Raw genomic sequence first — 72,089 nt, 5'->3', positions numbered from 1 at the left:
GTGTGAGTTCAAAACGGAACGTCCTCCAAACTCTGATTGGTTGGGCCTATGCCCTCCAGGCCCACCCATGGCTGTGCCCCTGCCCAGTCATGTGAAATCTATAGATTAGGGCCTAATAAATTTATTTCAATTGACTGATTTCCTTCAATGAACTGGAACTCAGTAAAATGTTGAAATGGTTGCATTTCTAGATACAGCCCCTACTGGCTTAAACTCAGTATTCCAGTTCACAACCAACAACATTTTAAACAAACATTAACATTGTTTCATCTTCAAATCTCTGTTTTGTGTAGATAATGTATTGATATGATGTGTTTTGTGTGTAGGTGAGGGTAATGACACACTGTGTTGATAATAATGTATTGATATGTGTGAGCTGTGCAGTACAGTATTACTGCTCCAGGGGGTGCTGCATTGCAGCTGATCCTGTTCTTCCATTACCTCGGGTGTGTGTGGGGATGTGTAAGGGCTGATTTCCCAGACACAGATTAAGCCTAGTCCAATGGAGATCACTATGAAAAGTGCTTCTTAGTCCAAGACTTGGCTTAATCTGTTTCCAGGAAATCAGGCGTAAAGTATTCTTCTACTTCTTTTCAACAGGATACCCACGGATGTGAACTGTATGTTGATGGGGTCGTCGAAGGACAGTTTGGTCTGCAGGTCCTGCAGCTCCTGGTGGTGCTGTCTGCTTCCAGCCTGCATCACATCCTCTACATGTACAGTCCCTGTCTGTCTGCTGTCTGTCACAATCACCATACACAGGTCTGGTAGTCTGGCAGGAGGAACACAGTCGGTTAGCCTGTCTAGCCCAGGCGTTCCGCTAGCGGAACTCCTCCCACATTCCACTGAAAAGGCAGAGCGCGAAATTCAAAAAATATTTTTTAGAAATATTTAACTTTCACACATTAACAAGTCCAATACAGCAAATGAAAGATACACATCTTGTGAATCCAGTCAACATGTCCGATTTTTTTAATGTTTTACAGCGAAAACAGCACGTATATTTATGTTAGCTCACCACCAAATACAAAGAAGGACAGACATTTTTCACAGCACAGGTAGCATGCACAAAGCCAACCTAACTAACCAAGAACCAACCAAACTAACCAAGAAACAACTTCATCAGATGACAGTCTTATAACATGTTACACAATAAATCTATGTTTTGTTTGAAAAATGTGCATATTTGAGGTATAAATCAGTTTTACATTGCAGCTACCATCACAGCTACCGTCAAAAAATAGCACCGAAGCAGCCAGAGTAATTATAGAGACCAACGTGGAATAACTAAAACTCATCATAAAACATTTCTGAAAAATGCATTGTGTACAGCAAATGAAAGAAAAGCATCTTGTGAATCCAGCCAATATTTCAGATTTTTTAAGTGTTTTACAGCGAAAACACAATATAGCATTATATTAGCTTACTACAATAGCCAAACACACAACCGCATTCATTCATCAAGGCACGTTAGCGATAGCAATAGGCACGTTAGCGTTAGCGAATAAACCAGCAAAAGATATTAATTTTCACTAACCTTCATAAACCTTCCTCAGATGACAGTCCTATAACATCAGGTTATACATACACTTATGTTTTGTTCGAAAATGTGCATATTTAGAGCTGAAATCAGTGGTTATCCATTATGCTAACGTAGCTTATTTTTTCCCAGAATGTGCGGATATTTCTATTAGACTCTCACCTATTCTGACCAAATAGCTATTCATAAACATTAAAAAAAAAACATGTTGTATAGGAAATGATAGATCCACTAGTTCTTAATGCAATCGCCGTGTTAGAATTCTAAAAATAACTTCCTTACCACATAAGGCTTACGTTATGTCGACCGAGTGCCCAAAACCTGGGCGCAAAACTACTAGTACACAGTTCGACAGATATATGAAATAGCATCATAAAATGTTTCTTACTTTTGCTGATCTTCCATCAGAATGTTGGACAAGGGGTCCTTTGTCCAGAACAGTCGTTGTTTGGATTTAGAACATCGTTTTTCCCTCTTGAATTAGCAAGCACACTGGCTAAGTGGCTCGAAGCTCTCCTTTCTGAACAAAGGCACACAACGCAACACGCCTAACGTCCCGAAAAAATTTCAATAATCTAATAAAACTATATTGAAAAAACATACTTTACAATGATATTGTGACATGTATCAAATAAAATCAAAGCCGGAGATAGTAGTCGCCCATAACGACGGCTTTTCAAAAGGAAATTCCAGGTCCATCTGCGGCGCTCTCCAGAAAACAGGAAATGGATGACTCGTCGTGCCAAGATGATATATTCCACCTCAGACCAAGATAAACACTGCATTTTTTCTCTCACTTCATCTTGACATCTAGGGGAAGGTGTATGACGTGCATGTATACTCATATGTGTCATGCCCATTTATAGGCAGGCCCTTGAACAGAGCATAATTTTCAGACTTTCCACTTCCTGGTCAGAAAGTGTGCTGCCAAATGAGTTCTGTTTTACTCACAGACAAAATTCAAACGGTTTTAGAAACTAGAGAGTGTTTTCTATCCAATAGTAATAATAATATGTACGAGCAAGAATAGAGTACGAGGCCGTTTAAATTGGGCACATTTTTCCCCCATAGTGTAAATAGCGCCCTCTATCCTCATCAGGTTTTAATATTACAGTAACACAATGATTGTTACATTACAGTAACACAATGGCAGTTACATTACAGTAACACAATGGCAGTTACATTACAGTAACACTGTCAGTAATATTACAGTAACACAATGTCAGTTATTACAGTAACATTACAGTAACACAGACAGGTACACTACAGTAACACTGTCAATATTATTACAGTAACACAAGGTCAGTAACATTACAGTAACACAATGACAGTTACATTACAGTTACAGTGCATTTGGAAAGGATTTAGACCCCTTGACTTTTTCCCCAAAAATTTTACGTCAACATTTTGTTACATTACAGCCTTATCCTAAAATGGATTTTTTTTTAAATCTTCCCCTCAACAATCTACACACAATACCCCATAATGACAAAGCAAAAACAGGTTTTTAGAAATGTTTGCACATTTATCCAAACTAAAAAACGGAAATATCACATTTACATAATTATTCCGACCCTTTACTCAGTACTTTGTTGAAGCACCTTTGCCAGTGATTACAGCATCAAGTCTTCTTGGGTATGACACTACAAGATTGGCACACCTATATTTGGGGAGTTTCTCCCATTCTGCTCTGCAGATCCTCTCAAGCTCTGTCAGGTTGGATGGGAGCATCGCTATACAGCTATTTTCAGGTCTCTCCAGAGATGTTAGAACGGGTTAAAGCCCGGGCTCTGGCGGGACCACTCAAGGAAGGTAAACCTTCACCCCAGTCTGAGATCCTGAGCTCTCTGGAGAAGGCTTTCATCAAGGATCTCTCTGTACTTTGCTCAGTTAATCTTTCCCTCAATTCTAACTAGTCTCCAAGTCTCTGCCACTGAAAAACATCCCCACAGCATGATGCTGCCACCACTGTGCTTCACCGTAGAGATGGTGCCAGGTTTCCTCCAGATGTGATGCTTGGCATTCAGGCCAAAGAGTTCAATCTTGGTTTCATAAGACCAGAGAATCTTGTTTCTCATGGTCTGAGAGTCATTTAGGTGCATTTTGGCAAACTCCAAGCAGGCTGTCATGTGCCTTTTACTGAGGAGTGGCTTCCGTCTGGCCACTCTAACATAAAGGCCTGATTGGTGGAACGCTGCAGACATGGTTGTCCTTCTGGGAGGTTCAACCATCTCCACAGAGGAACTCTAGAGCTCTGTCGGGTTCTTGGTCACGTCCCTGGCCAAGGCCCTTCTCCCCCGATTGCTCAGTTTAGCCGGACGGCCAGCTCTAGGAAGAGTCTTGGTGATTCCAAACTTCTTCCATTTAAGAATGATGGAGACCACCCTGTTCTTGGGGACCCTCAATGCTGCAGATACTTTTTTGTACCCTTCCCATGATCTGTGCCTCGACACAATCCTGTCTCAGAGCTCTATGGACAATTCCTTTGACCTCAAGGCTTGTTTTTGCTCTGACATGCATTGTCAACTGTGGGACCTTATGTAGACAGGTGTGTGCTTTTCAAAATCATGTCCAATCAATTTAATCTACCACAGGTGGACTCCAATCAAGTTGTCGAAACATCAAGGCTGATCAATGGAAACAGGATGCACCTGAGCTCAATTTCGAGTCTCATAGCAAAGGGTCTGAAACTTATGTAAATAAGGTATTTCTGTTTTTTATTTGTAACAAATGTGCAAACATTTCTAAAAAACTGTTTTCACTCTTTCATTATGGTGTATTGTGCGTAGATTGATGAGGATTTTATTTTTATTTTTGAATAAGGCTGTAATGTAACAAAGTAAACGGTCTGAATACTTTCCGAATGCACTGTACATTACAGTAACAGCCTTCATTAGGTCCACTACTGTCCCGGTCTGTCACCACCACCATACACAGATAATGAGGTTCCATTTACAGGTACAGGTAAATAGACATCCTCCGGTGGTAATATTTCTTATTCAGAGTCAATCCAGCATAGTTCCTGTGTAGCCCTTTTACTGTGTTTCACATTAGCCAATAATTCTAATACACAATTTCTGATATACAGTATCACATGCCTTTTATGTTCCTGCATCAGTAAAAGCAGGAAGTGCATCACCTATGCCTCTACTTCCATTCCTTCCAATTAGGCTGGACTGTCCACATGGAGGGATCTGTTGAGGGACAGACAAACAGTATACAGAGTAGACATGGGACCAGGGGGGGACTGTCCACATGGAGGGATCTGTTGAGGGACAGACGTAACGTATTATAAGCCTTTATAAGACATTATAAAGGCCCAGCAGCGTCACTGAGGAGGTCCTATGGCTGTAGCTACAGCTCACATAAGTGTACTGCTTATAAAGGTGATATGCCGTGGTTATAAATGTATTATGAACGTGGAAAGATACTACGCCTTGCAAAATAGTATTCATACCCGTTGGATTTCATTCCTGTCCTGCAGCTCAGTTCAGTAGCTTTGATGTGTCTGGGGTGTTTAATACATCATCCACAGCATAATGATTAACTTGACCATGCTTAGAGAGATATACAAGTCTGATTTGTTATTGTTGACCATCTACCAATCCCTGCTCTTCTTTATAATGCTTTCAAAAAGCTCCCTGGTCTTTGTAGTTGAATCTGTGCTTGAAATGTAATACTTGACTGAGGGACCTTCCAGATGTTGTATATATGGGGGACAGAGGAAGGGTTAGTCAATCAAAAGTCTTGTCAATCCCTATTATTTCACACAGAGTCCATGTAACTTATTATGTGATTTGTTAAGCCACATTTTACTCCCGAACTAATTTAGGCTTGCCTTGACAAAGGGGCTGAATACTTCTGCAATGACTATATTTTAGTCATGTAATTTGTATTACTCTTAAAAAGATAAAACATGTTTTCCTCCACTTTAACATTAGAGTATTTTGAGTAGATTGTTGACAAAAAGAATACAGTTATATCAATTTTAATTCCACTTTGTAACACTATCAAATGTGAAGAAATCCAAGGGGTATGAAGACTTTAGCAAGACAGTGTATACAGAGAGAGGTACACAGGGGGGTGGACATTATCCATGACAAGACAGTGTATACAGAGAGAGGTACACAGGGGGGTGGAAACAGACAGGGGTGGGTTGGTGGACATTATCCATGACAAGACAGTGTATACAGAGAGAGGTACACAGGGGGGTGGACATTATCCATGACATGACAGTGTATACAGAGAGAGGTACACAGGGGGGTGGAAACAGACAGGGATGGGTTGGTGGACATTATCCATGACAAGACAGTGTATACAGAGAGAGGTACACAGGGGGGTGGAAACAGACAGGGATGGGTTGGTGGACATTATCCATGACAAGACAGTGTATACAGAGAGAGGTACACAGGGGGGTGGAAACAGACAGGGATGGGTTGGTGGACATTATCCATGACAAGACAGTGTATACAGAGAGAGGTACACAGGGGGGTGGACATTATCCATGACAAGACAGTGTATACAGAGAGAGGTACACAGGGGGGTGGAAACAGACAGGGGTGGGTTGGTGGACATTATCCATGACAAGACAGTGTATACAGAGAGAGGTACACAGGGGGGTGGAAACAGACAGAGATGGGTTGGTGGACATTATCCATGACAAGACAGTGTATACAGAGAGAGGTACACAGGGGGGTGGAAACAGACAGGGGTGGGTTGGTGGACATTATCCATGACAAGACAGTGTATACAGAGAGAGGTACACAGGGGGGTGGAAACAGACAGAGATGGGTTGGTGGACATTATCCATGACAAGACAGTGTATACAGAGAGAGGTACACAGGGGGGTGGAAACAGACAGGGATGGGTTGGTGGACATTATCCATGACAAGACAGTGTATACAGAGAGAGGTACACAGGGGGGTGGACATTATCCATGACAAGACAGTGTATACAGAGAGAGGTACACAGGGGGGTGGAAACAGACAGGGATGGGTTGGTGGACATTATCCATGACAAGACAGTGTATATAGAGAGAGGTACACAGGGGGGTGGAAACAGACAGGGATGGGTTGGTGGACATTATCCATGACATGACAGTGTATACAGAGAGAGGTACACAGGGGGGTGGAAACAGACAGGGATGGGTTGGTGGACATTATCCATGACAAGACAGTGTATACAGAGAGAGGTACACAGGGGGGTGGAAACAGACAGGGATGGGTTGGTGGACATTATCCATGACATGACACTACAATACTAGAGTTAGTCAAACATCAGAAAGGAAACCCCTGCATCCCTGACCCTAACTTGACCTCCTGTGGACCCTAACCCGACCTCCTGTGGACCCTAACCTGACCTCCTGTGGACCCTAACCCGACCTCCTGTGGACCCTAACCCGACCTCCTGTAGACTCTAACCCGACCTCCTGTAGACCCTAACCTGACCTCCTGTGGACCCTAACCCGACCTCCTGTGGACCCTAACCTGACCTCCTGTAGACCCTAACCTGACCTCCTGTGGACCCTAACCCGACCTCCTGTGGACCCTAACCCGACCTCCTGTGGACCCTAACCTGACCTCCTGTGGACCCTAACCCGACCTCCTGTGGACCCTAACCCGACCTCCTGTGGACTCTAACCCGACCTCCTGTGGACTCTAACCCGACCTCCTGTAGACCCTAACCTGACCTCCTGTGGACCCTAACCCGACCTCCTGTGGACCCTAACCCGACCTCCTGTAGACCCTAACCTGACCTCCTGTGGACCCTAACCCGACCTCCTGTGGACCCTAACCCGACCTCCTGTAGACCCTAACCTGACCTCCTGTGGACCCTAACCCGACCTCCTGTGGACCCTAACCCGACCTCCTGTAGACCCTAACCCGACCTCCTGTAGACCCTAACCTGACCTCCTGTGGACCCTAACCTGACCTCCTGTGGACCCTAACCTGACCTCCTGTGGACCCTAACCCGACCTCCTGTAGACCCTAACCCGACCTCCTGTGGACCCTAACCCGACCTCCTGTGGACCCTAACCTGACCTCCTGTGGACCCTAACCTGACCTCCTGTGGACCCTAACCTGACCTCCTGTGGACTCTAACCCGACCTCCTGTGGACCCTAACCTGACCTCCTGTGGAGTTCTGTGGGCTGTGGTTTCATAGTCGACCTCTCTCGGCTGTTCTGTTGGGGGCCGACATAAACAGCAGGCCGCTATTAGAACAAATACGGCCCACCTCACTCACTCAGTATTATTCCCATCAGGTCACAGGACATGTGAAGTCTTTCACAGGGGAAACTGGACTTAATGGATATGTGAAAAAACAAACATGTTCAGTGCCAAGACAACCACGCTGAACCCTGTTCCTTACAGCCAAGACAAAGCAGAAACTGAGCTAGACAATCCAAGTAAAAACATATTTGATTTGTAAAAAACATGTTTCTGAAAAGGAAATGTCAAAAGGAAGCATTGAAAAACATACCCTGAGTCTAAATAAGTCCAGTCACATACAGGTCCTTCAGTTTGTACTCTACAGTTGGTAATTCAGTCTAAATAAGTCCAGTCACATACAGGTCCTTCAGTTTGTACTCTACAGTTGGTAATTCAGTCTAAATAAGTCCAGTCACATACAGGTCATTCAGTTTGTACTCTACAGTTGGTAATTCAGTCTAAATAAGTCCAGTCACATACAGGTCCTTCAGTTTGTACTCTACAGTTGGTAATTCAGTCTAAATAAGTCCAGTCACATACAGGTCCTTTAGTTTGTACTCTACAGTTGGTAATTCAAAGAAAAACATGTGGTTTGTCAAATAAGGGTGAATAAAGAGAAATGATCCAACTAGTCTAACTCTGTGGATAATCTCTGCACCCAACACCAAATTAGCTAGGCTGTGATAAGAGACTAGTGTGTATGACAATGTCAAGAGAGTTAACCTACCTACAGCACCAGAGCCAGGTTGGGTTCCCAGGTGTCTTCTGTAGTGAGGAGACCACCTGTAGAGGTTGTAACACAGCCCTTCTAGAGAACACACTGAGCTGTCTGAGGTGGTGAGTAGACATGGTCTGAGGTACCAGAAGGACAGGACAGAGCAGGAGAGAGGAGGAGACTGGAGGGACCTTTGACCGAAGGCTTCAGGAGAGAGAATCCCAATGTGTGTAGTGATATCTTTAACTCTTTAACTCTGATTGGGTATTTACAGGTTACAGGTAATGACCTGGGCTGTAGGCTATATAGCCCACAGTCATGTAGAGGCAATGGTTATAGCTTGGTATGTCAGGGTGGGTTGTTTAGTGAAAAAAAGAGGGTAGTCAGTTCACAAAATGTTCATTTAGCGATTTTAAATATTTGAAAAAAGTATATACTTTTCTAAATTTTTCTGGCTTGCACTGTGATGTGTTTGGAAATGTGTGTTGGTGCATGTTAGAGGATGCAAGCTGTGAAAAACTGAAAATAATAAGTTAATTTACTTTTAACCCTCAAGCTTCCAAAATGCTCACCGGAGACTGAACAGGGCCCTTCATGGTAGCCCGTCACCGAAGACTGAACAGGGCCCTTCATGGTAGACCGTCATCGAAGACTGAACAAGGCCCTTCATGGTAGCCTGTCACTGAAGACTGAACAGGGCCCTTCATGGTAGCCTGTCACTGAAGACTGAACAAGGCCCTTCATGGTAGACCGTCATCGAAGACTGAACAAGGCCCTTCATGGTAGCCTGTCACTGAAGACTGAACAAGGCCCTTCATGGTAGCCCGTCACCGAAGACTGAACAGGGCCCTTCATGGTAAGCCCGTCACTGAAGACTGAACAGGGCTCTTCATGGTAGACCGTCACCGAAGACTGAACAAGGACCTTCATGGTATCCCCTCACTGAAGACTGAACAGGGCCCTTCATGGTAGACCGTCACCGAAGACTGAACAAGGACCTTCATGGTATCCTCTCACTGAAGACTGAACAGGGCCCTTCATGGTAGACCGTCACCGAAGACTGAACAGGGCCCTTCATGGTATCCTCTCACTGAAGACTGAACAGGGCCCTTCATGGTAGACCGTCACCGAAGACTGAACAAGGACCTTCATGGTATCCTCTCACTGAAGACTGAACAGGGCCCTTCATGGTAGACCGTCACCGAAGACTGAACAGGGCCCTTGATGGTATCCTTCATGGTAGCCCATCACCGAAGACTGAACAGGGCCCTTCATGGTAAGCCCGTCACTGAAGACTGAACAGGGCCCTTCATGGTAGCCCATCACCGAAGACTGAACAGGGCCCTTCATGGTAAGCCCGTCACTGAAGACTGAACAGGGCCCTTCATGGTAGACCGTCACCGAAGACTGAACAAGGACCTTCATGGTATCCCCTCACTGAAGACTGAACAGGGCTCTTCATGGTATCCCCTCACTGAAGACTGAACAGGGCTCTTCATGGTATCCTGTCACTGAAGACTGAACAGGGCTCTTCATGGTAGCCCGTCACTGAAGACTGAACAGGGCCCTTCATGGTAGCCCATCACCGAAGACTGAACAGGGCCCTTCATGGTAAGCCCGTCACTGAAGACTGAACAGGGCCCTTCATGGTAGACCGTCACCGAAGACTGAACAAGGACCTTCATGGTATCCCCTCACTGAAGACTGAACAGGGCTCTTCATGGTATCCTGTCACTGAAGACTGAACAGGGCTCTTCATGGTATCCTGTCACTGAAGACTGAACAGGGCCCTTCATGGTAGACCGTCACCGAAGACTGAACAGGGCCCTTCATGGTATCCCCTCACTGAAGACTGAACAGGGCTCTTCATGGTATCCCCTCACTGAAGACTGAACAGGGCCCTCCATATTAGCCCTTCATCGAAGACTGAAGAAGATACCTGACAACATGATTGAGTGATCAGGGCTTTCACTGTTTGGCCCAGGTTGGGGGAAGGAAATTGTGAAAAAGGAAGTTGAATTAGTCCATTAACTTTCAAACCTCAAGCTACCAACATACTTCACCAACCATCATAGGAGCCGTCTCACTGAAAGGCCAACGATGACAATTGATCAGGTAATTTATCAGATAATTGATCAGGTAATTTTCAGATAATTGATCAGTTAATTGATCAGGTAACTGATCAGATATTTGACTGATCAGGGCTTCACTGGACACAGTCTTCAGTATTATGTGTTTACCAGAAAATAAAAGTAGAAAAACTGGTTAGGTTAAAAAAGACTCATAAGACATGACAAGAATCTGGGTTGTGAGTGACAGGACACACTAATGGAGGCACGTCTTATACAGTATGTGGCAGAGTCTGGACAATATCTTAAAAAGTACACAACATTTGACAAATAGGCTTCATTGGTAATTTTTCAAAACTGTAATTTGGCTGTCATGATGATTATTAAAACAACTGTACATAACACATTCCACAAGGTGGCGATAAAGGTGAGTGGAAGGAAATGAGACAGTAGAAGGAAGTGAATGACATCAGAGCTGTATTAACAAGAATTGTTGTATTAAAGTTGAAGACCTATTCAATCTGATCCGTCCTCAAATTCAGATTATTATTATACAGTGATAAAACAAGACTGACACATGAACACAAATCAACTTACTTTTATAGAAAATGTTTAATATTCTGTAAACATTCAATATTAAATCTTCAGAAATAAGTTGACTAAAATACAAAATATTTGTATATCCTTTCATACATAAGGCTATTGTTTCATTTTCAGTTATATTAAGGCATCTAAGAAGTCACAGAGGATATTCAAAAAGGTGCAGGAATACATTCATAGCCATACTCAGTGTTGTCACGGTGACAGTGTACAAACAACCATAATCTCCTCCTAAAGCCAAACAGTTAATTAAAGCACTAAATAGTTAGGTCGCCCATGTTATTGGCAGTACAATTGCCGCAATTCGTGAGTAACACTGCTCTAGCACAGGGTTGTCAAACTCATTTTGCCCTGCGGGCCGTATTCAGTCTTCACCAAGGTCTGGAGTGCCGCACTTAAAATGTGTATATATTGTCTTGGCGTCAAAATGTGCAAAATGTCCTCTATCCATCGGTTTTGGAATTTTTGATGCTCCCTGACTGTCTAGCTTTCATTTTGTTGACTGTTATTGCTCGACAGAGTAAAGAGACTATACATGTAGCTTTCATTTGGATGACTGTTAGCTAGCTGGACAGAGTGAAGAGACTATAAATGTAGCTTTCATTTGGATGACTGTTAGCTAGCTGGACAGAGTGAAGAGACTATAAATGTAGCTTTCATTTGGATGACTGTTAGCTAGCTGAACAGAGTGAAGAGACTATAAATGTAGCTTTCATTTGGATGACTGTTAGCTAGCTGGACAGAGTGAAGAGACTATAAAATGTATCTTTCATCATGATGACTGTTAGCTAGCTGGACAGTGTGAAGAGACTATAAAATGTAGCTTTCATTATGATGACTGTTAGCTAGCTGGACAGAGTGAAGAGACTATAAATGTAGCTTTCATTTGGATGACTGTTAGCTAGCTGAACAGAGTGAAGAGACTATAAATGTAGCTTTCATTTTGTTGACTGTTAGCTAGCTGGACAGAGTGAAGAGACTATAAAATGTAGCTTTCATTATGATGACTGTTAGCAAGCTGGACAGCGTGAAGAAACTAGATTTAGGTCCATTATCATTTCTAAATATTTATAGTTTGGTTTTAATCATTTAAATGTCGATTGAGATCGTTGTTAGTCAAAAAATTTGTAACAAATTCAAATATTTATTTGTGTCTACTACGAGCCTTATGTTAGACAGTTCTACTGTAGAGTCTACTAGTGGGCCGTATGTTAGACAGTGCTACTGTAGAGTCTACTAGTGGGCCATATGTTAGACAGTTCTACTGTAGCGTCTACTAGTGGGCCGTATGGACGACAGTCCTACTGTAGCGTCTACTAGTGGGCCGTATGGACGACAGTCCTACTGTAGCGTCTACTAGTGGGCCGTATGTTAGAAAGTTCTACTGTAGAGTCTACTAGTGGGCCGTATGTTAGACAGTTCTACTGTAGCGTCTACTAGTGGGCCGTATGTTAGACAGTTCTACTGTAGAGTCTACTAGTGGGCCGTATGTTAGACAGTTCTACTGTAGAGTCTACTAGTGGGCCGTATGTTAGACAGTCCTACTGTAGCGTCTACTAGTGGGCCGTATGTTAGACAGTCCTACTGTAAAGTCTACTAGTGGGCCGTATGTTAGACAGTTCTACTGTAGCGTCTACTACTGGGCCGTATGTTAGACAGTTCTACTGTAGCGTCTACTAGTGGGCCGTATGTTAGACAGTCCTACTGTAGCGTCTACTAGTGGGCCGTATGTTAGACAGTTCTACTGTAGCGTCTACTAGTGGGCCGTATGTTAGACAGTTCTACTGTAGCGTCGACTAGTGGGCCGTATGTTAGACAGTTCTACTGTAGCGTCTACTAGTGGGCCGTATGTTAGACAGTTCTACTGTAGAGTCTACTAGTGGGCCGTATGTTAGACAGTTCTACTGTAGAGTCTACTAGTGGGCCGTATGTTAGACAGTTCTACTGTAGCGTCTACTAGTGGGCCGTATGTTAGACAGTCCTACTGTAGCGTCTACTAGTGGGCCGTATGTTAGACAGTCCTACTGTAAAGTCTACTAGTGGGCCGTATGTTAGACAGTTCTACTGTAGCGTCTACTAGTGGGCCGTATGTTAGACAGTTCTACTGTAGCGTCTACTAGTGGGCCGTATGTTAGACAGTCCTACTGTAGCGTCTACTAGTGGGCCGTATGTTAGACAGTTCTACTGTAGCGTCTACTAGTGGGCCGTATGTTAGACAGTTCTACTGTAGCGTCGACTAGTGGGCCGTATGTTAGACAGTTCTACTGTAGCGTCTACTAGTGGGCCGTATGTTAGACAGTTCTACTGTAGAGTCTACTAGTGGGCCGTATGTTAGACAGTTCTACTGTAGAGTCTACTAGTGGGCCGTATGTTAGACAGTTCTACTGTAGCGTCTACTAGTGGGCCGTATGTTAGGCAGTTCTACTGTAGCGTCTACTAGTGGGCCGTATGTTAGACAGTTCTACTGTAGCGTCTACTAGTGGGCCGTATGTTAGACAGTTCTACTGTAGAGTCTACTAGTGGGCCGTATGTTAGACAGTTCTACTGTAGCGTCTACTAGTGGGCCGTATGTTAGACAGTTCTACTGTAAAGTCTACTAGTGGGCCGTATGTTAGACAGTTCTACTGTAGCGTCTACTAGTGGGCCGTATGTTAGACAGTCCTACTGTAAAGTCTACTAGTGGGCCGTATGTTAGACAGTTCTACTGTAGCGTCTACTACTGGGCCGTATGTTAGACAGTTCTACTGTAGCGTCTACTAGTGGGCCGTATGTTAGACAGTTCTACTGTAGAGTCTACTAGTGGGCCGTATGTTAGACAGTCCTACTGTAGAGTCTACTAGTGGGCCGTATGTTAGACAGTCCTACTGTAGCATCTACTAGTGGGCCGTATGTTAGACAGTCCTACTGTAGCGTCTACTAGTGGGCCGTATGTTAGACAGTCCTACTGTAGCGTCTACTAGTGGGCCGTATGTTAGACAGTTCTACTGTAGAGTCTACTACTGGGCCGTATGTTAGACAGTCCTACTGTAGAGTCTACTAGTGGGCCGTATGTTAGACAGTTCTACTGTAGCGTCTACTAGTGGGCCGTATGTTAGACAGTCCTACTGTAGCGTCTACTAGTGGGCCGTATGTTAGACAGTTCTACTGTAGCGTCTACTAGTGGGCCGTATGTTAGACAGTTCTACTGTAGAGTCTACTAGTGGGCCGTATGTTAGACAGTTCTACTGTAGCGTCTACTAGTGGGCCGTATGTTAGACAATCCTACTGTAGCGTCTACTAGTGGGCCGTATGTTAGACAGTTCTACTGTAGCGTCTACTAGTGGGCCGTATGTTAGACAGTTCTACTGTAGAGTCTACTAGTGGGCCGTATGTTAGACAGTTCCACAGTAGCGTCTACTACTGGGCCGTATGTTAGACAGTCCTACTGTAGCGTCTACTAGTGGGCCGTATGTTAGACAGTTCTACTGTAGCGTCTACTAGTGGGCCGTATGTTAGACAGTTCTACTGTAGCGTCTACTAGTGGGCCGTATGTTAGACAGTCCTACTGTAGCGTCTACTAGTGGGCCGTATGTTAGACAGTCCTACTGTAGCGTCTACTAGTGGGCCGTATGTTAGACAGTTCTACTGTAGAGTCTACTAGTGGGCCGTATGTTAGACAGTCCTACTGTAGCGTCTACTAGTGGGCCGTATGTTAGACAGTTCTACTGTAGCGTCTACTAGTGGGCCGTATGTTAGACAGTTCTACTGTAGCGTCTACTAGTGGGCCGTATGTTAGACAGTTCTACTGTAGCGTCTACTAGTGGGCCGTATGTTAGACAGTTCTACTGTAGCGTCTACTACGAGCCGTATGTTAGACAGTTCTACTGTAGCGTCTACTAGTGGGCCGTATGTTAGACAGTTCTACTGTAGCGTCTACTAGTGGGCCGTATGTTAGACAGTTCTACTGTAGCGTCTACTAGTGGGCCGTATGTTAGACAGTTCTACTGTAGCGTCTACTAGTGGGCCGTATGTTAGACAGTTCTACTGTAGCGTCTACTAGTGGGCCGTATGTTAGACAGTTCTACTGTAGCGTCTACTAGTGGGCCGTATGTTAGACAGTTCTACTGTAGCGTCTACTAGTGGGCCGTATGGACGACAGTCCTACTGTAGCGTCTACTAGTGGGCCGTATGTTAGAAAGTTCTACTGTAGAGTCTACTAGTGGGCCGTATGGACGACAGTCCTACTGTAACGTCTACTAGTGGGCCGTATGGACGACAGTCCTACTGTAACGTCTACTAGTGGGCCGTATGTTAGACAGTTCTACTGTAGCGTCTACTAGTGGGCCGTATGTTAGACAGTTCTACTGTAGCGTCTACTAGTGGGCCGTATGGACGACAGTCCTACTGTAGCGTCTACTAGACTGCTTAGTCAGCTTTTACAGCACTGTCATTCAGGGTCTGAATGAAATAGGGATGGTGTGTCATTCAGCCTCGTGTTTGTTGATGAAAACAGAAGATATTTATTGAAAAAAAGATGGTGGTGTATACTGTATATATAGAGAGAGGGAGAGACAGAGTGTGACTTCCAAATCCAGACTAGATCTGTGTGCAAACTCTTGTGTTGTGAATGCCTGGATACGTACGTACATACATAGGAATCACAGTGATAATAACAGTTGTGTATGTGTAACCTCCCAGTTCTTCCCTCTGAAGGCAGCAGACAGCAGGCACCACAGAGATCCTATCCTTCATTGGTTCATCATAGTGGGGGCGTTACACAGTGAGCAGTTCCTGTGATATGCTGCAGCTCCTACAAGCCAAGGCTCGTGGAAGGCTACCTCCTTACTTCATTCTGATTCTAGATGTAATTCTATGGCAGGCAGCTAGACAGTTTGTCTTACTGGGTTACACACGTGCATATTAGTACGTCACACGTTGGTGACACGTACAGTGTCCTCTGCTCTCCCTCCCTGTGTAGAAGGAACATGGCTGTACTGGCAGTCAGGGACTAGGCTGATAGCAGGCTTCCCTCCCTGCGTAGAAGGAACATGGCTGTACTGGCAGTCAGGGACTAGGCTGATAGCAGGCTTCTGTTGGTACGCAGCAGGAGGACCTGCTCTCTTCTTCTCTTCCCTCTTCTTCTGTCTGTCCAGATAGTAGAACGCTCCGATCAGGAAGAGGCCAGAGGAGGAGACAGTCACACTGCAGGCATAGAACACATAAGAGTAGTGTCCTGTACTGTCCACCAACATGCCTGGAAGAGAGGGACATGGCAACAGGCACAGTGTTAGGAAAGACTTGGGTAACACTTCATTTGAAGGGAACCTACATGACCATGTCATAACACGTTCATAACCACACAAAACAGTTCATAAGCATTTCCTAGAAGGCTTGTATCAACAACCACACGTGGTGCTATAACAGTGAAAGAACAGCTATATTTAAGTGTGTCAGTGTGTGTCCTCATAACACATTCCTCTGAACTGGATGCTAGTTCAGTACAGCTCTGCCAGGACCCGCTGAGCACAGGGCTAGTGGGCTACTACCAGGCGTTGACATTAGAGTTGCCATGGCGCTGGAAACCAGAGACCACCTTACTACCAGGCGTTGACATTAGAGTTGCCATGGCGCTGGAAACCAGAGACCACCTTAGGAGTTCAGCAGGGGTACACTAGGCCACGCCCTCCTCCAGTCAGCCTGCCCCAGAGCTGTTCCCTGTCGACCCTCCTACCCGCCTGACGCACACAGACACACACGCAAGCATACACACACACACACATTGTGGAAACCAGAGCACATGACCCATTCACATCCCCAGCTAGACATGGGAATCCAGTGGAAAGAACATTCCATTTCCCTGTGTGACAAAACTCATACCCTCCCCAGTCCTCATATAACATAACAGGTTTATACTGGGCATAACTCAGACCCTCCCCAGTCCTCATATAACATAACAGGTTTATACTGGGCATAACTCAGACCCTCCCCAGTCCTCATATAACATAACAGGTTTATACTGGGCATAACTCAGACCCTCCCCAGTCCTCATATAACATAACAGGTTTATACTGGGCATAACTCATACCCTCCCCAGTCCTCATATAACATAACAGGTTTATACTGGGCATAACTCATACCCTCCCCAGTCCTCATATAACATAACAGGTTTATAATGGGCATAACTTGACAAGAACCTTAACATGTATGTCTATATGAGTCACTGTGTTCACCACCTGTTGTTATGCTAACCACCTACTGACCAACAATGACACAACTAGACTGTAGATAACATGCAGTAGGGGAAGTCATTGATTCTGTACCACAGACCAAGAATCCACAATAGGACTTGAACAGATGCCATAGACTAGAAGACCATACTGTACCAAACACTTTATTACTTAGATGTTTTACTTGTCTAGTTTTAACTTAACTTATCTTAAAAACTGCATTGTTGGTTAAGGGCTTGCAAGTAAGCATTTCATTGTAAGGTCTACCTACACCTGTTGTATTCGGCACATTTAGATAAATACGATTTGATACATATTGTAAATGGGGAAATTGTGGCGTACCACACCCCCCTATAGCCCCCACAGTGGTGTACCACACCCCCCTATAGCCCCTACAGTGTCGTACCACACCCCCCTATTGCCCCTACAGTGGTGTACCACACCCCCCTATAGCCCCTACAGTGTCGTACCACACCCCCCTATAGCCCCTACAGTGGTGTACCACACCCCCCTATAGCCCCTACAGTGTCGTACCACACCCCCCTATAGCCCCTACAGTGTCGTACCACACCCCCCTATAGCCCCTACAGTGTCGTACCACACCCCCCTATTGCCCCCACAGTGGTGTACCACACCCCCCTATAGCCCCTACAGTGTCGTACCACACCCCCCTATTGCCCCTACAGTGGTGTACCACACCCCCCTATTGCCCCTACAGTGTCGTACCACACCCCCCTATTGCCCCTAGAGTGTCGTACCACACCCCCCTATTGCCCCCACAGTGGTGTACCACACCCCCCTATTGCCCCCACAGTGGTGTACCACACCCCCCTATTGCCCCCACAGTGGTGTACCACACCCCCCTATAGCCCCTACAGTGTCGTACCACACCCCCCTATTGCCCCTACAGTGTCGTACCACACCCCCCTATTGCCCCCACAGTGGTGTACCACACCCCCCTATAGCCCCTACAGTGTCGTACCACACCCCCCTATTGCCCCCACAGTGGTGTACCACACCCCCCTATAGCCCCTACAGTGTCGTACCACACCCCCATATTGCCCCTACAGTGGTGTACCACACACCCCTATAGCCCCCACAGTGGCGTACCACACCCCCCTATTGCCCCTACAGTGGTGTACCACACACCCCTATAGCCCCCACAGTGTCGTACCACACCCCCCTATTGCCCCTACAGTGGTGTACCACACACCCCTATAGCCCCCACAGTGTCGTACCACACCCCCCTATTGCCCCTACAGTGGTGTACCACACACCCCTATAGCCCCCACAGTGGCGTACCACACCCCCCTATAGCCCCCACAGTGGTGTACCACACCCCCCTGTAGCCCCCACAGTGGTGTACCACACCCCCCTATAGCCCCCACAGTGGCGTACCACACCCCCCTATAGCCCCCACAGTGGTGTACCACACCCCCCTGTAGCCCCCACAGTGGTGTACCACACCCCCCTATAGCCCCCCACAGTGGTGTACCACACACCCCTATTGCCCCCGCAACCCTCCCCCACTCCCCAGATTGCTTATGACATGTTCATATGCTAGGTAAAAAATATATACATAATTAAAGAAAATTAGCTGTAAAACTGAAAATGTTTATCTTTGTCCCATGGCAAAATGTGTAGTAGTACAATCCTGACAGGCGCAATACACAGTACCTGCGAGCGGCGGTCCAATCAGCAGTGTTCCACTCTCTAACATACTGATGAGACCCAGGGCAGAGGGGAACCGGCTCATCTCCACCGTCTCCATCAGCACCGTGAACAGCAGAGAGCCAATCACAGACATGGACAGACCAAAGATGACCACGTAGACCAGGAGCACGGGGAAGGTGGCGGCAGCACCACAGATACTGTTACTCAGCCCGTTGACCAGGAGGGCTACCGCAAACACATACACAAAACAGCCACTGCCCCTGAGAGGAGGAGGAGGAAGAGGAAGAAGAGGAGGAGGAAGAGAAGACCAATTTATTATCCATTTTCTTTTTCAGATCACATCATTTTTTATTATATGTTTTCTTGCTTGGGATTTGAACCAGCAACCCTCCGGTCCAGTTGCTGACCCACTCCTAACCTCTAACATCCAGGCTACAGTACCTGAAGCGCGGCAGGCCGAAGAAGACAGCCGCCACGGGTCTCACAGCAATGTTAACCAGGCCCAGTATGGCCATCAGTAGCGCGGCTCGGTCCTGTTCCATACCATTGGCTGTAGCATAGGGCACCAGGTAGACCAGGGGAACTACAAACCCCAACATCATCCACGTCACTCCCAGGGCGTAGGCACGGTAACGAGGGTTACTGACCAACAGGTCAAAGGCCATGTGTCTCCGTAGGAACACGACAAGGTCACTGAGCGCTGTCCTAAGTCTTGCCTTAAGTCCCTCCTTCTCCTGTTGGAGAGGACCTTTGATTGGTTTCTTGCCGAGCCCCTGGGCAGCTTTGTTAGTGAGTGTCCTCTGGGCTCCACTGTGTTTGGCCCCCAGGGGCCTCATGACAGCCCCACACACGCAGCAGTTCAACAGCAGTCCTCCCAGGACCAGGAAGCTGCCTCTCCAGCCAAACTGGCCCAGCAGGAAGTTGGCCAGCAGGGGTAAGGTGCTGAGGCCCAGGGCCGTGCCGGTGGACGACAGGGCGTTGGCAAACGCCCGCCGCCTCAAAAAGTAGTGGCCCATCATGGTCACAGAAGGCTGGAAGGACAGGCAGAACCCCAACCCTGTATGAGGAGGACAGAGGAACTGATGAGGATGACTCATAATGCCCCATAGAAAGAAGGAGAGACGTCTTATATTGGGGGGTTTATAGTGTGTGTGTGTGTGTGTGTGTGTTTGTGCGCCCTCTGACCTGCAATGATGCTGGTGATGTAGAGTTCTGTGATGGTTCTGGCCAGGGCACTGACCACCATGCCTAGTCCACTCAGAACCCCTCCCACCATCACCGTTACCCGGCAACCAAACCGTTCCACGAGCACGCTGCATAGTGGACCTGGAGAGACAGGAAAACAACGTTCAATCACAATACACACACACACACCTGGAGAGACAGGAAAACAACGTTCAATCACAATACACACACACACACCTGGAGAGACAGGAAAACAACGTTCAATCACAATACACCCACACCAAACACCACACACTCCCCAAAAGCATACAATGGACTGATTAGCATATCAGATCACAATAATTAGCATCATCAATGCATTATCACTGAACATGGAACAATAGTCTGCAAAAAGAGGACAGGACGCTGTTTATTTCCACTAAAACACAGCTGCTGAAACGCACTCTGTTACGTCGTTCAGCAGACACTTCCTCCCATCGCTGGTAACGTCTGGTGGACCAAAGCTTCAAACTAAAACACTACAAAGCAGTTCACTCCCCAGTCGGCCAGACTTGTTAGTTGGTGTTACAGGCTTATGTATATGTGCTAACCACAGTTAGCCTGGGAAAAGGTCACGAGGTTACCCACACTGACAGGTGGCTATGTGTGCAGGCTCTTACAATAATGTGGTCAGAAACACATGATCTGAATGATCATCTTCCAGCTCTTCAATCCAACTCTCCAAGACAGACCGAAGCTTACAGGAGTACCTATCAGGCTAATTGATTCAAACGGACATGAGATTCAGAGTACTGAGAACTGAGAACTCTTGGTACTGTCTTTGATGTGGGAATAATGAGTCCATTCTTTGTGCCGTCTCATCTGTGCTCTTGTGTCATGATAATGTCTGCTCCAGTCATGTGGTGTAGTCTGGTCTCTGTCATGATAATGTCTGCTCCAGTCTTGTGGTCCAGTCTGGTCTCTGTCATGATAATGTCTGCTCCAGTCATGTGGTCCAGTCTGGTCTCTGTCATGATAATGTCTGCTCCAGTCTTGTGGTCCAGTCTGGTCTCTGTCATGATAATGTCTGCTCCAGTCATGTGGTCCAGTCTGGTCTCTGTCATGATAATGTCTGCTCCAGTCATGTGGTCCAGTCTGGTCTCTGTCATGATAATGTCTGCTCCAGTCATGTGGTCCAGTCTGGTCTCTGTCATGATAATGTCTGCTCCAGTCATGTGGTCCAGTCTGGTCTCTGTCATGATAATGTCTGCTCCAGTCATGTGGTCCAGTCTGGTCTCTGTCATGATAATGTCTGCTCCAGTCATGTGGTCCAGTCTGGTCTCTGTCATGATAATGTCTGCTCCAGTCATGTGGTCCAGTCTGGTCTCTGTCATGATAATGTCTGCTCCAGTCATGTGGTCCAGTCTGGTCTCTGTCATGATAATGTCTGCTCCAGTCATGTGGTCCAGTCTGGTCTCTGTCATGATAATGTCTGCTCCAGTCATGTGGTCCAGTCTGGTCTCTGTCATGATAATGTCTGCTCCAGTCATGTGGTCTAGTCTGGTCTCTGTCATGATAATGTCTGCTCCAGTCATGTGGTCTAGTCTGGTCTCTGTCATGATAATGTCTGCTCCAGTCATATGGTCTAGTCTGGTCTCTAAGAATGTTCCTTAGTCCTGGGTGAACCCTATCCCTCCAGCTCTTTGTTAGTCTCCCTAGGCAGATGGGTTCCCTCCCACATGAACAGTGTTCTGACACGCTTTGGCCCTAGGTCTGGGACTTCCGAGACTATTTCTGAAACTATCCCTCCATCCCCCCTCAGTCTCTCCCTCCATCCACCCTCTATCTCTCCCTCTATCTCTCCCTCCATCTCTCCCTCTGTCCCTACAACCATCCCTCCCTTTCATCTCTCCCTCCGTCTCCTCCAGATTAATTCGGTTAAAACCAACCCTGTCCACTGGAAAATCATTGCAGCCTTGAAAATCATAATATCTTGGTCCAACTGAAAAAAAATCCCCAGTTTGACACACAGGAACTACAGTCATTTCCCCAATATGACACATGATGCTGGTTCTCACCAGTTGATGACTGCTAGCCGAGAACACATCCTTACATTTGAGTCATTTAGCAGATACTCTTATCCAGAGCAACTTACAGTGGTGAGAGCATATATTTTCATACTGGTCCCCTGTGGGAATCAAACCTACAACCCTGGTGTTGCAAGCACCATGCTCTACCAACTGAGACACACACATATTTAACCTTGGACAACTAGAAACGAAGAAAACACTGACATTACGCAACAATAATTACATGAATTCAGAATTTACAGTCATGACATCGGATCAACAGGATGCTTAATATCGATGGATCAGCTGGAGGTCTAATATCGATGGATCAACTGGAGGTCTAATATCGATGGATCAACAGGAGGTCTAATATCGATGGATCAACAGGAGGTCTAATATCGATGGATCAACAGGAGGTCTAATATCGATGGATCAACAGGAGATCTCATATCGATGGATCAACTGGAGCTCTAATATCGATGGATCAGCTGGAGGTCTAATATCGATGGATCAGCTGGAGGTCTAATATCGATGGATCAACAGGATGCTTAATATCGATGGATCAACTGGAGGTCTAATATCGATGGATCAACAGGAGGTCTAATATCGATGGATCAACTGGAGGTCTAATATCGATGGATCAACAGGAGGTCTAATATCGATGGATCAACAGGAGGTTTAATATCGATGGATCAACAGGAGGTCTAATATCGATGGATCAACTGGAGGTCTAATATCGATGGATCAACAGGAGGTTTAATATCGATGGATCAACAGGAGGTTTAATATCGATGGATCAACAGGAGGTTTAATATCGATGGATCAACTGGAGGTCTAATATCGATGGATCAACTGGAGGTCTAATATCGATGGATCAACAGGAGGTTTAATATCGATGGATCAACTGGAGGTCTAATATGGATGGATCAACAGGAGGTCTAATATGGATGGATCAACAGGAGGTCTAATATGGATGGATCAACAGGAGGTCTAATATGGATGGATCAACAGGAGGTCTAATATGGATGGATCAACAGGAGGTCTAATATGGATGGATCAACAGGAGGTCTAATATGGATGGATCAACAGGAGGTCTAATATGGATGGATCAACAGGAGGTCTAATATGGATGGATCAACAGGAGGTCTAATATGGATGGATCAACAGGAGGTCTAATATGGATGGATCAACAGTCAACAGGAGGTCTAATATGGATGGATCAACAGGAGGTCTAATATCGATGGATCAACTGGAGGTCTAATATCGATGGATCAGCTGGAGGTCTAATATCGATGGATCAGCTGGAGGTCTAATATCGATGGATCAGCTGGAGGTCTAATATCGATGGATCAGCTGGAGGTCTAATATCGATGGATCAGCTGGAGGTCTAATATCGATGGATCAGCTGGAGGTCTAATATCGATGGATCAACAGGAGGTCTAATATCGATGGATCAACAGGAGGTCTAATATCGATGGATCAACAGGAGGTCTAATATCGATGGATCAACTGGAGGTCTAATATCGATGGATCAACTGGAGGTCTAATATCGATGGATCAACAGGAGGTCTAATATCGATGGATCAACAGGAGGTCTAATATCGATGGATCAACAGGAGGTCTAATATCGATGGATCAACAGGAGGTCTAATATCGATGGATCAGCCTGAGGTTTAATATCGATGGATCAGCTGGAGATCTCATATCGATGGATCAACTGGAGGTCTAATATCGATGGATCAACTGGAGGTTTAATATCGATGGATCAACAGGAGGTCTAATATCGATGGATCAACTGGAGGTTTAATATCGATGGATCAACAGGAGGTCTAACATCGATGGTCTACGGTCCAGAAGGAGTAAAAGGCTTACTGTAAATAAGTAAGGACACTGTGGTTCACACTATCCAATCACTCAAGTGAATCACCAAATAACGTTCCTTTTCAACATATCATATTACTTCAGTGAATCACCATTTAATGCTCCTCTTGGCTTTAGTCCTCCTCAGCAGGAAGAGAAAGAGGAGGAACAGGGGGAGGGTCAGGGTGATAGAAAGAGGAGGAACAGGAGGAACAGGAGAGAGGGTCAGGGTGATAGAAAGAGGAGGAACAGGAGGGAGGGTCAGGATGATAGAAAGAGGAGGAATGAGAGGGAGGGAGGGTCAGGGTGATAGAAATAGGAGGAACAGGAGGGAGGGTCAGGGTGATAGAAAGAGGAGGAACAGGAGGGAGAGTCAGGATGATAGAAAGAGGAGGAATGAGAGGGAGGGAGGGTCAGGGTGATAGAAAGAGGAGGAATGAGATGGAGGGAGGGTCAGGATGATAGAAAGAGGAGGAATGAGAGGGAGGGAGAGTCAGGGTGATAGAGAGAGAAGGAATGAGATGGAGGGAGAGTCAGGGTGATAGAAAGAGGAGGAATGAGATGGAGGGAGGGTCAGGGTGATAGAAAGAGGAGGAATGAGATGGAGGGAGGGTCAGGATGATAGAAAGAGGAGGAATGAGAGGGAGGGAGAGTCAGGGTGATAGAAAGAGAAGGAATGAGATGGAGGGAGAGTCAGGGTGATAGAAAGAGAAGGAATGAGATGTAGGGAGAGTCAGGGTGATAGAAAGAGGTGGAATGAGAAGGAGGGAGGGTCAGGATGATAGAAAGAGGAGGAATGAGATGGAGGGAGGGTCAGGGTGATAGAAAGAGGGGGAATGAGAGGGAGGGAGGGTCAGGGTGATAGAAAGAGAAGGAATGAGATGGAGGGAGAGTCAGGGTGATAGAAAGAGAAGGAATGAGATGTAGGGAGAGTCAGGATGATAGAAAGAGGTGGAATGAGAAGGAGGGAGGGTCAGGATGATAGAAAGAGGAGGAATGAGTTAGAGGGAGGGTCAGGGTGATAGAAAGAGAAGGAATGAGATGGATGGAGGGAGGGTCAGGATGATAGAAAGAGGAGGAATGAGATGGATGGAGGGTCAGGGTGATAGAAAGAGGAGGAATGAGAGGGAGGGAGGGAGGGTGATAGAAAGAGGAGGAACAGGAGGGAGAGTCAGGATGATAGAAAGAGGAGGAACAGGAGAGAGGGTCAGGGTGATAGAAAGAGGAGGAATGAGGGAGGGAGGGTCAGGGTGATAAAGAGGAGGAATGAGGGAGGGAGGGTCAGGGTGATAGAAAGAGGAGGAATGAGGGAGGGAGGGTCAGGGTGATAGAAAGAGGAGGAACAGGGGGAGGGTCAGGGTGATAGAAAGAGGAGGAACAGGAGGGAGAGTCAGGATGATAGAAAGAGGAGGAACAGGAGGGAGGGTCAGGGTGATAGAAAGAGGAGGAACAGGAGGGAGGGTCAGGGTGATAGAAAGAGGAGGAACAGGAGGGAGGGTCAGGGTGATAGAAAGAGGAGGAACAGGAGGGAGGGTCAGGGTGATAGAAAGAGGAGGAACAGGAGGGAGGGTCAGAGTGATAGAAAGAGGAGGAACAGGAGGGAGGGTCAGGGTGATAGAAAGAGGAGGAATGAGAGGGAGGGAGGGTCAGGGTGATAGAAAGAGGAGGAATGAGAGGGAGGGAGGGTCAGGGTGATAGAAAGAGAAGGAATGAGATGGAGGGAGGGTCAGGGTGATAGAAAGAGGAGGAATGAGAGGGAGGGAGGGTCAGGGTGATAGAAAGAGGAGGTATGAGAGGGAGGGAGGGTCAGGGTGATAGAAAGAGGAGGAATGAGAAGGAGGGAGGGTCAGGATGATAGAAAGAGGAGGAACAGGAGGGAGGGTCAGGGTGATAGAAAGAGGAGGAATGAGAGGGAGGGAGGGTCAGGGTGATAGAAAGAGGAGGAACAGGAGGGAGGGTCAGGGTGATAGAAAGAGGAGGAACAGGAGGGAGGGTCAGGGTGATAGAAAGAGGAGGAACAGGAGGGAGGGTCAGGGTGATAGAAAGAGGAGGAACAGGAGGGAGGGTTAGGGTGATAGAAAGAGGAGGAACAGGAGGGAGGGTCAGGATGATAGAAAGAGGAGGAATGAGAAGGAGGGAGGGTCAGGGTGATAGAAAGAGGAGGAATGAGAGGGAGGGAGGGTCAGGGTGATAGAAAGAGGAGGAATGAGAGGGAGGGAGGGTCAGGGTGATAGAAAGAGAAGGAATGAGATGGAGGGAGGGTCAGGATGATAGAAAGAGGAGGAATGAGAAGGAGGGAGGGTCAGGATGATAGAAAGAGGAGGAACAGGAGGGAGGGTCAGGGTGATAGAAAGAGGAGGAACAGGAGGGAGGGTCAAGGTGATAGAAAGAGGAGGAATGAGAGGGAGGGAGGGTCAGGGTGATATAAAGAGGAGGAATGAGAGGGAGGGAGGGTCAGGGTGATAGAAAGAGGGGGAATGAGAGGGAAGGGGGGTCAGGGTGATAGAAAGAGGAGGAATGAGAGGGAGGGAGGGTCAGGGTGATAGAAAGAGAAGGAATGAGATGGAGGGAGGGTCAGGGTGATAGAAAGAGGAGGAATGAGATGGAGGGAGGGTCAGGGTGATAGAAAGAGAAGGAATGAGATGGAGGGAGGGTCAGGATGATAGAAAGAGGAGGAACAGGAGGGAGGGTCAGGATGATAGAAAGAGGAGGAATGAGGGAGGGAGGGTCAGGGTGATAGAAAGAGAAGGAATGAGATGGAGGGAGGGTCAGGGTGATAGAAAGAGGAGGAATGAGATGGAGGGAGGGTCAGGGTGATAGAAAGAGAAGGAATGAGATGGAGGGAGGGTCAGGATGATAGAAAGAGGAGGAACAGGAGGGAGGGTCAGGATGATAGAAAGAGGAGGAATGAGGGAGGGAGGGTCAGGGTGATAGAAAGAGGAGGAATGAGATGGAGGGAGGGTCAGGGTGATAGAAAGAGAAGGAATGAGATGGAGGGAGGGTCAGGATGATAGAAAGAGGAGGAACAGGAGGGAGGGTCAGGATGATAGAAAGAGGAGGAATGAGGGAGGGAGGGTCAGGGTGATAGAAAGAGGAGGAACAGGAGGGAGGGTCAGGGTGATAGAAAGAGGAGGATGAGAGGGAGGGAGGGAGATAGAAAGAGGAGGAACAGGAGGGAGGGTCAGGGTGATAGAAAGAGGAGGAATGAGAAGGAGGAAGGGTCAGGATGATAGAAAGAGGAGGAATGAGAAGGAGGGAGGGTCAGGATGATAGAAAGAGGAGGAACAGGAGGGAGGGTCAGGATGATAGAAAGAGGAGGAATGAGGGAGGGAGGGTCAGGGTGATAGAAAGAGGAGGAATGAGAAGGAGGGAGGGTCAGGATGATAGAAAGAGGAGGAACAGGAGGGAGGGTCAGGGTGATAGAAAGAGGAGGAATGAGAGGGAGGGAGGGTCAGGGTGATAGAAAGAGGAGGAATGAGAGGGAGGGAGGGTCAGGGTGATAGAAAGAGGAGGAATGAGAAGGAGGGAGGGTCAGGGTGATAGAAAGAGGAGGAATGAGAAGGAGGGAGGGTCAGGATGATAGAAAGAGGAGGAACAGGAGGGAGGGTCAGGATGATAGAAAGAGGAGGAACAGGAGGGAGGGTCAGGGTGATAGAAAGAGGAGGAACAGGAGGGAGGGTCAGGGTGATAGAAAGAGGAGGAATGAGAGGGAGGGTCAGGGTGATAGAAAGAGAAGGAACAGGAGGGAGGGTCAGGGTGATAGAAAGAGGAGGAATGAGAAGGAGGGAGGGTCAGGATGATAGAAAGAGGAGGAACAGGAGGGAGGGTCAGGGTGATAGAAAGAGGAGGAACAGGAGGGAGGGTCAGGGTGATAGAAAGAGGAGGAACAGGAGGGAGGGTCAGGGTGATAGAAAGAGGAGGAACAGGAGGGAGGGTCAGGGTGATAGAAAGAGAAGGAATGAGATGGAGGGAGGGTCAGCGTGATAGAAAGAGGAGGAATGAGAGGGAGGGTGATAGAAAGAGGAGGAATGAGGGAGGGAGGGTCAGGATGATAGAAAGAGGAGGAATGAGAAGGAGGGAGGGTCAGGATGATAGAAAGAGGAGGAACAGGAGGGAGGGTCAGGATGATAGAAAGAGGAGGAACAGGAGAGAGGGTCAGAGTGATAGAAAGAGGAGGAATGAGAGGGAGGGAGGGTCAGGGTGATAGAAAGAGAAGGAATGAGATGGAGGGAGGGTCAGGATGATAGAAAGAGGAGGAACAGGAGGGAGGGTCAGGATGATAGAAAGAGGAGGAATGAGGGAGGGAGGGTCAGGGTGATAGAAAGAGGAGGAATGAGAAGGAGGGAGGGTCAGGATGATAGAAAGAGGAGGAACAGGAGGGAGGGTCAGGGTGATAGAAAGAGGAGGAATGAGAGGGAGGGAGGGAGATAGAAAGAGGAGGAATGAGGAGGGAGGGTCAGGGTGATAGAAAGAGGAGGAATGAGAAGGAGGAAGGGTCAGGATGATAGAAAGAGGAGGAATGAGAAGGAGGGAGGGTCAGGATGATAGAAAGAGGAGGAACAGGAGGGAGGGTCAGGGTGATAGAAAAAGGAGGAACAGGAGGGAGGGTCAGGGTGATAGAAAGAGGAGGAATGAGAAGGAGGGAGGGTCAGGATGATAGAAAGAGGAGGAACAGGAGGGAGGGTCAGGGTGATAGAAAGAGGAGGAACAGGAGGGAGGGTCAGGGTGATAGAAAGAGGAGGAACAGGAGGGAGGGTCAGGGTGATAGAAAGAGGAGGAACAGGAGAGAGGGTCAGAGTGATAGAAAGAGGAGGAATGAGAGGGAGGGAGGGTCAGGGTGATAGAAAGAGGATGAATGAGAGGGAGGGAGGGTCAGGGTGATAGAAAGAGGAGGAATGAGAAGGAGGGAGGGTCAGGATGATAGAAAGAGGAGGAACAGGAGGGAGGGTCAGGATGATAGAAAGAGGAGGAACAGGAGGGAGGGTCAGTGTGATAGAAAGAGGAGGAACAGGAGGGAGGGTCAGGGTGATAGAAAGAGGAGGAATGAGAGGGAGGGAGGGTCAGGGTGATAGAAAGAGAAGGAACAGGAGGGAGGGTCAGGGTGATAGAAAGAGGAGGAATGAGAAGGAGGGAGGGTCAGGATGATAGAAAGAGGAGGAACAGGAGGGAGGGTCAGGGTGATAGATAGAGGAGGAACAGGAGGGATGGTCAGGGTGATAGAAAGAGGAGGAACAGGAGGGAGGGTCAGGGTGATAGAAAGAGGAGGAACAGGAGGGAGGGTCAGGGTGATAGAAAGAGAAGGAATGAGATGGAGGGAGGGTCAGGGTGATAGAAAGAGGAGGAATGAGAAGGAGGGAGGGTCAGGATGATAGAAAGAGGAGGAACAGGAGGGAGGGTCAGGATGATAGAAAGAGGAGGAACAGGAGAGAGGGTCAGAGTGATAGAAAGAGGAGGAATGAGAGGGAGGGAGGGTCAGGGTGATAGAAAGAGAAGGAATGAGATGGAGGGAGGGTCAGGGTGATAGAAAGAGGAGGAATGAGAGGGAGGGTGATAGAAAGAGGAGGAATGAGGGAGGGAGGGTCAGGATGATAGAAAGAGGAGGAATGAGGGAGGGAGGGTCAGGGTGATAGAAAGAGGAGGAATGAGAAGGAGAGAGGGTCAGGATGATAGAAAGAGGAGGAATGAGGGAGGGTGATAGATAAATAAACATTGGGCCACCAGAACAATGGACTACTGGTCCTGTCTGTCCCGTTTGGCCCTGAGCTACCGCCCTGTAATAACAAACAGAGTCTGAGTCACACACAACCCAACACACAAACACACCGCGGCACGTCTGAACCTGGGCCGTCCGTTCTCACACACACGGGCCCGAACAGACAGCATCCGCAGTGTTACCTGAACTCTTCACCTAACCTCTCACCCTTACTCTAAACACACAGCCTGCAAGGAAACACCCTCTACTCCCTCTGTGTGTCCAGTGTGTGTCCAGTGTGTCCAGTGTGTGTGTGTGTGTGTGTGTGTGTGTGTGTGTGTGTGTGTGTGTGTGTGTGTGTGTGTGTGTGTGTGTGTGTGTGTGTGTGTGTGTGTGTGTCCAGTGTGTGTGTGTCCAGTGTGTGTGTGTGTGATACATCTGAACCTGGGCCGTTCCCACAGGCGCAGGGTCACGGAAAGAGACACAGAGTTTCCAGAAATCTTCACCCTAACCCCTCAACTTTACTGTACTAACACTTCATCTGTGTGTGTCCTGTGGGTTTGTGTCGAGTGTGTGTGTGTGTGTGGGTGTATTTCTGTGTCAACATACATTGAGGTGAAAGATAACATAAAATGAATCATTAACCTGTAGTACTGTTTCATTGCAACATACTGTTATGTATTGGAATTAGGCCTACTTCAATCAGCCAAATAAAGACACTACAATAAATGTGTACAATCCTACAATGACAACGACAGTTAGCATCGCTACCACCAGTGTGTGTGAGAGAGAGAGAGGGTGAGAGAGGGTGAGAGAGAGGGTGAGAGAGAGAGAGGGTGATAGAGGGTGAGAGAGAGAGAGAGAGAGAGAGAGGGTGAGAAAGAGAGAGAGGGTGAGAGAGATAGGGTGAGAAAGAGAGAGAGGGTGATAGAGGGTGAGAGAGAGAGAGAGAGAGAGAGAGGGTGTGTGTTCAATCATGCAACAATGCCTCAATGTACAATGACAGAAGCATCCTCACCACCAGCGTGCAGCACAGCAGTCATGATAGCAGGCACCCAGGACGTCTCTGTGTTGCTGGAGCTGAACTCAGCCTGTAGCTCTGTGTAAAAGATACCAATACAGGAAGGGAAGGCCAGCGTTAGAGCCAGGACCAGGATAGTAGCCACCAGCACTACCCAGCCCCAGCCCCCATCCGGGGCCACCTGTTGGGCATACCCGTTCCCAGACAGCCCAGCCCCTGGTTCTCCAGTTGGGCCATTGTGGGGTGGTAACCCAGTAAGGTGGTGGTGTTGGAGGGAACCCTCCTCCTCCTCCTCCTTTTCCTCCTGCTCCTCCGAGTTACTGTCTGTGCTCCTCCTCACAGTACTGTGGTTCACCCCGGTCCAGTCCTGAGACGTCTGTGTCTCTACCACATTCTCTGATCCCCTGGACCCCTCTGCCCTAACCTCGGGTCCCTTAGGCCCCTGGGGGCCCTCTCCTCCACTACCCCTCCTCAGCAGGACTGTGTCGCCCTGGGTCTGGTTTTGTCTGGTCCTCTGGGTCCTGTGGGTCTGGTTCTGTCTGGCCTCCAACTCCACCCCCTCTGTCATCCTGCCTAGCTGGCTGTGGACTGGGCCTTCTGCTAGATCAGCTTCCTGTGTGGAGGATAACAGGGAGGGAAGGAGGGATAGATGAGATGGAGGGAAGGAGAGAGGGATAAGAAGAAGGGTGGGAAGGAGGTAGAAAAAGAGAGAGGGATGAGAAGGGAGGGGAGGGAGAGAGAGAGAGAGACAGAGAGAGAGAGAGAGAGAGAATGAGAGAGAAGTGTCTGATGTTGTTAGTTACTCAGAGGCAGCAGCTGCCCTGGCTGGCTGTGGTATTGGCTCCGTGTCTAAACAGCCACTGATAATGGATGCAGAGGAACAAAGCAAAGCATGACAGCCTCACTGGCTGAAGATATATTGTAAATTGATTAACTTGAGTAAATGTTTTCCATGAATAGCCCAAAAATAGGCTATTAGACAGATCCTTTCTACCAATGCTTAAAGTGTGTATAAGAGATCCATCTGTCTCAACTCACTCACTGTTGCACACCAGTATTTCTACTGCACATCATCATCTGCACATCTATCACTCCAGTGTTAATTTGCTAAATTGTAATTACTTCGCTACTATGGCCTATTTATTGCCTTACCTCCTTACTCCATTTGCACACACTGTATATAGACTTTTTCTATTGTGTTATTGACTGTACGTTTGTTTATGTGTAACTCTGTGTTGTTGTTTGTGTCGCACTGCTTTGCTTTATCTTGGCCAGGTCGCAGTTGTAAATGAGAAATTGTTCTCAACTGGCCTACCTGGTTAAATAAAGGTGAAATAAAAATATATATAAATACATTTTTTTTTAAATCACCAATTAGCCTCAACGACTACCTACCATATACATGGTAAATAGACTAATAACATGGATGCATAGTCTATTGCTATAGCTGTAATAAAGTCATATGCAATTGTACATTTAAATAGATTTGAACAGATAAGCAATCTAAATACAAGTAATGTGGCACTCCCATTGATTATAAAATAAATGCATAATGGCTGTAACCTATCCTACACAAATCCCGTTGGTTTTCCTACCTGGAGTGTCCCTGGTCAGCCCGTCATAACACGGCGAGATACTTTACCATTATCATGTCGATGAAGTCAGTGGGTGTTAGCATAATTCATTTACCATGAATACGATTATATCACTTTTTACAATTACCCTTAGTCGCGCAGCATCACCAATGTTTTCCCGATGTCCATGTCTGGGCGTCAACACAGAACGCTTTGTCGCCCGCGGTACCACAGGATGTGTGTGCAGACAGAAAACGTATGCCTCTCAATCAGGTGGCGTTGCGTAAACTCACAGTTCTTTCAAAAACGCTGTCAAATCAAAACCTGGAGAACACCCGAGTATTCAATCGCCTCTCTTGTTCTCAACTTTAATTTGCCGGTCTGCCTGGCAGAAAGCCATCAAGCTCAGTCACAGCACTGGATAGGACAAATCTCCCCGGAACCAATATTATCCAACCAGCTTGCCTACAGACAAGCCGTCAACAAAAATCCCCCTTTGTCATTATTGTAATCCCCAGGACTCGTGTTCACTTAATCTAAACTACTTCATAATAAATACAGAATTATCAAGATTAGGTTTACCATATAAAGCCCGGTTGGCTGTTTATCGTATAGTTTCTCGTCAGAGGTCCCTTGCGAATTTGTCTCCATGGGAACAGAACAGCCGGGTTTCTGGTTTGCACCTGCAGCTCTACAGGATATCTGACCGCAATAAATCTAGAATAATTGTAACAATCATTGGCCATTTTGGAAACTAACATAACCTTTTACGCAATATATTGCAATAGGTCTAGGCTAAATAATGATATTAACATTGTCATAGCCTGTCCCCGATAATGCAATTTACAATCAGTGGCGGTTCTAGCTTGTATGGCTCCCTGGGCGAACCCCCCGACATTTGGAACAACACAAATAAATAATCATAACATTTAAAACTATATAAATATAAAAAATATATACAAAAATACGCCTCATAAATATAAAAAATAAGTAACAAAGTCAAATAGAAACAAATGTTAGTATATAAATACAAAATATAATCAAATTATTACACTTCATTTATTACCTTGTCTGCTCGGGGATTCGATCCAGCAACTTTTCGGCTACTGGCCCAACCACTAGCCTACCTGCCGCCCTAGGCGTAAGACACCCCAAAAGACTGAATATATTACAAATATACAAAATATCAGCATACTATATACGTTTTTTAAGTAGCTGCATACCTTTATCTTTTGCCGTTTCTCTTCTTCTTTCCTCCTTTTCCTAAACTGATGGCTTAGACTTTTTCCTGGGCGGCTGCCCATGTCACCCATACCGAAATCCGCTACTGTTTACAATAATTAGGCCTAAATAAGCCATGCCAAAAAATATATTAACCTAGTGATGCAAAACGCAACAATTTCAAAGATTTTACTGAGTTACTGTTCATATAAGGAAATCAGTCAATTGAAAGAAATGAATTAGGCTTTAATCTATGGATCTTACATGACTGGGAATACAGACAGATACGCATCTGTTGGTCACAGAAAAAAAGAGTAGGGGCATGGATCAGAAAACCAGTCAGTATCTGATGTGACCACCATTGGCCTCATGCAGCGCAACACATCTCATTTGAATAGAGTTGAACAGGCTGTTGATTGTGGCCTGTGGAATGTTGTCCCACTCCTCTTCGATGGCTGTGCGAATATGTTGGATATTGGTTGAACTGAAACATCCTGTCCTACACGTCAATCCAGAGCATCCCAAACATGCTCAATGGGTATGTCACCCTGGTGAGTATGCAGGCAATGGAAGAACTGGGACAGTTTACGCTTCCAGGAATTGTGTGCAGATCCTTGCGGCATGGGGCCGTGCATTATCATGCTAAAACATGAGGTGATGGCGGTGGCTGACTGGCACGACAATGGGCCTCAGGATGTGGTCACGGTTTCTCTGTGCATTCAACGTGTCATCGATAAAATGCAATCGTGTTCATTGTCTGTAGCTTATGCCTGCCCATACCATAACCCCACCGCCACCATGGGGCACTCTGTTCACAATGTTGACATCAGCAAACCACTCGCCCACATGATGCCATTCAAGTGGTCTGCAGTTGTGAGGCTGGTTGGACGCACTGCCAAATTCTGTAAAACTACGTTGAATGCAGCTTATGGTAGAGTAATTAACAACAGCTCTGGTGGACATTCCTGAAGTCAACATGCCAATTGCACTCTCCCTCAAAACTCTGTGGCATTGTGTTGTGTGGCAAAACTACACATTTTATTATTATTATACCTTTATTTTAACAAGGAACACAGACTGAGACCAAGGTCTCTTTTACAGCTGGGCCCTGCGTATACATGTTAACACATACAGTTTAGCTACAATGATTAAGAAACTACACAAGACAAACAAAACGATCACAGATAATACAAAAAACAAAAAAAAATACAACAGATTACATTTAAACAGGTTATTCTACAAACAGCACAAGAACCTGCATTACCCGAAACAGTTACAAGCAATACAAAAATAAAAATGCTCCAATAAATATTTAAAATGGGCAACAGGGGGACAAGAGTCTCAAGTTTAAGTTTAGTCTGCAGGCTATTCCAGAGGCGAGGAGCGTAACAGGAAAAGGCAGCCATACCCAACTCTGAGGAGGTCGCATGGGCCTCAAGTGTAATCCATGTTGAGACCTGGTTTTAGGAATTATAATTATAATATTGATGAGTGATGATAAATAAGAAGGTAGTTTATTCAGAAGTGCTTTATAGACAAACACGAGAGCATGTTGTTCTCGTCTCACGGACAGCGAAGTCCAACCCACATTATGATATAAAACACAGTGGTGAGTTCTGTAGCTAGCCCCCGTAATAAACCTAAGTGTGCAATGAGAAGTAGCATCCAGCGATTTAAGTCTTGATGCCGTAGCATGTAAATAATATCCCCATAATCTATAACAGACATAAAAGTAGCTTGCACAATTTGTATTTTATTTGTAGAGGACAAGCATGTCCTGTTTCTATAGAGGAAGCCTAGCTTGATTTTTAGCCGTTTACAAAGTTCATCAATATGCATTTTAAAAGACAGTTTATCATCCAACCATATCCCTAAGTATTTATATGCAGAGACCTGATTCATTTTTAGAGTGGCCTTTTATTGTCTCCAGCACCTGTGTAATGATCATGCTGTTTAATCAGCTTCTTGATATGCCACACCTGTCAGGTGGATGGAATTATCTTGGCAAAGGACAAATTCTCACTAACAGGGATTTGAAAATAAATGTGTGCACAACATTTTAGAGAAATACGCTTTTTGAGTTTATGGAACAATTCTGGGATATTTTATTTAAACTCTTGAAACTCTTGAAACACTTTACATGTTACGTTTATATTTTAGTTCAGTGTAGAATAAAACACCGACCAGCTGACTTTTCCTGAGCTGCTGTCAGAAAGAAAAGACATCCTGAACTTTCAGTTAGACTCAGTGTTGTGACACATCTCAGAGGAATTCACAGCTTTAGTTGACAGTAAGTATCATCTCCCATTGTTCTGATGCCTTTAAATCTGTCCTTGTGACCTTTGGGGCTCAAGTGGTCAGGAAGCAGACAGTATACCTGAGTGTCCTTGTGACCTTGGGGGCTCAAGTGGTCAGGAAGCAGACAGTATACCTGAGTGTCCTTGTGACCTTTGGGGCTCAAGTGGTCAGGAAGCAGACAGTATACCTGAGTGTCCTTGTGACCTTGGGGGCTCAAGTGGTCAGGAAGCAGACAGTATACCTGAGTGTTCTGCAGTGTTCCACTCTGAAACAATGTGGACGCCTTGAGATACCCCTTTCCTGCAAATGACCAAATCGCCCTCTAGTGGCCTCATGGGTGGAATTTTATTGTTTTTCATAATTTAATAATTAATACACTTTAAAAAAAAAACTGTATTCTGTGATGCATATAAAGTTTAATATTGGGATGCAAACTCAAACTTGAATACATTTCAACTCTACCGTATATATGACATGGTAGAGGTGTCTTCTTCTTTTTTAAGCCTATAACCATGTGTTCGAGGTGTATACTTTTGTTTCAAAGTAGATTTGTTTAAGACTACCAAGAAAACCCACTGTGTGACCCTGATTTAGCCCCTGCAGTAAAAGGTTAACTCACTTGTTGCTGAGAGAAGTCTACACTCAGGTGACTGTAGTGTCATGGCTACCACTCACACAAGGTCATGTGTAATCCAGTAGTCTATGTATAGACCTATAATATAAAGGAGCGGTAGTTCATTTCAAGAGATGATGAAATCCTTGTTTTTCTTTCTAGGCCAGTGATGTAGGCCTGCCATGTTATTGTAAAACCTCTTCATAGGCTAACCCCACGTACTGAGGACCAGATAATCAAACATTTCACCAGGATATTTTTGTCAAGAGGACTTTTTTTTATTAGTCAACACAGCTCCACACTGTTCACTTCCCATCAAGCACAGGGATGACATCAGCTACTCAGCTAAATGTCTAGTTTCAGTGGAAATGAGTAGGCCTACATTAAAGTCTACCTGTCTGTCAGGTAGATGTTTTGTCTTTGCAGACAGGTCTGTGTAAACTGAGGAGGCAGATGCTGGCTAACCAAGGAAGTAACCCAAGTAATCTGTTTACGTTACTAACTTACTAATGACTGAGTTACGAATTACTTTGTCATTTAATCTGATTACAAATCTGAGGTAATCAGCCCAAACCCGTCGACCACATCCCATCAGGCCCATGTGGACTCTGAGGGGGGGGGGGGGTTTGTCTAGTCTACCTTTGGCAGACCTTGAGCTACTCAGCTACCACTTATTGTCTTGGCTGATCTGTTCAGGATACAGTCTGTGGGGTCCCACCCTGGCCTCAACATTACTGGCAGTAGTGAAGGAAAACATTTACTATAGTTGAACATCACCTTTTGACTCTTCTGGGTGTGGCCTCTTCTTATTGTCTTCACCATAAATACTTGTTTAGATTTGAAACAAACACAGGAATCAAGAGAATCACAACCCTCAGATCATTTAGATCAGGGGTCACCAACCTTTTCTGGAATCAAGATCACTTTGAGTCAAAATGCAAGCCGAGGTCTAACACACATGACTTAAAAAAACATACGTTTATGCAACATTAACCTATTAAAAACAGTTCTGGTAGCAATGATGTAGGCCCAATACATTATCACTGCATATTGGCTATGCTTGAATTGCCCTGTCAATGTTGCTCTTCTCAGACCATTTTTAAATTATATTTCAACATTTTAAGTATATGATCACACTGGTAATAAATCGTTTGTTGTATTGTGAGGCACAGCTGAATAAGCATAATAATGTGTTTTATTTTTTATTTTACTGGACTGATGGCCTGCATCTGATTGTCAGTCAGAGGGGACGTAGGGAGCAGCGGTGACTCTGCCTCTTACCAGACTAACCAACCCTCCCGTACTGTCCGAATACCCATAATAGTTTACTAATGCCACTTTCAAAACAACTGGGAACTCGGAAATGTCCGACTTCCGACTTCGGTGCGTTCAAGACAACTGGAAACTCTGGGGGAAAAAACGAGCTCCGACTGTGAAAATCGTTTTGAACAGTCATCCAACTCAGAATTCCATGTCGGAAACTCCGGCATCTTTCTAGAACTCTGATTTTACTACCTGAAGATCACTGACGTCATCATTTAAAAACATTTTTTATAGAGTTCCCAGTTGTCTTGAAAGCACCATAAATAGTATGCGAAAAATATGTTTTATAGTATATGAAATTTTTATAATAGTCCTCCGAAATGCATCATCAAATACGTGATTGCGTTGACTACCACCATTCGCGCTGGCTGGTACAACGCCTTAAATTACCTGATTATCAGCTGTTGTCAAACACGTGAGTCAGAAAAGAAAAGTGAATTCTACGAGATCAAACGCCGAAATGAGTAGGCAGTTTAAGTATGTAGCATGCTAAGGATACTCAGACATGTCCATTGTTCCTCCGCTCTCCCATCCTCTGCTGAGAAAAGGGGACACCGTCTTCCAGCTGATGGCGAAAGTCGTTACTGATGCTATATAAGGCAATGGTGCTATCTGTCAATGATTTTCGAGGCCAGTATAATGAAGATTTAAATTACCATCCAGATGTGTTTACACTTGATTAATATCCAGACATAAAGCGTGCCTGGCTACCTACATGTGGTCACGCAGATCTGATCACAATCAGATCACAATGTGTTTTTTAATCGTCTACACCGGTCTAGAAATGTGGGCACAATCAGAATGTGGACAAGATCAGGACAAAGGGCGCATGTTAGCATGCACCAGAAGGCACAGCACAGTAGCTCTCCAGGACCAGTTTCAGAGAACACCTATGACTCACTGTTAATAGTCTAACACCTGGAAGGACAAGTGATTCACTAGAATTATATTTAGTGGGTTTTATTGCAGGGTTTTATTGACGCTATTGTGCATCCTGTTGTGTGCAGAAGAGGCCTTGGCCTTCTGGGATGGTTCGATGACAAGACCATCATGGAAAGAGTTGTTCAGCTGTAGAGACACAACACAGTAATTCAGTATGTCTGGTCCTCCATCATGTTGTTCAGCTGTAGAGACACACAACACAGTAATTCAGTATGTCTGGTCCTCCATCATGTTGTTCAGCTGTAGAGACACAACAACACAGTAATTCAGTATGTCTGGTCCTCCATCATGTTGTTCAGCTGTAGAGACACAACACAGTAATTCAGTATGTCTGGTCCTCCATCATGTTGTTCAGCTGTAGAGACACAACAACACAGTAATTCAGTATGTCTGGTCCTCCATCATGTTGTTCAGCTGTAGAGACACAACAGTAATTCAGTATGTCTGGTCCTCCATCATGTTGTTCAGCTGTAGAGACACAACACAGTAATTCAGTATGTCTGGTCCTCCATCATGTTGTTCAGCTGTAGAGACACAACACAGTAATTCAGTATGTCTGGTCCTCCATCATGTTGTTCAGCTGTAGAGACACAACAACACAGTAATTCAGTATGTCTGGTCCTCCATCATGTTGTTCAGCTGTAGAGACACAACAACACAGTAATTCAGTATGTCTGGTCCTCCATCATGTTGTTCAGCTGTAGAGACACAACACAGTAATTCAGTATGTCTGGTCCTCCATCATGTTGTTCAGCTGTAGAGACACAACAACACAGTAATTCAGTATGTCTGGTCCTCCATCATGTTGTTCAGCTGTAGAGACACATCAACACAGTAATTCAGTATGTCTGGTCCTCCATCATGTTGTTCAGCTGTAGAGACACAACACAGTAATTCAGTATGTCTGGTCCTCCATCATGTTGTTCAGCTGTAGAGACACAACACAGTAATTCAGTATGTCTGGTCCTCCATGTTGTTCAGCTGTAGAGACACAACACAGTAATTCAGTATGTCTGGTCCTCCATCACGTTGTTCAGCTGTAGAGACACATCAACACAGTAATTCAGTATGTCTGGTCCTCCATCATGTTGTTCAGCTGTAGAGACACAACACAGTAATTCATTATGTCTGGTCCTCCATCATGTTCAGCTGTAGAGACACAACAACACAGTAATTCAGTATGTCTGGTCCTCCATCATGTTGTTCAGCTGTAGAGACACAACACAGTAATTCAGTATGTCTGGTCCTCCATCATGTTGTTCAGCTGTAGAGACACAACACAGTAATTCAGTATGTCTGGTCCTCCATCATGTTGTTCAGCTGTAGAGACACAACAACACAGTAATTCAGTATGTCTGGTCCTCCATCATGTTGTTCAGCTGTAGAGACACAAGACAGTAATTCAGTATGTCTGGTCCTCCATCATGTTGTTCAGCTGTAGAGACACATCAACACAGTAATTCAGTATGTCTGGTCCTCCATCATGTTGTTCAGCTGTAGAGACACAACACAGTAATTCAGTATGTCTGGTCCTCCATCATGTTGTTCAGCTGTAGAGACACAACACAGTAATTCAGTATGTCTGGTCCTCCAATATGTTGTTCAGCTGTAGAGACACAACACAGTAATTCAGTATGTCTGGTCCTCCATCACGTTGTTCAGCTGTAGAGACACATCAACACAGTAATTCAGTATGTCTGGTCCTCCATCATGTTGTTCAGCTGTAGAGACACAACACAGTAATTCATTATGCCTGGTCCTCCATCATGTTCAGCTGTAGAGACACAACAACACAGTAATTCAGTATGTCTGGTCCTCCATCATGTTGTTCAGCTGTAGAGACACAACACAGTAATTCAGTATGTCTGGTCCTCCATCATGTTGTTCAGCTGTAGAGACACAACACAGTAATTCAGTATGTCTGGTCCTCCATCATGTTGTTCAGCTGTAGAGACACAACAACACAGTAATTCAGTATGTCTGGTCCTCCATCATGTTGTTCAGCTGTAGAGACACAAGACAGTAATTCAGTATGTCTGGTCCTCCATCATGTTGTTCAGCTGTAGAGACACAACAACACAGTAATTCAGTATGTCTGGTCCTCCATCATGTTGTTCAGCTGTAGAGACACAACAACACAGTAATTCAGTATGTCTGGTCCTCCATCATGTTGTTCAGCTGTAGAGACACAACAACACAGTAATTCAGTATGTCTGGTCCTCCATCATGTTGTTCAGCTGTAGAGACACACCACAGTAATTCAGTATGTCTGGTCCTCCATCATGTTGTTCAGCTGTAGAGACACACAACAACACAGTAATTCAGTATGTCTGGTCCTCCATCATGTTGTTCAGCTGTAGAGACACAACACAGTAATTCAGTATGTCTGGTCCTCCATCATGTTGTTCAGCTGTAGAGACACAACAACACAGTAATTCAGTATGTCTGGTCCTCCATCATGTTGTTCAGCTGTAGAGACACAACACAGTAATTCAGTATGTCTGGTCCTCCATCATGTTGTTCAGCTGTAGAGACACAACAACACAGTAATTCAGTATGTCTGGTCCTCCATCATGATGTTCAGCTGTAGAGACACAACAACACAGTAATTCAGTATGTCTGGTCCTCCATCATGTTGTTCAGCTGTAGAGACACAACAACACAGTAATTCAGTATGTCTGGTCCTCCATCATGTTGTTCAGCTGTAGAGACACAACAACACAGTAATTCAGTATGTCTGGTCCTCCATCATGTTGTTCAGCTGTAGAGACACAACACAGTAATTCAGTATGTCTGATCCTCCATCATGTTGTTCAGCTGTAGAGACACAACAACACAGTAATTCAGTATGTCTGGTCCTCCATCATGTTGTTCAGCTGTAGAGACACAACACAGTAATTCAGTATGTCTGATCCTCCATCATGTTGTTCAGCTGTAGAGACACAACAACACAGTAATTCAGTATGTCTGGTCCTCCATCATGTTGTTCAGCTGTAGAGACACAACACAGTAATTCAGTATGTCTGGTCCTCCATCATGTTGTTCAGCTGTAGAGACACAACAACACAGTAATTCAGTATGTCTGGTCCTCCATCATGTTGTTCAGCTGTAGAGACACAACACAGTAATTCAGTATGTCTGGTCCTCCATCATGTTGTTCAGCTGTAGAGACACAACACAGTAATTCAGTATGTCTGGTCCTCCATCATGTTGTTCAGCTGTAGAGACACAACACAGTAATTCAGTATGTCTGGTCCTCCATCATGTTGTTCAGCTGTAGAGACACAACACAGTAATTCAGTATCTCTGGTCCTCCATCATGTTGTTCAGCTGTAGAGACAACACAGTAATTCAGTATGTCTGGTCCTCCATCATGTTATTCAGCTGTAGAGACACAACAACACAGTAATTCAGTATGTCTGGTCCTCCATCGTGTTGTTCAGCTGTAGAGACACAACACAGTAATTCAGTATGTCTGGTCCTCCATCATGTTGTTCAGCTGTAGAGACACAACAACACAGTAATTCAGTATGTCTGGTCCTCCATCATGTTGTTCAGCTGTAGAGACACAACACAGTAATTCAGTATGTCTGGTCCTCCATCATGTTGTTCAGCTGTAGAGACACAACAACACAGTAATTCAGTATGTCTGGTCCTCCATCATGTTGTTCAGCTGTAGAGACACAACAACACAGTAATTCAGTATGTCTGGTCCTCCATCATGTTGTTCAGCTGTAGAGACACAACACAGTAATTCAGTATGTCTGGTCCTCCATCATGTTGTTCAGCTGTAGAGACACAACAACACAGTAATTCAGTATGTCTGGTCCTCCATCATGTTGTTCAGCTGTAGAGACACAACACAGTAATTCAGTATGTCTGGTCCTCCATCATGTTGTTCAGCTGTAGAGACACAACAACACAGTAATTCAGTATGTCTGGTCCTCCATCATGTTGTTCAGCTGTAGAGACACAACAACACAGTAATTCAGTATGTCTGGTCCTCCATCATGTTGTTCAGCTGTAGAGACACAACACAGTAATTCAGTATGTCTGGTCCTCCATCATGTTGTTCAGCTGTAGAGACAACACAGTAATTCAGTATGTCTGGTCCTCCATCATGTTGTTCAGCTGTAGAGACACAACACAGTAATTCAGTATGTCTGGTCCTCCATCATGTTGTTCAGCTGTAGAGACACACAACAACACAGTAATTCAGTATGTCTGGTCCTCCATCATGTTGTTCAGCTGTAGAGACACAACAACACAGTAATTCAGTATGTCTGGTCCTCCATCATGTTGTTCAGCTGTAGAGACACAACACAGTAATTCAGTATGTCTGGTCCTCCATCATGTTGTTCAGCTGTAGAGACACACAACAACACAGTAATTCAGTATGTCTGGTCCTCCATCATGTTGTTCAGCTGTAGAGACACAACAACACAGTAATTCAGTATGTCTGGTCCTCCATCATGTTGTTCAGCTGTAGAGACACAACACAGTAATTCAGTATGTCTGGTCCTCCATCATGTTGTTCAGCTGTAGAGACACAACAACACAGTAATTCAGTATGTCTGGTCCTCCATCATGTTGTTCAGCTGTAGAGACACATCAACACAGTAATTCAGTATGTCTGGTCCTCCATCATGTTGTTCAGCTGTAGAGACACAACAACACAGTAATTCAGTATGTCTGGTCCTCCATCATGTTGTTCAGCTGTAGAGACACAACACAGTAATTCAGTATGTCTGGTCCTCCATCATGTTGTTCAGCTGTAGAGACACAACAACACAGTAATTCAGTATGTCTGGTCCTCCATCATGATGTTCAGCTGTAGAGACACAACACAGTAATTCAGTATGTCTGGTCCTCCATCATGTTGTTCAGCTGTAGAGACACAACACAGTAATTCAGTATGTCTGGTCCTCCATCATGATGTTCAGCTGTAGAGACACAACACAGTAATTCAGTATGTCTGGTCCTCCATCATGTTGTTCAGCTGTAGAGACACAACACAGTAATTCAGTATGTCTGGTCCTCCATCATGTTGTTCAGCTGTAGAGACACATCAACACAGTAATTCAGTATGTCTGGTCCTCCATCATGTTGTTCAGCTGTAGAGACAACAACACAGTAATTCAGTATGTCTGGTCCTCCATCATGTTGTTCAGCTGTAGAGACACAACAACACAGTAATTCAGTATGTCTGGTCCTCCATCATGTTGTTCAGCTGTAGAGACACATCAACACAGTAATTCAGTATGTCTGGTCCTCCATCATGTTGTTCAGCTGTAGAGACACAACAACACAGTAATTCAGTATGTCTGGTCCTCCATCATGTTGTTCAGCTGTAGAGACACAACACAGTAATTCAGTATGTCTGGTCCTCCATCATGTTGTTCAGCTGTAGAGACACAACAACACAGTAATTCAGTATGTCTGGTCCTCCATCATGATGTTCAGCTGTAGAGACACAACACAGTAATTCAGTATGTCTGGTCCTCCATCATGTTGTTCAGCTGTAGAGACACAACACAGTAATTCAGTATGTCTGGTCCTCCATCATGATGTTCAGCTGTAGAGACACAACACAGTAATTCAGTATGTCTGGTCCTCCATCATGTTGTTCAGCTGTAGAGACACAACACAGTAATTCAGTATGTCTGGTCCTCCATCATGTTGTTCAGCTGTAGAGACACAACAACACAGTAATTCAGTATGTCTGGTCCTCCATCATGATGTTCAGCTGTAGAGACACAACACAGTAATTCAGTATGTCTGGTCCTCCATCATGTTGTTCAGCTGTAGAGACACAACACAGTAATTCAGTATGTCTGGTCCTCCATCATGTTGTTCAGCTGTAGAGACACAACAACACAGTAATTCAGTATGTCTGGTCCTCCATCATGTTGTTCAGCTGTAGAGACACAACACAGTAATTCAGTATGTCTGGTCCTCCATCATGTTGTTCAGCTGTAGAGACACAACACAGTAATTCAGTATGTCTGGTCCTCCATCATGTTGTTCAGCTGTAGAGACACAACACAGTAATTCAGTATCTCTGGTCCTCCATCATGTTGTTCAGCTGTAGAGACAACACAGTAATTCAGTATGTCTGGTCCTCCATCATGTTATTCAGCTGTAGAGACACAACAACACAGTAATTCAGTATGTCTGGTCCTCCATCGTGTTGTTCAGCTGTAGAGACACAACACAGTAATTCAGTATGTCTGGTCCTCCATCATGTTGTTCAGCTGTAGAGACACAACAACACAGTAATTCAGTATGTCTGGTCCTCCATCATGTTGTTCAGCTGTAGAGACACAACAACACAGTAATTCAGTATGTCTGGTCCTCCATCGTGTTGTTCAGCTGTAGAGACACAACACAGTAATTCAGTATGTCTGGTCCTCCATCATGTTGTTCAGCTGTAGAGACACAACACAGTAATTCAGTATGTCTGGTCCTCCATCATGTTGTTCAGCTGTAGAGACACAACACAGTAATTCAGTATGTCTGGTCCTCCATCATGTGGTTCAGCTGTAGAGACACAACACAGTAATTCAGTATGTCTGGTCCTCCATCATGTTGTTCAGCTGTAGAGACACAACAACACAGTAATTCAGTATGTCTGGTCCTCCATCATGTTGTTCAGCTGTAGAGACACAACAACACAGTAATTCAGTATGTCTGGTCCTCCATCATGTTGTTCAGCTGTAGAGACACACAACCCAGTAATTCAGTATGTCTGGTCCTCCATCATGTTGTTCAGCTGTAGAGACACAACAACACAGTAATTCAGTATGTCTGGTCCTCCATCATGTTGTTCAGCTGTAGAGACACAACAACACAGTAATTCAGTATGTCTGGTCCTCCATCATGTTGTTCAGCTGTAGAGACACACAACCCAGTAATTCAGTATGTCTGGTCCTCCATCATGTTGTTCAGCTGTAGAGACACAACAACACAGTAATTCAGTATGTCTGGTCCTCCATCATGTTGTTCAGCTGTAGAGACACAACAACACAGTAATTCAGTATGTCTGGTCCTCCATCATGTTGTTCAGCTGTAGAGACACAACACAGTAATTCAGTATGTCTGGTCCTCCATCATGTTGTTCAGCTGTAGAGACACAACAACACAGTAATTCAGTATGTCTGGTCCTCCATCATGTTGTTCAGCTGTAGAGACACAACCCAGTAATTCAGTATGTCTGGTCCTCCATCATGTTGTTCAGCTGTAGACACACAACAACACAGTAATTCAGTATGTCTGGTCCTCCATCATGTTGTTCAGCTGTAGAGACACAACACAGTAATTCAGTATGTCTGGTCCTCCATGTTGTTCAGCTGTAGAGACACAACAACACAGTAATTCAGTATGTCTGGTCCTCCATCATGTTGTTCAGCTGTAGAGACACATCAACACAGTAATTCAGTATGTCTGGTCCTCCATCATGTTGTTCAGCTGTAGAGACACAACAACACAGTAATTCAGTATGTCTGGTCCTCCATCATGTTGTTCAGCTGTAGAGACACAACACAGTAATTCAGTATGTCTGGTCCTCCATCATGTTGTTCAGCTGTAGAGACACAACAACACAGTAATTCAGTATGTCTGGTCCTCCATCATGATGTTCAGCTGTAGAGACACAACACAGTAATTCAGTATGTCTGGTCCTCCATCATGTTGTTCAGCTGTAGAGACACAACACAGTAATTCAGTATGTCTGGTCCTCCATCATGTTGTTCAGCTGTAGAGACACAACAACACAGTAATTCAGTATGTCTGGTCCTCCATCATGATGTTCAGCTGTAGAGACACAACACAGTAATTCAGTATGTCTGGTCCTCCATCATGTTGTTCAGCTGTAGAGACACAACAACACAGTAATTCAGTATGTCTGGTCCTCCATCACGTTGTTCAGCTGTAGAGACACAACAACACAGTAATTCAGTATGTCTGGTCCTCCATCATGTTGTTCAGCTGTAGAGACACAACACAGTAATTCAGTATGTCTGGTCCTCCATCATGTTGTTCAGCTGTAGAGACACAACAACACAGTAATTCAGTATGTCTGGTCCTCCATCATGTTGTTCAGCTGTAGAGACACATCAACACAGTAATTCAGTATGTCTGGTCCTCCATCATGTTGTTCAGCTGTAGAGACACAACAACACAGTAATTCAGTATGTCTGGTCCTCCATCATGTTGTTCAGCTGTAGAGACACAACACAGTAATTCAGTATGTCTGGTCCTCCATCATGATGTTCAGCTGTAGAGACACAACAACACAGTAATTCAGTATGTCTGGTCCTCCATCATGATGTTCAGCTGTAGAGACACAACACAGTAATTCAGTATGTCTGGTCCTCCATCATGTTGTTCAGCTGTAGAGACACAACACAGTAATTCAGTATGTCTGGTCCTCCATCATGATGTTCAGCTGTAGAGACACAACAACACAGTAATTCAGTATGTCTGGTCCTCCATCATGATGTTCAGCTGTAGAGACACAACACAGTAATTCAGTATGTCTGGTCCTCCATCGTGTTGTTCAGCTGTAGAGACACAACACAGTAATTCAGTATGTCTGGTCCTCCATCATGTTGTTCAGCTGTAGAGACACAACAACACAGTAATTCAGTATGTCTGGTCCTCCATCATGTTGTTCAGCTGTAGAGACACAACACAGTAATTCAGTATGTCTGGTCCTCCATCATGTTGTTCAGCTGTAGAGACACAACAACACAGTAATTCAGTATGTCTGGTCCTCCATCATGATGTTCAGCTGTAGAGACACAACACAGTAATTCAGTATGTCTGGTCCTCCATCATGTTGTTCAGCTGTAGAGACACAACAACACAGTAATTCAGTATGTCTGGTCCTCCATCATGTTGTTCAGCTGTAGAGACACACAACGACACAGTAATTCAGTATGTCTGGTCCTCCATCATGTTGTTCAGCTGTAGAGACACAACACAGTAATTCAGTATGTCTGGTCCTCCATCATGTTGTTCAGCTGTAGAGACACAACAACACAGTAATTCAGTATGTCTGGTCCTCCATCATGTTGTTCAGCTGTAGAGACACAACAACACAGTAATTCAGTATGTCTGGTCCTCCATCATGTTGTTCAGCTGTAGAGACACAACAACACAGTAATTCAGTATGTCTGGTCCTCCATCATGTTGTTCAGCTGTAGAGACACAACAACACAGTAATTCAGTATGTCTGGTCCTCCATCATGTTGTTCAGCTGTAGAGACACACAACACAGTAATTCAGTATGTCTGGTCCTCCATCGTGTTGTTCAGCTGTAGAGACACACAACACAGTAATTCAGTATGTCTGGTCCTCCATCATGTTGTTCAGCTGTAGAGACACAACACAGTAATTCAGTATGTCTGGTCCTCCATCATGTTGTTCAGCTGTAGAGACACAACACAGTAATTCAGTATGTCTGGTCCTCCATCATGTTGTTCAGCTGTAGAGACACAACAACACAGTAATTCAGTATGTCTGGTCCTCCATCATGTTGTTCAGCTGTAGAGACACAACACAGTAATTCAGTATGTCTGGTCCTCCATCATGTTGTTCAGCTGTAGAGACACAACAACACAGTAATTCAGTATGTCTGGTCCTCCATCATGTTGTTCAGCTGTAGAGACACAACACAGTAATTCTGTATGTCTGGTCCTCCATCATGTTGTTCAGCTGTAGAGACACAACAACACAGTAATTCAGTATGTCTGATCCTCCATCATGTTGTTCAGCTGTAGAGACACAACAACACAGTAATTCAGTATGTCTGGTCCTCCATCATGTTGTTCAGCTGTAGAGACACATCAACACAGTAATTCAGTATGTCTGGTCCTCCATCATGTTGTTCAGCTGTAGAGACACAACAACACAGTAATTCAGTATGTCTGGTCCTCCATCATGTTGTTCAGCTGTAGAGACACAACACAGTAATTCAGTATGTCTGGTCCTCCATCATGTTGTTCAGCTGTAGAGACACAACAACACAGTAATTCAGTATGTCTGGTCCTCCATCATGTGGTTCAGCTGTAGAGACACAACAACACAGTAATTCAGTATGTCTGGTCCTCCATCATGTTGTTCAGCTGTAGAGACACAACAACACAGTAATTCAGTATGTCTGGTCCTCCATCATGTTGTTCAGCTGTAGAGACACAACAACACAGTAATTCAGTATGTCTGGTCCTCCATCATGTTGTTCAGCTGTAGAGACACAACAACACAGTAATTCAGTATGTCTGGTCCTCCATCATGTTGTTCAGCTGTAGAGACACAACAACACAGTAATTCAGTATGTCTGGTCCTCCATCATGTTGTTCAGCTGTAGAGACACACAACGACACAGTAATTCAGTATGTCTGGTCCTCCATCATGTTGTTCAGCTGTAGAGACACAACAACACAGTAATTCAGTATGTCTGGTCCTCCATCATGTTGTTCAGCTGTAGAGACACAACACAGTAATTCTGTATGTCTGGTCCTCCATCATGTTGTTCAGCTGTAGAGACACAACACAGTAATTCAGTATGTCTGGTCCTCCATCATGTTGTTCAGCTGTAGAGACACAACACAGTAATTCAGTATGCCTGGTCGTAGTTGCCATAGTTACAGTAGGGATTTAACATTTTTACATAAAAGGGGAAAAACACAATGCCCATTTCAATGAGGATAACAGTATCCTGTTTCAGGTTAGCTCTACATTTCTCTGTGAAAACCTAATTGAATGTTCTGAAGGCCCTGAAATCATAGCTTCATACCAGACTTGGGTAAAGGTCTCGTCATTTATTTGAGGTGAACTTTATTTCCACTGATCATTAAACCTTCGGGACTATTCCATTCCATTTCAACAACAACTTGAAGTTGTGGTAATACATCATGGTGTGACAGTGACACTCTGCCTCCACCTAGTGGTATCCTCACAGAGTTCTATAGGGGTCCACCTAGTGGTATCCTCACAGAGTTCTATAGGGGTCCACCTAGTGGTATCCTCACAGAGTTCTATAGGGGTCCACCTAGTGGTATCCACACAGAGTTCTATAGGGGTCCACCTAGTGGTATCCTCACAGAGTTCTATAGGGGTCCACCTAGTGGTATCCTCACAGAGTTCTATAGGGGTCCACCAGAACCATGAGCCTCCTAGGTTTTGTATTGAAGTCAATGTACCCAGAGGAGGACGGAAGGTAGCTGTCCTCCGGCTACACCATGGTGCCACCCTACAGAGTGCCGTTGAGGCTACTGTAGACCTTCATTGCAAAACAGTGTTCTAATATTTTTGGGGGTGACGTGAATATATTTAGTATAGTTTTGCCTAAAAATTATATCATTTAAATGTTTACCATTTTTATTTGTATGAAGTTCACTGGAGGAGGATGGTCCTCCCCTTCCTACTCTGAGGAGCCTCCATTGATTTAAATGTCATATTCTTATTAAAAATAAAACATTGAGAACTGCACTTCTTTCATCTGGTTGATTAACTTTATTAGTCTGTCACATGTACATTTCATTCAGTGGAATTGTATTTATACAGAAGCAGGATTGTTTTGTCAACAATTTGACAGACAGGAATATTTACAAACATGAAAAAGCAATAACAGCACGATCAATGATGTCTAAATGAGAAGTTTTAACAACAGTGGTGATACATTCTATTCATTACTATTTTACGTCTATCAACTTCAGTTGTGTATAATCATTAATATTTAGATGTAATAATCAACTGTTAACTCATGACTAGAGAGTTCATATCAATTGTTGTTCCAGTGTCTTACTGAACATGACCCTGATTAGAGTTAAACATCATGTTGTGTTTGACACAGGGACCACCTGACACAGGGACACCAAAGAGGAGTCACACCAAACATGAAACCCTGGATAGAGGGGCTCAGTGAATGTGGTGTGGAAAGTGTACAGGTGGGTCAGTGTGTCAGAGGAGGCTCTATAGAAGGACAGAGTGCCGGCTGGCCAGTCCAGATACACTCCTACTCTGTGGGAGCTGGAGGAGAGGACGTCTATGTCAGTGTAATTATCATTGTGCCAGGCAGTGTAACGGTTGTTAAAGCAGCTCAGACTCCAGGACTTGTCATTCAGTCCAAGCACACAGTCCTCATCCCCTCCTTCTCTCCTGCTGATTCCTTTATATGTCACTCCTATATCAGCCCCTATCCCACTCCTCTCTGCCTCCCAGTAACAGAGTCCAGTCAGACCCTCTCTACACAGCACCTGTTCACAGTCCACAAATCTCTCTGGGTGATCAGGATACGGCTGAGCCTCTTCGATACGTGTCACCTTTCTGTTCTCCTCAGACAGAGAGAGCTTTATGTTTACTGTGTTTGGGTCCAGTGTGAGATCACAGGCATCTGATGGAGAAGACCAGGTATATTACAAATCATCTTCATATCACATCAGAATGTTCATGTTTCTAGGTATTAAAGGACCACATCAGAATGTTCATGTTTCTAGGTATTAAAGGACCACATCAGAATGTTCATGTTTCCAGGTATTAAAGGACCACATCAGAATGTTAATGTTTCCAGGTATTAAAGGACCACATAAGAATGTTAATGTTTCCAGGTATTAAAGGACCACATCAGAATGTTTCTAGGTATTAAAGGACCACATCAGAATGTTTCTAGGTATTAAAGGACCACATAAGAATGTTAATGTTTCCAGGTATTAAAGGACCACATCAGAATGTTTCTAGGTATTAAAGGACCACATCAGAATGTTAATGTTTCTAGGTATTAAAGGACCACATCAGAATGTTAATGTTTCTAGGTATTAAAGTACCACATCAGAATGTTAATGTTTCTAGGTATTAAAGGACCACATTAGAATGTTAATGTTTCTAGGTATTAAAGGACCACATCAGAATGTTCATGTTTCCAGGTATTAAAGGACCACATCAGAATGTTTCTAGGTATTAAAGGACCACATCAGAATGTTTCTAGGTATTAAAGGACCACATTAGAATGTTAATGTTTCCAGGTATTAAAGGACCACATCAGAATGTTAATGTTTCTAGGTATTAAAGGACCACATTAGAATGTTAATGTTTCCAGGTATTAAAGGACCACATCAGAATGTTAATGTTTCTAGGTATTCCAGACCACATCAGAATGTTAATGTTTCTAGGTATTAAAGGACCACATCAGAATGTTCATGTTTCTAGGTATTCCAGACCACATCAGAATGTTAATGTTTCTAGGTATTAAAGGACCACATCAGAATGTTAATGTTTCTAGGTATTCCAGGACCACATCAGAATGTTAATGTTTCTAGGTATTAAAGGACCAAACAAAGAGTATTTAACCTGTTTGGGCTGCAGGGGCAGTATTGAGTAGCCGGATAAAAGGTGCCCATTTCAAACGGCCTCGTACTCAATTCTTGCTCGTACAATATGCATATTATTATTACTATTGGATAGAAAACACTCTCTAGTTTCTAAAACCGTTTGAATTATATCTGTGAGTAAAACAGAACTCCTTTTGCAGCAAACTTCCTGACAGGAAGTGGAAAATCTGAAATCGATGCACTGTTCTAGGGCCTGCCTATTAAAGTCCTTGATATTTATTAGTTAAGATGCACTTCATACGTCTTCCACTAGATGTCGACAGGCAGTGAGAGAAGAAATGGAGTGTGTAACTTGATCTGGGGTCGCATAATAGCTTTCGGCATGACGTGTCACCAGTTTCCTGTTTTCTGGAGAGCGCGTGAAGGGACCTGGTATTGCCTTCTGATAAGCTGTCGTTATGGACGACTAATACCTCCGGCTTTGATTTTATTTGATACATGTGACAATATCATCGTAAAGTATGTTTTTTCAATATAGTTTAATCAGATTATTGAAATTTTCTCGGGAGTTTTGCCGTGTTTCGTTCTCTGAGTTTGTTGACGATGGAGAGATTTGCGCCACTTGGCAAGTGTGCTTGCTAAATCGAGAGGGAAAAAGGCCGTTCTAAAACCAAACAACGATTGTTCTGGACAAAGGACCCCTTGTACAACATTCTGATGGAAGATCAGCAAAAGTAGGAACCATTATATGATGTTATTTCATATATCTGTCATACATGTGAACTAGTAGTTTGCGGCCAGGTTTTGGGCACGCTCTCGCCATAACGTAAACTGCATATCGTAATGAAGTTATTTTTAGAATTCTAACACGGCGATTGCATTAAGAACTAGTGTATCTATCATTTCCTATACAACATGTATTTTTTAGTTATGTTTATGAATAGTTATTTGGTCAGAATATGTGAGTGCCAGAAAAATATCCGGACGTTGTGGGAAAAAGATGCTACGTTAGCACAATGTATAACCACTGATTTCAGCTCTAAATATGCTCATTTTCGAACAAAACATAAGTGTATGTATAACCTGATGTTATAGGACTGTCATCTGATGAAGCTTATCAAGGTTAGTCAAAAATTATATATCTTTTGCTGGTTTGTTATGATCGCTAACTTTTGCTGCTGGGGAATGGCTTGTGTTTCTGGCTATTGTGGTAAGCTAATATAATGCTATATTGTGTTTTCGCTGTAAAACACTTAAGAAATCGGAAATATTGGCTGGAATCACAAGATGCCTGTCTTTCATTTGCTGTACACCATGTATTTTTCAGAAATGTTTTATGATGAGTATTTAGGTATTTGACGTTGGTGTCTGTAATTACTCTGGCTGCTTCGGTGCCATTTCTGACGGTAGCTGTGATGGTAGCTGCAATGTAAAACTGATTTATAGCTCAAATATGCACATTTTTCGAACAAAACATAGATTTATTGAATAACATGTTATAAGACTGTCATCTGATGAAGTTGGTTCTTGGTTAGTTAGGTTGGCTTTGTGCATGCTACCTGTGCTGTGAAAAATGTCTGTCCTTTTGTATTTGGTGGTGAGCTAACATAAATATATGTGGTGTTTTCGCTGTAAAACATTAAAAAAATCGGACATGTTGGCTGGATTTACAAGATGTTTATCTTTCATATGCTGTATTGGACTTGTTAATGTGTGAAAGTTAAATATTTCAAAAAAATATATTTTGAATTTCGCGCCCTGCACTTGAAGTGGCTGTTGTCATATTGTGGCCGGCCTCGGGCTTGCAGCCAGAAGAAGTTAAGACTTGCTGAATGATGATACGTTATACTGTATGGTCATATAAAACAGACACACTGCAAAATATAACCACAGAGTGAAGTCCTATTAGGGTAACCACACATGCATACATTACTTATCAATCAAGCTCTGAAAAATTATTTAATAATTTTCTAACCCCTTACTTGAAATAATACTGAGTAATAACAAGCTAATTCTTCACATCAGTCAACACTCACATTTTCTAGGCCAAGGTTTGATTGTGTACACTCCACCAGGTTCAACACTGTAAGGGGAGCAGGAGAACAGGCAGTAAATCTCTCTCTCTCTGCCTCACACACACAGACGGTCAGCATATCACATTGTCCATGTGGTGGTAAGTAAAGTATGTCTGGCTCACAGTACATGTCAAGTATCATACCTAACCTGATAACTATCAATTATCATACCTAACCTGATACCTATCAATTATCATAACCTGATAACTATCAATTATCATAACTAACCTGGTAACAATCAATTATCATAACCTGATAACTATCAATTATCATAACTAACCTGATAACTATCAATTATCCTAACTAACCTGGTAACGATCAATTATCAACCAGGATTGTGATTACAGCTCGCAAGGAATGATTTCACCAAATCATGAAGTAATTGCTCTCTGCCTGTGCCTCCTTGCCCACCTCCGCCTGGGTCTCTGAGAAGCTGTTATAAGGCAGAGTTCAGGCAGGTGACTGAGGGGAGCTGGTGCTTTGATGAGCGTTGGGTCCCATAACCTACAAGTCTCTGTATTGCACTCACTCTAATGGGGGGAGGTTGTCATTCGCTGCTGGGTAGAGCTGCCAGGGATAAAGGCAGGTAGAGGGGGAATTTGGGGGACCAGATCAAATAGTTGGGTTTCAAGAGGTGCTCATCCTCTCCCCTACACCTTCGGAATAGAGCAGGCTGCTTGCTGTAGCATGTTCTTTTGTATCCGACTTAAATAATTAGCCTGAACTAGAGCAAAGCTGTTGCAGACTGTGGGTCTTAAAGTGGGCTGGGTCCTATATGACTGTATCACCATGGTGTGTACTGGGCTAATGGTCCCTGTTAGCAGTGAATTCACATGTTTGCAGAGGATCACTTTTGTGCAACGTGTCACCTTCTAGTGCGTAATGATTCTCATAGTCTATCATTATACCACAGAATTTGTTAATCCACACAGCCTATCATTATACCAGAGCTTATTTATTCCTGATACATACTGATGCTAAGGTTGAATCACATAGCCTACTGATGCTCAGGTTGAATCACATAGCCTACTGATGCTCAGGTTGAATCACATAGCCTACTGATGCTCAGGTTGAATCACATAGCCTACCGATGCTCAGGTTGAATCACATAGCCTACCGATGCTCAGGTTGAATCACATAGCCTACCGATGCTCAGGTTGAATCACATAGCCTACCGATGCTCAGGTTGAATCACATAGCCTACCGATGCTCAGGTTGAATCACATAGCCTACTGATGCTCAGGTTGAATCACATAGCCTACTGATGCTCAGGTTGAATCACAGACTACATACACTTTGTAGGCCACCTCACATCTTATCTACGTTATCCTATGAACTTGAACTTTGTAATAAACTTTGTAATAAAGTACTGTATCTAAATGTTTTTCTCAGGTTGTGGTTTGTGTGTTGGTGTGTTCAGACCTCTGACGCCGGCCCATACTGTTTAATACAAAGATGGTGATAGTACTATGCTACTCTGATCAACAGTACCTGTCTCTCCACTCAGGTGGTCTCAAGCTCTATTACAATATGTCAATTATCAACACAGATTAAAACAAACCCTCTACATACTTGAGTTTCTCCAGTCTCCAGTGTGGATCTTCCAGTCCAGCAGAGAGCAGTCTGACTCCTGAGTCTCCTGGGCGATTGTTACTCAGGTCCAGCTCTTTCAGGTGTGAAGGGTTTGACCTCAAAGCTGAGACCAGAGAAGCACAGCCTTCCTCTTCGACTCCACAGAGCGACAAGCTGCAGAGAGTTAAACATGATTTCAAAATCACACTGCTATTCTTTGAAAATAAAAAGTTTCAGCTAAAAAAAATAAATAAGTATCTTCGGAAAGTATCCAGGCCCCTTGAAGTTTGCCAAAAGGCACCTAAAGGACTCAGACCATGAGAAACAAGATGAAAGCAAGATTGAACTCTTTGGCCTGAATGCCAAGCATCACGTGAAAACCTGCTCCAGAGCGCTCAGGACCTCAGACTGGGGGCGACGGTTCATCTTCCAACAGAACAGCGAACCTAAGCACACAGCCAAGTCAATGCAGGAGGGGCTTCAGGACAAGTCTCTGAACGTCCTTGAGCGGCCCAGCCAGAGCCCGGACTTGAACTCGATCGAACATCTCTGGAGAGACCTGAAAATAGCTGTGCGGCGACGCTCCCCATCCACCCAGAGAATGGGAGAAACTCCCCAAATACAGGTGTGCCAAGCTTGTAGCGTCATACCCAAGAAGACTCGAGGCTGTAATCGCTGCCAAAGGTGCTTCAACAAAGTACTGAGTAAAGGGTCTGAATACTTATGTAAATGTGATATTTCAGTTTTTTATTTTAATACATTTGCAAAAAAAATCTAAACTTGTTTTTGCTTCGTCATTATGGGATATTGTGTGTAGATTGATGAGGGGAAAACACTATTTAATCCATTGTAGATTACGGCTGCAATCTAACAAATTGTGTAAAAAGTTAAGGGGTCTGAATACTTTCCAAATACACTGTAGCTACAGTAAAGTCTACATCTGTATATATATATATACTGTCAGTCAAAGGTCAGATGGTGAGGTGTCAGATTTACATTGAATTGTGTATTTCAGTCCTTAAAAAACATGTGGATCTGGTGAACAGTTACCACTTGTTGACCAACTACAGGAATACTGACCTCAGAGTCTCCAGTTTACAGTGGGGATACCCCAGTACAACAGAGAGGAGCTTCACTCCTGAATCCTTCAGGTCATTGTTACTCAGATCCAGCTCTCTCAGGTGTGAGGGGTTTGAGCTGAGAACTGAAGCCAACACTTCACAAGATGCTTCTATGAGTTTACAGCCAGTGAGTCTATGAACACAGAGTAAGCATTTAAATATAAAACCATTATATGTGGATCTAATTAAAGGTTATCACTTGTTGACCAAATACAGGAATACTGACCTCAGAGTCTCCAGTTTAGAGTGGGGATTCCCCAGTCCAGCAGAGAGGAGCTTCACTCCTGAATCCTTCAGGTCATTGTTACTCAGATCCAGCTCTCTCAGGTGTGAGGGGTTTGAGCTGAGAGCTGAGGCCAAAACTTCACAGGACGTGTCTGTGAGTTCACAGTCAGTGAGTCTGTCAACACAGAGGAAATACAACCTGTCTCTCATTGTATTATAACGGTACGTTTAGCTTTCATTCCTTACACATTTACCAGTGCACGTCTAATGTTTACAACGTGAATACATGGCTAGATTTTGCAACTGTATTTGATCAGTTTGTATTATCATTTGTTCAAAAGTTTTCAGCTGATAGACAATCTAGTCCGCCAACGAAACCGTTTTTCTTACAAAGATCATCTCGGAACACCAGAACCAGGGTTGAATATTTCCCCTGTATTTTACAAATGTTCCATACCGAAAATATAGACATTCTCTCCCAGCTAACCAAGACTTTCCCGACAAAACCGTAAGTGTCATTCTAAAGCATATAAAGTGTATAGATATGTCTGGATTTAAGTAGAGCTTTGATCGCCATTAAAATTCTAACCTGATGCAGCCTAAGCCTGATTAACACTAGAGCCGCCAAGACGGTTAATCTTACCATTTTAAATGTCATTTCAATCAAAACACTGAACCACCTGTCCCGGACTTTTCTTAAATATGTGTATTTTACACTCTAGCAGTACGTTCAGACAAATATCAAAGACAAAAGCATTCTGAGCATTTCATCCTCAAAGTACCCTGACAGTAAAAACAACCCTATGGGTTAATAGCCGGGTCTCGAGGAGTACCAATAACCACCAGTCTAATAAATCCATTTAACTACAAAAGCCTCATTGGACCCCCCTTCGTGCCAATGTCATTTGGTTGTGTTTATGAAGGTGTTAGGTAACATTAGAAAACCAACTTTTTCATTAGCTTATGTTACAATTCCATATTTATGAGCAGGGAGACTGGAATCATAGATGTAGATATACACTACCGTTCAAAAGTTGTGGGTCACTTAGAAATGTTCTTGTTTTTGAAAGAAAAGCACATTTCTTGTCCATTAAAATAATATTGAATTGATCAGAAATATAGTGTAGACGTTGTCAATATTGTAAATGACTATTGTAGCCGTAAACGGCAGATTTCTTATGGAATATCTACATAGGCGTACAGAGGCCCATTATCAGCAACCATCACTCCTGTGTTCCAATGGCACATTGTGTTAGCTAATCCAAGTTTATAATTTTAAAAGGCTAATTGATCATTAGAAAACCCTTTTGCAATTATGTTAGCACAGCTGAAAACTGTTGTGCTCATTAAAGAAGCAATACAACTGGCCTTCTTAGACTAGTTGAGTATCTGGAGCATCAGCATTTGTGGGTTCAATTACAGGCTCAAAATGGCCAGAAACAAATACCTTTCTTCTGAAACTCGTCAGTCTATTCTTGTTCTGAGAAATTAATGCTATTCCATTCGAGAAATTGCCAAGAAACTGAAGATTTCGTACAATGCTGTGTACTACTCCCTTCAAGGAACAGTGCAAACTGGCTCTAACCAGAATAGAAAGAGGAGTGGGAGGCCCCGGTGCACAACTGAGCAAGAGGACAAGTACATTAGAGTGTCTAGTTTGAGAAACAGATGTACCACAAGTCCTCAAGTGGCAGCTTCAATAAATAGTACCCACAAAACATCAGTCGCAACGTCAACAGTGAAGAGGCGACTCCGGGATGCTAGCCAAAAAATTTGCTGTCTTTCAAAAACAAGTACGTTTCTAAGATGACCCCAAACTTTTGAACAGTAGTAATATATATATAAATAAACTGGGTGGTTCCAGCCCTGAATGCTGATTGGCTGACCGCTGTGGTATATCAGACTGTATACCACGGGTATTACAAAACATTCATTTTTACTGCTCTAATTACGTTGGTAACCAGCTTATAATAGCAACGCTACACATGTTATGTTTGTGTGTGTTGGAGTGTGAGTGTGTCTGAGAGTGTACAAAGAGACAGTGTAAAAATAAATACAAGGGTCAACTCAGTCTGTGTATCCATTTGTTAGCTATTTAGTAGTCTCATAGCTTGGGGATAGAAGCTGTTAAGGAGCTTGTTGGTGTCAGACTTGATGTACCGATAAGACTTGTCATGCGGAAACAGAGAGAACAGTCCATGGCTTGGGTGGCTGGAGTCTTTCCAGGCCTTCCTTTCACACCGCCTGATATAGAGGTCCTGGATGGCAGAGAGCTCGGCCCCAGTGATGTACTGGGCTGTCCGTACCACCCTCTGTAGCGCCATGTGATTGAGGGCTGCCATAACAGGCAGTGATGCAGCCAGTCAAGATGCTCTCAATGGTGCAGCTGTTTAACGTTTTGAGGATTTGAAGGCCCGCAGTGGATTAGGTGAAAAGCTTCAAGTTACTCAGCGTACATATCACTGACAATCTGAACTGGTCCACCCGCAGAGACGATGTGGTGAAGAACACATAACAGTGCCTCTTCAACCGCACTTGACTAAAATACAGTACATTTATATTAAATGGGTAAAACAGTATGTAAACATAACTAAAGTGACAAGTGTTCCATTATTAAAGTGACGAGTGTTCCATATCTATGTACATATGGCAGCACCCTCCAAGGTGCATGGATGAGTAACTGGGTGGTACCCGGCTAGTGACTGACTAAGTTCTGGTTAGGGTACTGGGTGGATGTCAGCTAGTGATGGCTATTTAACAGTCTGATGGCCTTCAGATAGAGAGACTGAAAAACAGCTTCTGTGCTGGCTTTGATGAACCTGTACTGACCTCGCCTTCTGGATGATATCGGAGTGAACAGGCCGTGGCTGAGGTCCTTGATGATCTTCTTTGCCTTCCTGTGACACCGGGTGCTGTAGATGTCCTGGAGGGCAGGCAGTTGGCTCCTGGTGATGCTTTGGGCAGACCACATCACCCTCTGGAGAGCCCTGCGGTTATTGCAGTTGGTGTACCAGGCGGTGATACAGCCCGACAGGATGCTCTCAATGGTGCATCTGTAAAAGTTTGTGAGGGTCTTAGGGGCCAAGTCAAATTTCTTCAGCCTCCTGAGGTTGAAGAGGCACTGTTGCGCGTTCTTCACCACACCGTCGATGTGGATGGGGGCGTGCTCCCTCTGCTGTCTCCTGAAGTCCACGAACAGCTCCTTAATTTCTTGACGTTGAGGGAGAGGTTATTTTCCTGTCACCACTCCGCCAAGGCCCTCACCTCCTCCCTGTAGGCTGTCTCGTCATTGTTGGTAATCAGGCCTACCACTGTTGTGTCGTCTGCAAACTTGATTGAGTTGAATGGCCATGCAGTCAAGGGTGAACAGGGAGTACACGAGGGGGCTGAGCATGCACCCTTGTGGGGCCCCTGTATTGAGCATCAGCGTAGTGGAGGTTTTGTTGCCAACCTTCACCACCTGGGTTCGGCCCGTCAGGAAGTCCAGGACCCAGTTGCACAGGGCGGGGTTCAGACTCAGGGCCCAAGATTAATGAGGCTGGGCTATAGTCAATGAACAGCTTTCTTACATAGGTATTCTTCTTGTCCAGATGGGAAAGGGCAGTGTGCAGTGCAATGGCGATTGCATCGTCTGTGGATCTATTGGGGCGGTAAGCAAATTGAAGTGGGTCTATGGTGTCAGGTAAGGTAAAGGTGATATGATCCTTAACTAGCCTCTCAAAGAACTTCATGGTGAGAGAAGTGAGTGCTATGGGGCAATAGTCATTTAGTTCAGTTACCTTCACTTTCTTGGGTACAGGAACAAAGGTGGACATCTTGAAGCAAGTGGGGACAGTAGACTGGGATAGGGAGAGGGTAAACATGTCCGTAAACAGTCGAGCCAGCTGGTCTGTGCATGCTCTGAAGACGCGACTAGGGATGCCGTCTGGGTCGTCACCCTTGCGAGGGTTAACACGCTTAAAATGTCTTACTCACGTTGGCCAAAGAGAACGAGAGCTCACAGTCCTTGGGAGCGGCCCGTGTTGGCGGCACTGTGTTATCCTCAAAGTGGGAAAAGAAGGTGTTTAGTTTGTCTCGGAGCAAGACGTTGGTGTCCGTGACGTGGCTGGTTTTCCCTTTATAAATCAGTGATTGTCTGGAGATCCTGCCATATACGTCTTGAGTGTGAGCCGTTGAATTGCGACACCACTTTCTCTCTGTACTGATGTTTTGCCTGTTTGATTGCCTTATGGAGGGCCTAATTGGGCTGTTTGCATTCAATCATATTCCCAGTCACCTTGCAGTGGTTAAACGCAGTGGTTCGTGCTTTCAGTTTTGCGCGAATACTGCCATCTGTCCCTGGGTTTTGGTTTGGATAGGTTTTAATCGTCACAGTGGGAACAACATCCCCTATACATTTCCTGATTAACTCAGTCACCGAGTCAGTGTATACGCCAATGTTATTCTCAGAGCCAATCCAGAAAATGTCCCAGTCCACGTGATCAAAACATTCTTGAAGCATGGATTCCGATTGATCAAACCAGCGTTGAATAGACCTTAGCACGGGTACTTCCTGTTTGAGTTTCTGACTATAGAAAATGGAGTCGTGATCTGATTTCCCGAAGGGAGGGTGGGGGAGGGCCTTGTAGCCATCCCTGAAGGGAGAGTAACAATGGTTGAAATTTTTATAAGCGCGAGTACTGCTGGCGATGTGTTGATAAAACTTCTGAAGTGTTTTCCAAAGATTTGCTTTATTAAAGTCCCCAGCTACAATAAATGCAGCCTCAGGATATGTGGTTTCCAGTTAGCACAATATCCAGCGTAGTTCCTTGATAGCCGTCGTGGTATCAGCTTGAGGGGGAATATACACGGCTGTGACGATAACCAAAGAAAATTATCTCGTGAAGTAATGGGGTCGGCATTTGATTGTGAGGTATTCTAGGTCGGGTGAACAAAATTACTTGAGTTCCTGTACGTTATCACAATCAAACCATGAGTAGTTAATCATGAAACATACACCTCCTCCTTTCTTCTTTTCACCGGAGAGTTCTTTATTTCTATCTGCACGATATACTGAGAACCCAGCTGGCTGTATGGACGTTGACAGTATATCTGGAGAGAGCCACGATTCTGTGAAACAGAGTATGTTACAGTCCCTGATGTATCTCTGGAAGGAGATTCTCACCCTGAGCTCGTCTTCTTTATTGTCCAGGGACTGAACATTACCGATTAATATACTTGGACGCCGTGGATGGCGTGCACACCTCCTGAGTCGGACTAAAAGTCTACTCCGAATACTTCTTCTCCACAGGCGGCGTCTTGGAGCAGCCTCTGGGATAAGTTCAATAGCCTTGGAAGGTACGAACAAAGGATACATTTCAGGAAAGTCGTATTCCTGGTTGAAATGTTGGTGAGTAACCACCTCTATGATATCCAAAAGTTATTTCCGTCTGTATGTGATGATGCAAAAGAACGTTCTGGGCTAATAATACACAACAAAGTTGCTTAGGAGCCAGAAGCAAGGCGGCCATCTTTGAGACCAGGGAGTACAGGAGCGGGGCTAAGCCCTGTGGGGCCCCCGTGTTAGGGTTGGCGTGGTTGAGGTGATGTGACCTACCATCACTACCTAGGTCGGCCAGTCAGGAAGTCCAGGATCCAGTTGCAGAGGGAGGTGTGCGGTCCCAGGGTTCTTAGCTTGGTGACAGCTTGTGGCTTGGAGTATAGGCGCCAAGCGTGCTTGTGAATAGTGAAAATCAACACAAAACCAATAATGGCATAATGAATGTGTCAATATGACAGCCGTCAAAAATCGTATATTATTGTCAGTTATTGGACACATCATTTGTGGCCTCGCTCGTGCTTACAGAATTGTGTGTGTCTTTAAGCAACAGTTGGATCTCATTTAGCTGTTATCCCTTGTCCTAACAGTCACCACAAATCTTTGTCACTTTCACTTGATTGCAACACTTCAAACAAGACGCTTCCAGCAGGGAACGCTGAACTCGGGAATCTCAGAATTCCGACTTCGGTGCGTTCAAGACAACTGGTAACTCGGGGGACAAAAAAAAACTCGCTCCGACAGGGGAAAAGCTATTTGAACGGTCTTTCAACTCAGAATTCCATGTCGGAAACTCCTAGAACTTTCTAGAGCTCTGACTTTCCGACCTGAACATCACTGACGTCATGATTTGACCTTGTTTTTTTTTGAGACCTCAGTTGTCTTGAAAGCACCAACACATGAGTATTTACAGAGCCTTTCTGCAGCACTCCACAACTGGGCCCAGTCTCCAACGTCCCTCCACTGATTTGGATTTAAAGCTGATAACAGGAGCAGTCAAGGCCGGGGTAAAACATTTATCCATGGACACAATTAATTAGAGCGAGCTACACAACTTCAGGGTAGAAGTAAAATAAAGGATGAAATAATATGAGCAGAGATCTGGCACCTGCAATGTCACCAAACCATAAACTAAACAGGTATCCCAGCAACCTTTGCTGATTAAACCCAAAGCCACAGCAACTGCAATCAAAATAGAAGTCACTAAATTAAGGTCCATTATGATATTAGAAACACATGGATTTTACTGATCAAGTAAAGGAACACTGACCTCAGAGTCTCCAGTTTACATTGTGGATTCCCCAGTCCAGCAGAGAGCAGTTTCACTCCTGAATCCGTCAGGCCATAACATTCATTCAGATCCAGCTCTACCAGATGTGAGGAGTTTGAGCTGAGAACTGAAGCCAACACTTCACATAACGTGTCTGAGAAGTGACAGTCAGTGAGTCTGTCAACACAGAGTAAATACCATGACAGACAAGTCATTATAATGTTACGCTTAGCTTGTTACGCTTAGCTTCCCTGCTAACACTGTTATCCCTGCACAACTAATATGTAGGCCTTGCATACATGCCTCAATTATACTTTTTCTGATCAGTTGGTGTTATAAGTTGTTGAAGAGTTTTCAGCTGATAGAAAGTTTAGTCAGCTAATTAAAATAATGTTGTTCCTACATACGGTGAAGTTTAAACTAAGAAATTGTCACAATAGTACTTACAAATTACATCAGCAAATGAAAATACTGTTATAACTACAATTTATTATGGTATGCGATATTTACATTAATACTTACAGAGCTTTCCTGCAGTGCCTCACAGCTGGGAGCAGTCTCCTACGACCCTCCTCTGACGTCTTGTATTCCTTCAGGTCAAACACATCCAGAACCACCTCTGATATCTGCAACATGTAGGCCAGCGCTGAACAGTGAGCAAGTGTGAGGATTTTAGATGTGTTCTCTGACCTCCAGTATGCTTGGATTTCCTCCTGTACTGAATGGTCTTTCATCTCTATCAGGCAGTGGAAGAGATTGATCCACCTCTCAGGGGAGATGTTCTTCTGCATCACCTTAAGGGATCGGATCGTTTTCTGGACGCTCTCTGGACTGCTTTCTGTCTGTGTCACCAGACCTCGTAGGAGTTTCTGATTGGACTCCAGTGACATGCCATGAAGGAAGCGGACAAAAAGGTCCAGGTGTCCATTCTTACTCTTCAAGGCTTTATCCACAGCACTCTTCAGCAGGTCATCCAAGGTTAGCTCTTCAGACGCAGCTCTAGACTTTCTCTTGAGGAAGGGCTTCAGTGCATCCATTTTCTTGGTTGTGTAACAATGGTATATGTAGACAGCTGAGAGAAACTCCTGAATGCTCAGATGAACAAAGCAGTACACCACTCTCTGAAAGAACACAGACTCTTCTTTAAAGATTTGTTTGCACAATCCTGAGGACACTGAGGCTTCTTTGACATCAATGCCACACTCTTTCAGGTCTTCTTCATAGAACATGAGATTACCCTTCTCCAGATTTTTAAACGCCAGCTTCCCCAGCTTCAGAAGAATTTCCTTATCTGACTCCACAAGCTCCTCTTGATCCATCTCATCTCTTCCATGATACTTCTGGTTCTTCAGGCTGGTCTGAATGAGCAGGAAGTGTATGGACATCTCAGTCAGAGTCGTGGGCATCTCTCTGCTCTTGTCTGTAATCAACATGTGTTCAAGGACGGTTGCAGAAATCCAACAGAACACTGGAATGTGGCACATAATGTAGAGGCTCCGTGATGTTTTTATGTGTGAGATGATTCTGCTGGCCAGGTCCTCATCACTGAATCTCTTCCTGAAGTACTCCTCCTTCTGTGAGTCATTGAACCCTAGTACCTCTGTCACCTGGTCAACACACTCAGGGGGGATCTGATTGGTTGCTGCTGGTCGGGAGGTTATCCAAAGGAGAGCAGAGGGAAGCAGATTCCCCTTGATGAGGTTTGTAAGCAGGACATCGACAGATGATGTCTGTGTGACATCAGACACCTTTTTGTTGCGCTGGAAATCCAATGAAAGTCCGCTTTGATCCAAACCATCCAAGATGAACATAGCTTTACAAGCAGTGAGTTTCTTTGCATTGCCTATGTCTAGTTCTGTGTGGAAATAATTTAGAAGTCCAAGAAGAGTGTACTGTCGATCTTTAATCAAGTTCAGCTCCCGGAAAGGAAGAACAAACATGATATCCACATCTTGGTTTGCCTTCCCTTCAGCCCAGTCTAGGATGAACTTCTGCACAGAGACAGTTTTCCCGATGCCAGCGATGCCCTTCGTCAGCACGGTTCTGATGCTTCTCTCTTGGCCAGGTAAGGGTTTAAAGATGTCATTGCAGTGGATTGCTGTGTCATGTGAGGTTGGTGTCCTGGATGCTGTCTCTAGCTGCCACACCTCATGTTCATTGTTAAACCCTTCAAGCTTTCCCTCTGTGATGTAAAGCTCTGTGTAAATCCTGTTGAGGGGACTTTGATTCCCTGCTTTTTCAATGCCTATTACACATTCATACCTCCTTTTCAGACTGTCTTTGTGGTTTACTATAGCTCTCTGCAGGTTGTCGTCCACTACAAAGGAAAAGTAAAAAATTATGTGAATCAGAAACATTCGTTGACAGGATGAAAAGTGGGCCTTCCACAACTACAGTAATTTATATTACCTCATATTATTGTAGTTAACTACTGTAAATCATATTGAGGTATTGACTTGTGCAAGTTGTCTTACTATTTTCAGAGCCTCTTGCATCATTGGGTTCACTCAGGTGCTGTAGTACAGGACGTGTTCTGGAGCTCTTTCTACTCTGAGGACAGTCATAGTCTCCTGAAGGAGCAGGTTTCTCCCAGTATCTGGTGATGCACTGTCTGCAGAACCGGTGTCCACAGGTGATAGAGACTGGATCCCTCAGCACCTGGTGACACACTGCACACCTGGACTGATCCTCTGGCAGAGAGCTGAAAGAACATTATTAAAACATAAAGACATTGTGATCCTTCACTGCTATTTCTACTACAGAGATAAAGGAGAGAGAGACTTGTAGATGTTAATACTGATCCTCTAACAGAGTAGACCATCCACTACAGAGATAAAGGAGAGAGAGATACTGATCCTCTAACAGAGTAGACCATCCACTACAGAGATAAAGGAGAGAGAGACTTGTAGATGTTAATACTGATCCTCTAATAGAGTAGACCATCCACCAATGTTCCCTCTAATGTTTGGCACACTAAGCAAATTCCTGGTCTTGGGAGCAGAAACTTGAACGAGACAATTCTGTGCAACTTCCGGCGCATACTTACAGTGAACACAGATGCTGTACCCTTACAGTTGTAGACAGTAGCCAATAGGCTGTTGTGGCTATTTGAGCATAATGTAGGCCTCTCAGAATGGCCTACCAACCACACCAATGCAACAAATCCCATAACATTTTTTACATAGAAATAGCTTTAGCCTATATGTGGTGTTCAATGCAGGCCTACATTGCATGAGACTTTAAGTTTTTACATTATGCAGGGATTGCCATTAATCCTTAAGAGTCTATTGACGTCAATATAAGTAAAAAATCCCCATCAAAATCTGTCAGTTGAAGATAGAGATATCAGGGCTGCGTCTCAATCCACCACATCTGCCTCTGTTGGCCTTCCGCATCTGCGGTGGAAGGTGGCCGAGCTACAGAGGTGTTTGTCCAAACTGGGTAAAAAAAAAAGTGCACCCAAGGGGGGCCCCAGGACCGGGTTTGGGAAACCCTGCTATAGCCTACCACCATCGCGTGTTCGCTCTTCTTTCAAACTACCTGTGAGGTTTTTTTAAAACCCCATTTTCTCCCATTGATAGTTACGACTCCTCAATGGGCTCGTAGAGGCGAAGGTTGGGTCCCGCCTGGCCGCCTACTTCTTAACACTGTTCACTTAAACCAAGTCAACCACACCAATGTGTCAGAGCAAACAACGATCGACTGAAGTCAGCTTGCATGCGCCTGGCTGGCCCCAATGAGTTGCTAGAGCATGTTGAGCCAAAGATGAGACAAGAGAAGCCCCCGGCCAAACCCTCCCCTACCCTGGATGGCACTGGGACAATTGCACGCTGCCTCATGGGCCCCGGTCATGGCGCATAGGCACTGGGATGCATTTCCTTACTAAAAGAAAAATCAACCCAAAACCACTCATTCCTATAATTTACAGTATTAAATAACACTAATATGTGAGAACACATGTTTTTGTTCACAAATATTTCATTTTGGCGTTATAATAAGGTTGGTAGCAACTGTCGTGGAAAATCATCTCAGAAATATAACACTTACAAGAACTTTGTGAATTCAAATATGCTTTTTAATACAAAGTATATCAAAGCCGGAATGTCCCGCGGAACACACACCCCGCTTCCCAACCCCGGCTCCAACATTTATACACAAATAGCATATGGGTCCACCCCATATGCAAATAAAGTTTCCTTTCTGAAGTCATTCACCACCATCTGCTTTCAATTAGTTTATAATGGTGGCCAGACCCTCTATCCCAGTGTGTCAACAGACTCCGTGTCCCTTCCCTTCACCACTAAATCAATGCACTCTTTGTTCTGTTCCCCCCTATCCTTAGGGTGTCCAATTGCCTTAGGCATATTTCTCTGGTATGTGTGCTTTAAGTGGAATGGGTAGACTATAAGTCTAGTGTGTCCAATTGTTTTAGGTGCCCATGTGTCTGGTCAGTCTGTCAGCACAATGGAGAAAATAAGAGGGCCAGAACGTCCCTTAGTATATCTCCATTACCACAGTCTCATGATCAACGTGAACATGTGGTTCGTTACTTTAATGTTCAGCTGTCTTATGTCTTTATATGTTATCCATGTGTCTTATGTTACTACTACAATCCCCCCTCTGGGGCTATTTAGCCACATAAATGATACAAATAAGACTTTGGGATAGTAAATGAGAATACCTATGATAAACAAGAAAATACAAAAAATAAAAACAAAGTGAAGCATATAAACCAACTAGACCAAACATCTCCAATGTGAAATAGGAGTAAAAGATCCAATCAGAAACATTAAAGAAAACCTAACTAGACCAAACATCTCCAATTATCATAAGAGTAAAAGATCTAATTAGAAACATTAAAGAAAACCTAACTAGACCAAACATCTCCAATTATCATAAGAGTAAAAGATCTAATTAGGTATATAAAAAATAAAAGATAATACAATGAGTATAATAATAAATTGAATATGAGAAAATCAAAGACCTACATGCAGTTATAAAAGAAAATTGACACAACATCATTCTAAATTTAAGCATTTCAACATGATCCTCCCTCGCAGACACCTCTCTAATAAAGTGATATCAATGATACCAACCTTTGTTTAGAAGATTAAGGACATGGTCCGTAGACACTTGTAACCAGAATACCCTCTGTCATCTAACATGTTCTTGAAATTAACCTAGTTTTTTAGAAGGCATAACTAGCTTTAATTAAAGAAAACCATATATATTCATCAATATATATATCTAAAAATTCAAAGAAACATACAAAGAACACAAAGCTTTAGGCAAAATAAAAATGCTAAAACCCCAATATCTAGGAGCACAGCCCTCATCCTTACAAATAAGACAATCTCCTCTTTAACACTTGGCACAGGAAAAAAGGTTCTGGGTGATGGTTATGACCATCCTCATGAATTTTTGTACACCACTTGCAATTGTAACGCGAATGACACTTTTTGAATTCCTTCGGTGTCATGACTGTAAAAACATTCATATTTTCCTTTAACCACAGTACTTCTGTCTAATTGAGGTCCATTTGATTCAGTTCTAATGATATAGGCAGCACAATCATTATCTCCCAGCATGATTTTATTCAACATAGTTTTACCCCTAGTGCTTACCCAGAGCAATCCTACATTCTATGTCACACAAGGGAATAGAATACTTTCTATTGTTACAATGGTCATTTTTTCCAACTTACACAGTTTTTAAATGATGCTGGTTCAGAGACTATTAAAAGATCAGACAAAGTTGATTTTCTACACAAAATACAATTGTCCATTTTGTGTTTGTTTGCCATATACTTAGCTCATTCGTATCACTCCTTCTTCACTACTTCTTCTCGTGTGGTGTCCTTGAGTGGTTCTAATATATCTAATTCTGTCGCTTTTTCAATGTTCTTATCTTGAGGTAGATCATTAGAGTTTATCAGAAAGTTCCAAATGTCAGTAAAAAAACTCTCCTGACTCTGATGTCTCAGGTTGCTTTGTGGATACGGTGGTCTGCTTGGTAAGGGCAGTCGATGTCATCTTAGTGGTAGCTACTGTGGTCGTCACAGCAGCCGCCACCCTTGTTGTTGTCACAGGTTCTTCCTGTTCAGGTGCAGGGGTAGGATCAATCTTAATGACCGTGGTGCTACTCCCTTCGGTCACTGTTATTCTTGTTATTTCAACTATTAATTCTTCACCTTCAACTGGTTCAATCTGATTCATGATGAGCACCCTCTCGTTTTTTTCTTTGATTAATGTCAGGTCACATCCTTTCGGATCCCAAACGACTTGTCCCTTTGTTTGGTGATGTGTCCATCCACAGAGGGCCATCTCCAGTAAGGGTTTGATCCTTATGATTGAGATAGACTTCAGTTCTCCTGCTTCTGTTATAAATTGAGGTGGAACAGAGATTCTAACCTTGTCAGTCTTTTTGGATTGTTCGGCTGATTCCTTTCTTCTCTTCCTGCTTCCACCATACATCTTGATTGTGCGTGAGTCTGTTGTTTCTATACTAGCATTCACTGTTACTTCTGTTATGTCAATGTCATTATTCTTTTGTCGTTCTAACATCAATTGTCTGTAAAGGAGGCCATTCAAAAGTCAATTGTGAGGAAATCCCCATTTTCTTCAGCTTGCGGGACTTTTCCTCCTCTTTCTTCACCTGAGGCTCCCTCCTCAGGCCGGACTTAGCTTCCATCTGGAAAGGTTTCAATTTTTAGGGAAGAGATGTTCTCATTCTGTTCCTTGTGAGGTCTCTCCTCCTCTTCTGGGTGCATTATTCGGTGCACTTGTCGTATTTTGGCTTTCACTTGATTTGCTGTTTTCTTGGCTCCTCCTTGGCGAATCAGCATCCTCTGTGTCCTCATCTCTATATGGTTGTATCCTTCTCTCTGTTGGGACTCAGCTGCAGTGGTTCAGATGGTACCACGTCTGGCTTCCTTTCACTTGGACTGCTGTTTTTGTGGCTGTTGCCACCTCGTAGGGTCCTTCTCTCCTCGGCTGATCCCACTTCCTTCTGAACCCTCAAACGTGGACTAGATCTCCTGGTGTCACTGGGAGAGGTCCTTCTGGTCCCCTTGGATCATCAGACGCAGAACCTCTCGTCCTGGTTCAGGTTTCTGCCTACTTTCTGTGAGGCATTCATACTTAGAGACTTATGGCCTCTGTTCTATGATTGCACCATACATCCTCTTACTTCCATCACTCATCACACAACAAACAGACATTCCAGCTGAAGCTGGCGAACCCCTCTCCTTCTGGTTTCCTAAACATAAGACTTGGAAAACGACAAAACATAACAGCATTGACAATGTTATGTGTTATGCATAAACATATTCATGAAAACTGAAATCTGAGACCATGACAATTCCCACTCTCTCTTCACCTGACTCTATGCCTCCAGGATACTTTTCTGCTGGACTCCACAAAAATAAAAGCCCTAAAAAGCTTCCTCATGCTTCCACCCAGTCTTCCCCTTTTGGCCCCAGGTTCTGAGAGGTGTTCTCAAATCATGTCATTTTTTACTTAGTTTCCCATCTGCTCCATTTCAACTGATAATCATGTGCATAACCTACAATTAACATTATCTCTTCTTGAATTATTTCAACACTGTATATGCTTTCATATCAATCCCTTTAACATGTTTGTTTAGAGTATAATATCCTATCATCCATTCTCTTTCACATGATGTATTAAAAAATGAAACAAGTAGCCTCCAAACTCAACCCAGTATGTCTATAGTGGAATCTAGTCTCTCTCTCTTTCTCTCTCTGATTCCACATCCTCTGTCATGGTGTTTTCAAGCTCACCCATTATTCAGCTGGACCTTACTTCTCGTGAGACTTATGCACCCACCAAAGAGAGACATGAAGATCTTTACCACTGCAGTGCTGTAAGAAGTATACCACCAGCCTGGTGTATCTTGATGTACACTCAGTCTCCAGAATGCAGCCCAAGCCCTTCCATTTCTGGCTGTTTTTTCCTGAGGACATACACACTAACACATGGGTTATTTCCTGACAACAGACTTTCTCCTTATAGCAATATAACTAAATCTTAATTTTTAATAACAGCCCTATGTAATCATTCTGCCTCAAATACCTGGCCTCCTGCCACAGAAATATTCATAATGATAGTCAAATGATGTTCCCTACATCAACTGCTGTACAATAACATGTAATCAGTCAAATGTCTTCCAGTTGGATTAATATCCAATCCTATCAAAACTAAGTAATACGTTTCTTAAACTTTTGCTCTAGTGTTCAAAATGTCACCACTTATTACTTTTACCTTTTTACCATTCTTTTATTTTTACCATTTTACCATTTTACCATATGTGAATTGTTCTATTCACTTTAGAATTGTCCCTATATTTTACACAGCCAGCTGTCTTTC

General features: G+C 44.3%; 2 protein-coding genes across 2 annotated transcripts; both read right to left on the bottom strand.

Annotated features, from left to right (window-relative positions):
- Positions 1–16,041: 16,041 nt before the first annotated feature.
- LOC120044103 (monocarboxylate transporter 6-like) lies at positions 16,042–31,388 on the bottom strand. The gene is made up of 6 exons (XM_038988692.1): positions 30,818–31,388; positions 20,200–20,340; positions 19,821–20,071; positions 19,456–19,775; positions 19,018–19,268; positions 16,042–16,367 (listed from the first exon to the last, which is right to left on the bottom strand). Exons 1-6 carry the CDS (start codon positions 31,386–31,388, stop codon positions 16,042–16,044), a joined length of 1,860 nt encoding a protein of 619 aa, XP_038844620.1.
- Positions 31,389–50,596: 19,208 nt separating this feature from the next.
- LOC120044102 (NLR family CARD domain-containing protein 3-like) lies at positions 50,597–66,447 on the bottom strand. Its single transcript, XM_038988691.1, has 7 exons — positions 66,177–66,447; positions 64,225–66,019; positions 63,703–63,879; positions 57,117–57,290; positions 56,850–57,023; positions 55,759–55,943; positions 50,597–50,655 (listed from the first exon to the last, which is right to left on the bottom strand). Coding segments are annotated over exons 1-7 (2,565 nt in total). The 5' UTR covers positions 66,178–66,447.
- Positions 66,448–72,089: the final 5,642 nt, after the last annotated feature.

This window comes from Salvelinus namaycush, chromosome 3 (assembly GCF_016432855.1).
Source record: "Salvelinus namaycush isolate Seneca chromosome 3, SaNama_1.0, whole genome shotgun sequence".
Taxonomy (NCBI): domain Eukaryota; kingdom Metazoa; phylum Chordata; class Actinopteri; order Salmoniformes; family Salmonidae; genus Salvelinus; species Salvelinus namaycush.
The sequence above is the reverse complement of the archived record's forward strand: the minus strand, read 5'-3'. Positions and strand labels throughout refer to the sequence as shown.

Coding starts and splice junctions, on each gene's coding strand:
- LOC120044102 (XM_038988691.1), bottom strand. Junction 63,880..64,224: donor AGGCACTGCAGGAAAGCTCT/GTAAGTATTAAT, acceptor CTGTGTTGACAG/ACTCACTGACTGTCACTTCT. Junction 55,944..56,849: donor TGTAAACTGGAGACTCTGAG/GTCAGTATTCCT, acceptor AACTCTCTGCAG/CTTGTCGCTCTGTGGAGTCG.
- LOC120044103 (XM_038988692.1), bottom strand. CDS start 31,388: ATGACAGAGGGGGTGGAGTTGGAGGCCAGACAGAACCAGACCCACAGG. Junction 20,072..20,199: donor CATCACCAGCATCATTGCAG/GTCAGAGGGCGC, acceptor CTCCTCATACAG/GGTTGGGGTTCTGCCTGTCC. Junction 19,269..19,455: donor TTCGGCCTGCCGCGCTTCAG/GTACTGTAGCCT, acceptor TCTCAGGGGCAG/TGGCTGTTTTGTGTATGTGT.